At 46.7% G+C, this 72,089-nt stretch overlaps 1 long non-coding RNA gene and 1 pseudogene across 1 annotated transcript; both read left to right on the forward strand.

Annotated features, from left to right (window-relative positions):
- Positions 1–10,920: 10,920 nt before the first annotated feature.
- LOC121134569 lies at positions 10,921–31,238 on the forward strand. Its single transcript, XR_005871668.1, has 3 exons — positions 10,921–11,132; positions 25,385–25,657; positions 31,153–31,238. It is a non-coding gene; the product is annotated as an uncharacterized LOC121134569 (long non-coding RNA).
- Positions 31,239–68,251: 37,013 nt separating this feature from the next.
- LOC106021016 lies at positions 68,252–68,893 on the forward strand (annotated as a pseudogene).
- Positions 68,894–72,089: the final 3,196 nt, after the last annotated feature.

A 72,089-nucleotide genomic window follows, 5' to 3' on the forward strand; every position in this document is an offset into this window, starting at 1 on the left:
TTACTGCCCTTGCAGAGGACCCAAGCTTGGTTCCCAGAAACTATATGATTATAACTCCAGTTCTAGGGGACCCAGTGACCTCTGGCACCCACAGACACCCATTTGCACGTGATGCATATAAACTCACACAGGCACATATGCACATCAATGTAAAAGAAATAAAATGAAAAACTAATCTGTTTAGAAATCACAAGAGTAGAACTGGAAAAATGGCTCTGTGGGTAAGAAGGCTGGCGTGCAAGCAGGAGAACACGAATTCAGATACCGTGGGTCAGAGACAGGAGGATTGCTGGGGCTTGCTGTTTACCAGATGTGCTGGCTAGCTTCATGTCAAATTGACAAAGCTAGAGTTATCGGAGAGGAAGGAACTTCAATTGGGAAAATGCCTCCATAGGACTGGGATGTAAGCAAGCCTGTGGGGCATTTTCCTAATTAATGATTGATACGAGAGAGCCCAGCCCATTGTGGGTGATACCACCCTGGGCTGGTGGTCCTCGGTTTATAAAGCAGGCTGAGCAAGCCATGGGGAACAAGCCAGTAAGTAGCTCCCCTCCATGGCCTCTGCATCAGCTCCTGACTCCAGATTCCCACCCTGTTTGAGTTCTTGCTTTGGCTTCCCTCAGTGGAGTGTGATTCTGGGTATGTAAACTGAATAAACCCTTTCCTCCCCAGGTTGCTTCTCATCACAGTCTTTTGTTTGTTTGTTTGTTTTCTCACAGTAGCGGAAATAAAGCTGAAATATAGAGAAAGTGACTGAGCAAGAAATTCAATGTCTTCCTCTGGTTTCTGCACATGCGCAGAAATGCGCATGCACACACACATGGATGTTCGTCACACCCACACAAACACAAAGAAGCCACACATGGGTGGGTGTGAGAAGTCAACTATGAAGGTCCCTGTAAGTCCATCTGGAAAACAGTCTGTCCTCTCCAAAACAGACTTCTTCAGTCTCCAGCCTAGAATCAATGTTCTGGGAGTCTGACAGGAGAGAATTTGTGACCCAGGCAACCTCCTGCTGAACTCAGATTCCCCTTCTCTGGAGAATAGTGTCCCAGCTACAACAAGGTGAGGTGTCCCCACCCTGAAAAGGAACACCAGCAGAAAGTGATCTCAGGTCTGACTGCTTCTAAAACAATCCTCCCCTTCTTGGAGACTCACCTGCTACCACCCACTCCTGCATGTTTTGAGAACTCGACTGTGGTACATTCAGTTGATTTTCCATTTTCTCAGCCACCGGCTGGGGATTCAGCCCTCTCAAATCTGCTGAAGCAGTCGCCACTCGCCCATCTGTTCCCAGACTTCTACACGGCACTGCTGTTCTCCTCGAATGTTCTTGAAAGTTTATATCTTAAACCCAGCTTGCTGTAGTGGGGTGGAGAGGGGGATGGAGGAACATAATTAGAATCTTCAATCTGCCATCATTACCTGGAAGTTACAGGGACAGGTTTCTTTCTCAATAAGTATATTTTTAAAACAGAACAGTTAACATTGTTTCAAGAAACACAGACGTTTCCATCTCATCCCTAAACTTCTAAGAATTCATCCCAAAGAAATGGACAAGTTTTATTCTCACATCCATTGTCATGCTATTTGTAAAGCAAAAAACTTTAAAACACACTTAAATGCTCTACAGTAGAGGGATAATTTAGAAAACAATGGTATAGTCACCTGGCAAAATGCTGCATCAATGAAAGTTATATATACAGGTGGTATTTTATGGCAGGGAGATGATCTGATTGTGGCTAGACAGCGTGACCCAAGGAAACAGAGCTATAGGCTGAGTTCCATCCCAGCTCAGAAGAAAGCCACCACCCAAGAGGAAGAGGGTGAGGAAAGAAGATGTGGGTTGCAGCGTACCAAGGAAAAGCAGCATCGCCAACACTTTCACTCTAGCCTTTGTCTCCTCTGGAATTCTCAGAATATGACTGGGAGCTGGAGAGACGGACGCCTGAGCAGTTCAGAGCACCTGCTGCTGTTGCAGAGGGCTAGAGTTCAGTTTCCCATCCCCATACAGGGCAGCTCACAACAGCCTGTAACTCCACATCCAGGAGATCCAACACCCGCTCTTGACCACTATGGCAACTGTGCATTCATACACACACACACACACACACACACACAGAGAGAGAGAGAGAGAGAGAGACAGACAGACAGACAGACAGACAGACAGACAGACAGACAGATAAAAATAAAATAAACGGGGAGCTGAGAAAGCAGGTTCGTTGATGTAGCACTTGCCTAGCCAGTGTGAAGCCCTAGGTTTGATTCCCCAACACTGCATAAAACCAGGCACGGTTAATCCCAGAACACTGTCTTGCATCTACAACATCATTTCTGCTCATCAATGTCTGGCAATTTTGACTGTCCAATTACTGGGCCTTTGGGGGCCAAGTTCAGAGCTTTCTGTTTGCAATCTGTGCCTCCCCTAGAAGTATACCCACCTACAAGGCCAAAGCTCATGATGAAGTGGGGAGAGGGGGGACTTGCACCTATGAATGACCCTTTCCTCATCACTGTTACCACTCCCTAAAGCTGCCTCTGTGTAACACACAAGGTCACCTGCCTGAAAATACTGGTGACTATGAAACGCCAAAATGTTTGGGACCCCCCCCAGTGCCAAGCTCAACACACCCGCATTCATCTGGTGACACTGACCCAAATTACAGTTACAAAGGGCAAGAGGAAGTGATGAGCCAACATCTGTAGACCAGCCCTCCCAGCCCATCTCCAGAGAAATGGCAGAGCCCGCAGGCCACAGCTGCAGATGGCAAGACTGGCTCAGAGCATGGGCTCTGTGATAATTATCATTACTTAACATCATCCCACAAGGAGCCATTAGTGGAACAAGGCTGGAAATTAGAGTCAAACAATCCCCTTCTCTACCATCCACTCGTGCAAGACCCCCGCAGCACAGTGAGGGGTGGGGAAGCTGAGCACGGTAGTACTGTAATTAACTAACTCCAGCCCTAACCCCAAAATACCATCTCGTCACATGGCTTGTCATCTTGTATAGCTCGGCCTGTCATAACTTGTCATCTGTCCTCAGCATTGTTCCGGGTCCCACGAAACGTGTGCAGGAGTGGGAAAGGGCCTGTGCTGGAGGATTCTTTCTTAACCTGTTGAAGTCTTGCCCCACCTTGGCCGCCAGCTTACCCAGCAGGGGAGAATATTCTCTCCTATTGGACATGACTCTGCTGCTGCCATGACAGGAACTTTCTGTAGGATGTAAGGGACTCTGGAACAACCCTGCCCAAGTGCCTGCTCCCATCTGCCCGGTGTGAAGAATAGATGCTCTGAGAATCACCCTCGAGGAAGGGCACAGGAAAATCTGTCCCTGAGGATGTATTGACTGTCACCTAACAGGATCCACAACAGTGGTTGTCAACCTGTGGGTCGCAACCCCTTGATATCAAACTATCCTTTTACAGGGGTCACCTAAGATCCCTAGAAACATCAGATATTTCTATGATGATGATTCATAAAAATAGCAAAAGTACAGTTATGAAGTAGCAATGGAAATAATTTTCTGGTTGGGGGTCACCACAACATGAAGAACTGTATTACGGGGTTGAAGCTTTAGGAAGGTTGAGAACCGCCAGTCTAAGTTAATCTCTAAGCCTCTGAGCATGTCTTTGGGGGAGTCCCCAGGTTGGGGAGACCCACCTTAAAGGTGTGTGGCACCATTCCATGGACTAGGATCCTGTTGTGTGACAAAATTCTTCCTAGAGAAACACAACACACATGTCTACCCACCCCATAAAAGGAGCCCATGACAGACCAATTACAGACAACACCGAAGTCAGTCTAACATGGTAAACCCTGAGTTTATTGGGGTTACACACAGGAATATGGGTAAGATGGTTACTTACATTAGCAGAAATAACTCAAAGACCAAAAGCACCACCAAAGCCCACCCCAGCATAGGTAACAGCTCACAAAAGCTGGAAACCTGGAGAGCACTGCACAGCCTGTGGACAACTCAACAGGTTAGAGAGTGTCCTTTCCAAGTGACTCAATTAATTGGTGGAAACCTTTTCCAGGCAGCTCGGCTGGTCTCAGGGTCTTCTATGGAGCTTGGCTCTGCTCTTCTGAGAGGACTCTCACCTTTTTTTGCTTAGCTATTTTGAGTTGTTTACCTTCCTTCTTAACAAGCTTCCCTGAAGAATAGAATGTTTCAATCTCCGAAGAAACTGTTACACAACAGGTCCCAGGATGACTTAAGAAGAGAAAGTCAGCTGAGCTGAGCTGAGCATTAGCATCTGATCTCCCTGCTTGCTAACTATGCATGGACCTCTGCCTCATTCTTCTGTCACTGTGACTCCCTCACCATGTGGACCCTCGGACTGGGAGGTAGAATAAACCTGTCCTTAAGTTGCTCTAGATATTTTGTCATAGCATTATAGTTTCTGTTTTTGTTTTGTTTTTTATAGAATTACTCTCTCTCTGAGGGGTCACAGGCAGGCCCTGCCTTCCCCAAGCCAAAGGCTCTTATGGTGGGACTTTGCTGACACCAGCCGCAAGCAGGGAGCCGAGGAATAATGGCAATCCCAGCATCCTCTACTCTGGTATCTCTGCCCATATCTGACTCCTCTGTCCTACAAGTCCTGTGGATTCTGCCCACTCAGGAGCCAGCTCCTCAGGCCAGGACTAGATACTTTCCCAACAAACTGCCTTGTGCTAAAGGCCAGAGTGCACTTCCATATCTTACAACCTAAGCACCTGGCCCACCCCTGCTCCTTCCTCAGCCCAGGGTCCTCAGAGGCAGCTGGGAAGTCCTACGCCTGAGAGCTACTGTGCTAACCTTGTCTTCATGCCCATGGCCACGTGTGCCCTCACAGCACCCAGATCTGCATCTGTTACCAACCCCTCCTCTTCCCCCGTTAAACTCGTCCCGTCACAGCCCACTTACCATGCGGCCGGCAAGTGCCATTCAAGCTTCCTCATGAACTAGAATGACCATCCCACCTTGTGGCCAGCTCTGGGACTGCCTGCCCCTCGGTGTGCACACCCCCACCCTCAGCCTCCAGCCAGCTGCGGCACAGCAGGACCCACAGCTCCTCCCCAACATCTTGTTCCCAGCCTTTCCACTGCAATCCCTTCCCATCTCCACCCAGTTAAAACCCATGGCCACCTTCTCACCCATCTCTAGCCCAGGTGAATCCTTTTATGTTATAGAACCTACCAGACCCTCAGCCCTGCAGTTTACTCGGACTGGTGCATGGGTCTGTATCTAGTAACGGACATAACTCACAGTTATGTCTCATGAAGACATCCCACTCAGAACTGAGTTTTTAAAATCTCTCAGGCTCTGCACATTGCCCAGTTGCAAGGCTCTGTGTTAGTTTCCATCTACTGCAAAAGGAAGCTTATACGATGAAGGCTGAGTAAGGCACTGATCTATAGGTCTACAGGTATAGCTGAATGTCATTAGGAGTCTTTTTATTGCTATGTTCCTTTAGCAGAACAATAGTATTTGGTTTTTCGCTAGGCCCCAGTCTATCCAGACACTAAGCAGTGTCAGGCATGGTTTCCTTCTCATGGAATGGGCCTTAAATCCAATCAGTGAGTAATTGGTTACTCCACAGCATTTCTGCTGCTATTGCACCCACATATCTTGCAGGCAGGTCACCATTGTAGATGGCCTCGGGGAGCTATGCAGAAAAGGAAGCAGAAAGACTGTAAAAGTCAGAGGGGGTAGATGTCTCCAAAGACACTGTCTTCCGACGCAACAGAACTGACTGACGCACATATGTATTCAAAGAGACTGCAGCAGCGTGCACAGAACTGCACAGGTTCAAGCCAGATAGAGTTCCAACGCTGAGAGGAGGAAACGGACATGGTCTTCCATCCCTAACCAAGATGCTATCCACACTGACACCCACTTGCACAGGAAAAATTAGTTTTCCCCAATGGAGTCTCACTGGAGACTTAGCCACACTTAAGAGTAGGCCTCATGCACAGCAGTAGATGACTAACACAAAACTAGCTCAATGGTATTTTTGTCTCATATTGCTTTGCTTGAATTTTTTTTTTTGTCTTACTGGTCTTTTGCTTGTATATTATGGTTTCTGATTTTGTGTTTCTGTGTGTGTGTGTGTGTGTGTGTGTGTGTGTTTCTTGTAGGATTTTTTTTAAATACTGATTTTCTGTTTACTTGTTTGTGTTCTAAAGAGAAAGGGAAAGGAAAAGGAGTTGGGTGTGTGGGGAGTTGGGAAGGATCTGGGAGGAGTTGGAGGAGGGAAAACTATGATCAGAATACATTGTATGAAAAAATTAAGTATGAAAAACAAATAGTAAAATAAAAAGTAAGAGGAGCATCTCTTTTAGGTGCCTTATCTACAGAAGGGGGGTCATCCAGCCTGAATAAGTTCTCACAGTCGAAGTTCTCCACACAGCTCCTGGCTCAAGTAGTGTTCTTGACATATGTGTCAGTACTTTAACCAGCCACACCCCTCCCTATATGGTCTCCTTCTGCCCCCTCATTGTTACCAAGAAACTGAGGCATGCTGATATTGAGTGCTCATCCTAAAGTCATCAAGCAACTGAGTGGAGTCAGGAGACGCACACCCAAGTCCTGCTGTGAAGTCCCGATTCTTCCCCTCCCACTTCCTACCCAGAGAAAACTGGTCATTACCCACCCAGAGCCCGGCTTAGAATGTCAAGGAGTGAGATCATCACACCTTCCTAAAAGAAACCTGAACGGCCCGGTCCAGTCTGATTCCACCTTGAACCTCCCCACAACTGGCTCTAAGCAGGTTTGGGTGCCAGGCAACAGTGAGTATCAGACAGGGAGAAAAAAATCTGTTTGGTTTATTGAAGATGCTTTCTGGATCCAGGCTTGGAGACACCAAGGGCCCTTTCTCTATAGCTGGGAGGCCTTCCCCAGGGACTGGGTATCTATGAAGCATGGGTCTACTTCCCCACAATGCCCCTCTAGATCCCTTAAGTCCAGGAGGTGGGCACCCTCATCACCCACCGCCAGGAATTCCCAGTCTATACAAGGTCCAAAACCCAGAAGATCTGTTATTAGGCTGGTGTTTTTTTACCTCTCCCTAGAGACAAAGTACCCAGCAGGTTTCTTCAAAGCCTTGAGAAGCTATCTTCCCTGCATAACTCACAGGGACCCAAGCAGAGGGCGCATTAATATACTCTCAATCTTCTCTGGTGAACATCTTGACACATTCTGACATCCCAGAGGGACCCTGCTTCCTTTCAGGACAAATAACAGACAACTTGACACTGAAGACCCCATGTGAGTTCCTATACAGCCGTAGCATTCTTGTGTTCACAAATGTTTCCATTCACAGGCACTGGACAAATAGCAGAGAGGGGACATCAGACATTTGTTCCCATTGCGAGCCCTCTTGCTTCTAAATGTGAGCACAGCTATGTTTTGAGATTACATCAGACTCAACCCTGATATATGACTCCCACTGACCTTGGGAAAAAGAGAGCCTGCCACCTAGGGATGCCACAGTCTCCTTGCTGTAAGTAGACACACTGTCCAATCAGCAGTCCACCCCCTGCCTGTCAAGTCACCATGGGGAAAGTGACTCAGTCCATTCTGACAAGACAGCTTCAAACTTGACTCATTCTAATTGGTTTGCTTATTTGTTTCTATTTTTAAAAACTGATATACAGGTCTTCTGGCTCTGCCATACACATAGGCATGCCACAGGAACTATGGTTTCTCAGAACATGGCTGGCAACTTCTTCATATAGGTTGCTGCTAGAATAGAACGACAATATAAAACAGCATTAAATACAAATTTCAGGCAAACAACAAATAATAGTCCAGGCGTGTCCCATGCTTTGTATGGAACATACTTACACTTTAAAATCCCATTCATTTTGTTGTTGTTTTCCTGAAATCTAAAATTAACTGATAATCCTGCCCTTGTAGTCTGAATCTGGCAACCCTACCAAAAAGGCGGCTTATTTTAGGCACAAAGACAATGGAGTACAGGGATGCTGCCCATCAAGGAATGCTACACACACACACACACACACACACACACACACACACACACACGAGAGAGACAGACAGACAGAGACAGAGACACACCTTCTGAGAAGTACCTGCCTCCCATTCCTTTGTTGCATATCCATCCTGGGAACAACTGAGTCGGCAGTGTCACTGATGAGTAGCCTGTTGCTAAGCGCCCATCCGTAGATGTCTTTCTCTCCCCTTCCCTCATCCCCATCTCTGCCATGACTGTCACATTCTCACTCTCAGTCTCTCTCTCTCTCTCTCTCTCTCTCTCTCTCTCTCTCTCTCTCTCTCTCTCTCTCTCTCTCTCTCCTCTCTCTGTTTCCCCATCCATGTCACTCTGCTTTCCCCACCTTAAATGATGCTACACTGTTACATCCTAACTGGGGTCTTCAAGCACCAATCCACTGCCTCCCTGAACAGTTACCTGCCTCTGCTCCCTGCTACCCAAGGACACATACTTGCTCCTTAGCTCATGTCCAGTCTGCCTCCTAGCCTGCTTCCCCTCTGAGCCTTCTCTCCAGCTCTCACCCCCCAGCATCTTCAAGACCTGTGCCCTCTCTACATTCTGGAATGCCCACCCTCCTCCTCTGCAAGGACCGAGCTTTACACATCCATCCTTCTCTGTACTCACCCACCTCTGCAAAGTGTCCCTCTGTGCTTTCATTGGCTGGTTCACTGTCTGCCTCTCTACCTTACACAAGTGGGGACCTTGTGGCTCAAGGCCTGTGGCAAGTAGAGAGCTGCCAGAAATGCTATCAAATGAACACAAGCCAAGTCTTCTAGGAAGCCATTGCAGATTTCCCCACTGCTGTTAGGATCTGTGTTCATAGCCTACATAGCATAGCTGATTGTTCACTGCACTGGTCACTTCTGGTGAATCAGGGTGTGTCTTGTTCCTCCTACTAGGCTGCAAGTCTCTGTAGGATCTCATTTAGAGCCTTCCATGTAAGTCAAATGAATTCTGCATTTTGTAGTGCTGGGGCTCAAACCTCAGGCCTCAGATACACCTGGATCCACTGCCTGAAGTCTGTGTTTTGAATGAAGGCATCTGTGAACACATGAACAGGTGCAGACCACTTGGCTGTGTCCCTGGGCTGACAGGAAACTGTGTGGACATAAGGTGCAGCACTTTTGGAGTGATCTTCAGAATAAGTCCCTAGTTCCCAGTCCAGGCTGGGCCGCAGCCGCAGCTTCATCCCCTAGTGTTGCTATAGCTTCCCTGGATCACAGCTAGAAACAGCAGCCCTGCTAGGAACAAGCAACACTAACTCTGGCACAGCCCATTGAGAGCAGTAAAAGGGGCATCACCGCCCAGTTCATGAATAGATTCCCTGTCCCACGTGGGGCTTGGTGGAGCTCGAAGGTGATGGGGTAATGGACCAGCTGGGTGGCATTTCTCATGGAGGGTACTAGAAAGATGACCAGGCTTTCTCTACTCCTGTCCTGGAGACACATGCCCAGTCTACAGGCCACCAGTAGCTCCACTGTCCCAGCAACATGACTACTACCTCCAACCAGCCAGTGTACTTGGCCACTAGGGACTGAAGAGGAAAATCTCCAAGAGATGCACTGCTCTCTCCTCCCCCCAATACATGTTCATCCTACAAGTATGTCCTGCATGATGACCCACCAGGTATGGAACACCTCTGTGTGCCAGGTGTCTTCTGTACGTTATCACTTGCCCATCCCTCCATTCATGTTACAGGAAGTCAAGGTCTGTAGATATGCCCAAAACCACAAAATAAGTGTGTCCAGGTGTGCCCAAATCCTGCATGTTTAATCATTGACTCTTGTGCCTCTAATAGCACTTTAAATATTTACTTTTGCAGTGTCGGGAATCAACCCAGATCATTGTGTATATTAGGCAAGTTCTCTACCATGGAGCTATATCTACTGCCCTATATTGTTAACTTCTTATCATGTTTCCCTCAAGAAAAACATGTGTCTGTCAGGAGTGGTGGCTTCTAATCCAAGCACTCAGAAGGCAAAGGCAGGTGGAACTCTGAGTTCAAGGCCAGCCTAGACTATATTTCAAGTTTCAGGCCAGTCAGGAATGCAGAATGGAACTTTATCTCAAAAAAGTAAAAATGTGTGTGTCTGCCGGGGAGTGGTGGTACATACCTTTAACCCCAGCACTTGGAAGGCAAACACAGGAAAATGTCTGAGTTCAAGACCAGCCTGATATACAGAGTGAATTCCAGGACTGCAAGGACTACACAGAGAAACCTGTCTTGGGGGGATAAAAGATACTCTTTGTGATGGTTTGTGTTGCCACCTTGACAGAATCTAGACTCACCCAGGAGATGGGCCTCTGGGCATGTGTGAGGTTGATTATCTTAGTTACATATTTAATGTGGGAAGACTCATCTTAATGGTGGGCATAGCCATTCCCTGGGCAGGGGATCCTGGACTGTATAAAGTGGAGAAAGTGAGTTGAGGACCATCATGTCACCATTGCTCTCTGCTTCTTGACTGTGAATGCAAAGCGTCCACCTGCTTCAAGCTCCTTTGGCCCTGACTTCACCACCATGACAAACTGTACCTTGAACAGTGAGCAAGAATAAGCTATTTTCCTTTTAAGAATAAGCCCCATCACCCTTTAAGAATAAGCCCTTTCGGGCTGGAGAGATGGCTCAGCCGTTAAAGACTAGGCTCACAACCAAAAATATAAGAATAAGCCCTTTCCCCTTTAAAAACAAGCCCTTTCCCCTTTAAGAATAAGACCTTTCCCCTTTAAAAACAAGTCCTTTCCCCTTTAAGAATAAGCCTTTTCCCTTTGAGAATAAGCCCTTTCCCCTTTAAATTGCTTCTGTCAGGTATTTTATCACAGTCACAGAAAAGCAAGTAAGGCATCTCCAAGGGTGTGGCTTTAAGGAGTGGGTGACCGAGCCTTTGTTTTGTCACATGTCCATCAGGCAGCCCCTGAATCTCCATCAGTTACATACCAGCTCCTAAGAGTCACTTCCAGGCTGCCTCCAATGGGTCACCTCCTCATGAAGTTCACAGACCAGATAGAGGGGAACAAACATGAGGAACAAGGAGCAATCTGAAGTGATGGAGCCCAAGGCTATTCCTTAAACCACCAGTGAAGTTCCTGGACTTTTCTACCCACCTGTGTGCAAGGTTTGGATAGAAACAAGTAAGTTGAGTTGTCACGAGAGCCATCACACACACACACACACACACACACACACACACACACACACGGGGAGGGGGAGGAACTGCTGGCTGGTGCGGTAGGTAACCTTGTTTTCAGGCCTCTGTTTGGTTTCTGCATGTCACGGGCCATACTTTCCCTATTGTCTCTCTGTTCACCTCCCGGCCTTCCTACATCTCCCTGATGTGGCAGCTCACATGAGAACTCTTTCAGAGTCGAGCAGGGTAAGACTTATCGTTAGAAGAGCATTGGTACCGCTGAAGACAGGGCTCATTAAAACAAATAATAAAGATCCAGATGATAGCAGGGAAAGGAGGTTGTCTGGGTGCCACCGCACAAAATACTTCGTTAGCGCTACTAATTAATACTAACAACTGTCACGAAATAAAAATATCACACCCCTTAAGATCCGCCTGCCTCTCGGGTGCTGTTCTCATTGAAAAGCCCCCTGTCTGTTTCACCATGATCCCTTTCTGAAATAATTGGTGTGGTTTGATTGATAATGTGGATTCCTCTTTAAAAGAAAACACACTATTTTTCATAATCAGAGCCGGCATGCATAATGAGGAGGCTGGTTGTGCCTTCAGCATCAGGTCTGTCAGAACGCACGGTTATTTCCATATTGATGCAAACTAAGATATTACACTCCCTCATTACGTTGACACGGCGCATCTTTCAACAGTCAGCTCCGTGCCGTACATCCCTTGCCAACAAAATTACCTTCATTTTCTCCTTTGGCTCAGCGGAGCTAGCAGTTAAAATGTGCCCTAACAAGCTAATCAACTAATTTTTAGAATATGTTCGAACCGTTTAATATTCTAAGAGAAAACAAGAAAAAGTTGCTAATGGGTCTGCAGGCGTAAACAGAAATAAATAGACAACTGGTTCAGTGAGCATTTGAATACTTAAGTTTGAGCCAGTCGTGAGGAAATTCATTTTGCAAGTCAAAAAAGCAGTGTCTATTTGTATCCATAAGCCAAACAACCTCATTTACTCGTACATACTTGAGGAGATAACCTTGGTGTAAAAGCTGCAAGGAGAAAGGGATCTTTCCAAGAGCTGGGTGCTCACTGGGAGGAGCTGAGCCTGGCAAGCTGGGTTTGGCCGCTAAGCTCTACCTGAAACAAAACTGGGCTGTAGCCAGGGGTGCTCCAAGAGGAATCCCAAAGCCAATGCTCCCCCCCAGAAGATAGATGATGTCTCCTATGGGAGAGTCCCCAGGAAAGGAGTTTGGGACTAGCTGTTGGGGCCCCACCTGGGCTCCCAAATGGGCTGAGAGGACTACACGGGTCTAGACACACCCGGATTTGAATCAAGAGTCATTAGCGTGCTGGTGGACCCCATTGTGCCATAATCTCAATACTCAGGGGCAAAGGGGAGAGGCTGCCCTTCTAGGGCCGGAGAGCAGGTGAGGTGTGCTGAGTAGGACAGGCTGGATACAATGGCTGTATTAGTCAGTGTTCGCTAGAGGAACACAACTGATAGAATAGAATGAATAGAGGAGGCCAGATTTATTAAAGTAGCCAGAAGGCTGTGGTCCAGCTAGTCCAACAATGGCTGTCTATCGCTGGTAGATCCAAGAATCCAGTAGTTGTGCAGTCCATGAGGCTGGATGTCTCAGCTGGTCTTCAGTAGACACCAGAATCTCAAAGAAGCAGCCTCCAGTGCCAGCGAAGGAATGGACTTGCCAGTGAGAGGGAGGGTAAACAGATGGAGAGCAAGTGCTTCCTTCTCCCATGACCTTTATATAAGGTATTGCCAGAAGGTGGATCTTCCCAACAATAAAGATCCAGAGTTAGGGTCTTCCCATTCCAAATGATTTTTTTGTTTTGTTTTGTTTTTTGAGACACGGTTTCTCTGTATTGCTTTGGGGATTGTCCTGGAACTCGCTCTGTAGACTAGGCTGACCTCGAACTCACAGAGATCCGCCTGCCTCTGCCTTCCGAGTGCTGGGATTAAAGGCATGTGCCACCAATGTTTAGTTCCAAATGATTTTTAAGAAAACTCCCTCACAGGAGTTGGAGTTGACTTAATTCCAGGTATGGTCAAATCGACAACCAATAGCCATCACAGGGGTTGTGTGGTTACTTCCTCCTGGAGAGAGAAGGGCAGTTCATAATACTGAAAAAACACCTAGGAAATTTACAAAGCTCAGGAGGCTCATGAAACTTACAAGATGTTTAAGAGCAGGAGACAATTGCTAGAGAGGAAAGACTTCTGTAGAGCTGCTCTGGATACAGCTTTTGTGACTAGTCATCCATGTGAAAGTGGCTTTTTTGTGATATGGCTGCCTTAGAGGCACCAATGCTTCAGTAAATGACCACACACACACACACACACACTCATATTCCTTTAAGTAACTCCAGCTCATGTGGAGGGTTTTTTTTATTGGGGGAAGGGAATGAAAATGGGGGAGGGCAGGGGGAGACTAGCCTCTGGAGACAGGAGCAGCATACATCATACATCAAAGAGCAACGTCCTGAGCTAATCACAGCCACCATGGCTATGACCATGGATACTGCTAAAACCATGCGACTAGCTCATCTTTACCAACAATCAGTGGGACAGGGATGGGAAAGAAAGAGGTGGGAAGCCAGCAGTGTGGTAGAAGGAAAAGGGGAAGTTGAGTCCTCCTTCCACAATGGTGGAGTCCTGTCTCATCCCAGCCTGGTCACAGGTAGTTACTGTGAAAGTTCCGGGATGTGACTGAAAACACAGAATGCTATCCCATCCCTCACTTACTATGACACAGAAGCATCAACCTATTTTTTCTTTTTCTGATTCCTTAAGAAGATTTTTTTAAGTATTTCCAGGGCCAAGCGTCAGTTTTCTGGGAAGGAAAGCATAAGAAGTTGTTATAAATAGATAAGAGGTCAGCAAGCTGCAGAAGCTGCATCAGCAGGAGCCCAGGAAACAGACTTTCAGATGTTATGGAGCACACCTGCAATGTTACAGATGCAGAAAACATGTATGTCATCATGGCCAGCTTGTTCCTTCCTTTGTGCACACATGACCTCAGATAGCCACATGTGGGTGGTTGTCATGGAAACAATAGCTCACCCTCTGAACCTGGAAGACAAAATGGTCCCAGGCATCTGAGCCACCAGATGGGTGGATGAGAGCCAAGGGAGGCAGAGACTAAGTAGCAACAGCACAGCCCATGATACTCACCAGGTCACACCTTTCCTGGCCCAGCCTAAACCTTCAGGAGGTTCCCAGTACAGAAAGAAGACATAGACTTCCAGCTGAGTGATGAGGGGATGATCCAATAGCTCAAGGCAGTAGGGCTCAACTTCAGAATTTTGTTTGGCTGCAATAGCAAATGAAAGAGGATGGGAGAGGGGGAAGAGGGAGGGGCAACATCAAATAGCCTCAATATAAAAACTGTACTGGTTTTTGTGTAGCTGATAAGATGATTTGCAGAATCAAAACTTCTTTGATATTTCATCTTACACCCATCAGAATGCCTAAGAGCAATAAAAAACAAATGACAGCTCATGCTGGTGAGGGTGTGGAGTAAGAAAAACACTCATCTATTGCTGGTGGGAGTGCAAACTCATATGGCCACTATGGAAATTGGTGTGGCAGTTCCTCGGGAAGATGGGGATCGATCTGCCTCAAGATCTAGCTATACCACTCTTAAACATATACCCAAAGGATGCTTCATCCTACCACAGAGACACTTGCTCAGTCATGTTCATTGCTGCTCTATTCATAATAGTCAGAAATTGGAAACAACCTAGATGTCTTTCAACAGAAGAATTAATAAAGAAAATGTGATACATTTACACAATGGAGTATTATTCAGCTGTTTAAAAAAAATGAAATTCTCAGGTAAATGGATGGAACTAGAAAAAAAGCCATCCTGAATTAATCCAGACCCAGAAAGAGAAATGTGGTATGCATTCACTTATTAGTGGATATTAGCTGTTAAGTCAATGATAACCAAGATACAATCAGTAGAGCCACAGAGGTTAGGTATAGAGTAGGTATAGAACTAGAGGCACAGATACATCTCCCTAGGAAAGCAAAATAGAATGGTTATAGATTGGGGGCTTGACAGGAAGATTAAGTGGGGAGGGTGTGGGGAGAGGGGGGTGAGGGAGGTAATATGGGAAGAGACAGCTAAAATTAAGGGCCACTTGAGAGATAGTATAAAAACCCAGTATAGTAGAAGTTTCCTAAAATCTACACATGTATGAGGGCATTCAAAATTAAATCTCCAAATAGTGGCCAACTGGTCATCTATTGTCATCAAATGAAGCTTTCAGTGCCAGAATTGTGTAGCATCAAACTAAGTTGTTGACCAAACAGGTCCCATAAGAAATCACCAAACAATAGGTTGCTAAAGACAATACCTACACAACTCATTGAACATGAAAAAGTCAAGCTGGTACTTACACAGAGCCTTCACCCTTATGTTCGAGTGTCTTTGGTATTGAAACTACTCTGCATGCTACCAAAGGAGAAACATAAACACCTATCCAACTACAAACCCTTTGATTACCATGATATCTTGCCTACAAGGTATGCTAACACAATGGTGGTGCAAAGCTTGTGAGAGTAACCAACCAATAACCTATTTTACTTAAGGCCCACCCCATGAGATGCAACCTATACCTGACACTGCTTATATGACAAAGAACCTGAGACTAGATAGATAGTCCAGGGACCCAGGGTAAAACCAAATACTACTGTTCAAAAAAAAAATCCTAATGATATCCTTCTATATGTAAATCAGTGCCTTGCTCGGCCATCATCAGAGAAACCTATCAAGGCTTGCTGCTAAGTGACTATGGAACCTATGAAGTAATTATCAGACCAAACCATCAGAAAAGGATCAGCACACTCGACAAAGATTCCCACCCGTGGGAAGCATTGTGGCTGCTCTGCTCAAAACATCCGTGTTGACTCTGGCGTTCTGTCTTGTTTATTAATTAGCTAATTTTTTCAAAATACTTTGAGGATTAAAAGTGCTATTTAGGAAGATTGTCTACAGCTATTTCTACTGTTATTTATACAATGCCACATAGACATCACTACATAGCCTTGCAGACAATGGTAAGCTTTATACAAAGAATAAAGTACTGCCCCAGAGGAATAGGAAGAGCCTAACAAAAAGAATATAGAACACCAGTAATATGATGTACAGATGAAGTAGATCCTAGTGAGTATCCTGACCCGAAATCAGCAGGCAACTAGGCATGGCAGAGTTTCAGGGGGTCAAGGAACAAGGCCAGAAAGCATCAGCTTTCTAGACACGAAGGCAAGAAAAGAGGAGAAGCATGCCCATTTGTACCCCAAGGTGTTCACACAGGGCTGACCTCATTCTATAGCTGGGAAAATTGAAGGGCTGGTGAAATAGAGTACCTGGTCCAGTCTTAGTGCAGGAGAGGGATCTTGATATCAAGCCCAGTGTAACAAGATAAATATAATGCTCTCCTGCAGTGCGCATGAGAATTTCTCTCAGGGAGACACCTTTACAAAGAAAAGTTGATTTGATGGACAGGCTTACTTGTAACAGAAGCAAAGAGCCCAGACGATCTGACTACTACGAAGCTGAGCAAGAGGGGAGAAGCGCGGGGGTGAGGAGATGAGAAGCACAGGAGCTCTGCAAGTCACAACAAGGCAATGGCATTAATCCTGGGATGTTGCTTGCACCTCGTACGGCATCAGCAGACAGGTGAAGCTCTGTGTGCAGGTGGTAAGGGAAGACATGGAGTGTTGTATGCAGGTTTGGACACAGAACAAAGATGAAAACTTAGAGCTGAGGTACTCCACATCTCATGGACCATGGCCTGATGGATCTCTTCAAGGTTTATCTAATTCCTTGCCTGGTGGAGTCCCAGACCTCATCTGTAACACTACACATCATGTATGAGCCCCAAGAGAAAAGAGGCCACACCCACAAAGGAGGAATTATTTGCTAAGAAGCCAACAAAGCTTGCATTTCAGGACTCTGCACTTGCTGGACCCATTCTGAGACCATGGAAAAGCCTGTTAATTTGTAAGTGTGCCTTTGCTGTTTGAAAGAGGGCCCACCAAATTGCATTAGCTTTAAGTCAAAAAATACCCAAATCTGCCTCATTCCCCATTCTAGTCTCAGAATTCACCAAAACTGTACCTGGATGATGAGTCTTAACATTGTGTACTAGATAGGTCTATAGATGGACAGAAGGAAGAAACATGAGTGGATAGATAGTTGCATCGAAGGGAGAAGTTGATTGTACAGAGAGAACTAAGTAAATGGAGAGAGGGATGTGTGGACTGATAGATAAGGAGGGGAAGGGAGCTGGAAGGATGACTCAGCATTTGTTGTGTCTGCAGAGGAGCAGGGCTCAGTTCCTAGCACCAATGTAGCTCACAACCATTCATAACTCCAGTTCTAGGGAGTATCTAATGCCCTCCTGTGAATCCCATGGGCACCAGACATATATGTGGTACATATACAGACATTCAGGCAAAACACTCATACACATAAAACAAAAATAAATATTTTAAAAGAGGGGAATGAATGAAAGAAGCAAGAGTGACTAGATTAAAGATGAACAGAAGATGGATTGGTGGATGAGTAATGGGTGGGGCATGAATAGCTAGATGGATGGAGATGGGTGTATGAATGAGTAGATGAGTAATGTCGTGGTTTAAATGACAAATTCCCCCCAAAGTGCACCCCTCAGCTTTTCCCCCAGCTTCTATGTATGTTGCTTGCTACCATACTTCCCGACCATGATGCACTCTTTTCCCTCTGGAATCATAAGCCTTGGTCATGGTGTTTTATCACAGCAGTAGAAACATAACTAGTACATGGAGGCTGAATTATTTGAAACATACGTTTGTAGTACAATATCTAGTGAAAAATATCATATGCAACATGTTGCTCTTTACACATGCTTGGTGATTCTCTATTATACTAGGTGTGGTTCATGAGACTCACCTCTGAATGGTTCGGGCTCCATTATTTTCATCACCAGAAAAATATAGAATAAAAGTCAGGCTGGGACTGACATGTGAAACATTCACGTTTCTAATTTAAATAAAAACATATATTGAAAAAAAGCCAGGCATAGTGACTCACACTTTTAATCTAGTCCTTGGGAGACAGAGACAGGCAGATCTCTAAGTTTGAGACTGGCCTGGTCTACAGAGCAAGTTCCAGGACAGACAGGGCTACACAGAGAAACCCTGTCTCAAAAAACAAACAAAAATTTACAACCACAGCTGAATGATTGTGAACCCAGCAAAGTTCAAGGACAGCCCAATTCATCAGTGGCTCTCAACCAAGGGCGATTTCTTGTTGTTCCCAGGGCATATCTGACAATGGGTAAAGAACTTTTTGGTTGTCACAACTGGGATGGGATTGCTGGTGGGTGGAGATCTGGGCTTCTCTGTAAACCTTCTAAATGAATAGGGCAGTCTCCACTACAAAAAATTATCCAGACCAGGATGTCAGCATTTCAAGATGGAGCAACCCCAGTGTGGGTGTCACTTAATCTACAGCACTGACTCCCGAGAATGTCCACTGTGGGGCATTCACAGACCCAGCCTATAGATAAAGAGACTGAATCCAGGAATAAAGAAGTCTATGTGTGCCTCTCCATGACTAATTTGCAAAGTCTTCGACACCTCTATGAGAATTAAAAACAAAACAGCAGTCACCAGCCAAAATAAAAACTAGAGAGAAGATTCAAGAAAGCAAGAATTGGAGCTAGGATGATAGTTCAGTGGGTAGTGTGCTAGCCTACTATGCATGAAGCCCTGTGTTCAATTCCCAATACCTCTTAAACCTGTTGTTGTGGAGAAAACCTGTTCTCCCAGCACTCAGGAGGTACAGGCAGGAGCAGAAGTTCAGACATTCAAGGCCATCCTACAATGGATAGAGAGTTTGAGGCCAGCCTGGGTTATATGGGACAATATCTCAAAAAACAAAAGTAAGGAATTTGGGATGTTGTCGGCACTCAACAGTAAGTAGGAGTGTTGCAGTCACCCTTGTGGTCTCGTGTTTTGGGTGTTGACCATGAGCCCATCATGATATCCAGGTGATCTTGTTCCTTGTGCAACCTGATGACCCAACTCTGCCCCTACTCAGAGTTTTCTCTCGGCTTTATCATCCATAATTGGATAGCTTTGCTCTAATTTTCTCCTTGCAACCGCGAAGATAAGGTCTCTGTTTAATCATCCCCCTCTAAGCACTTGCAATCAGCCAGGATATTGCTGCTTTTAAAATAAGACAATGACATTTAACGACTTTCATTTCTTCCTATACAAAAGATTAATTTATATGCTGGAGTCATCAGTTCACTGGAAAACTCGAGGCCTATTCTTTTTGAAACACTGAGATATGATTAACAACTCAATCCCTCCTTTATATTTTTAATCTTGTGGCTTTCTCTGTGTATTTACCTACACAACCTAATTTAGTCTTTGCTTTACCATGATGCTAAATTAGCGAATAGGACAGAGGAGTAACACAGGACCTCTCAGAGGTACCCCAGGAGTCAACCTGCCCCATCTCTAGGCAAAAACAAAGCATGAATGGAGCCCTGGGGACCTTCTGAAATGTGCGCACAGCCCAAGAATCAGGCCCCTTAGGGTCTGACCCACTCCCAGCATTGTTTCATCCCTCATTTACCCTCAGCTCTGGCCATACCAGGTGACTTCTTACTCCCCGATCTTTAGTGGTACTCGCATGGCCCCATCTCTTTTAAGACATTTCCTTCTACCAAATACCCACTCACTGCCTCTTCCACTAACGTTTCATTTGCCTTTCAGTGTTCACCTAGAACATCTTTCCCTGGAAGTCTTGCAGTGACCCCTGTGGAAATGGTTCCCTCCTTCCTGACTCGCGTGGTCCTTGTTCTAGAGACCTTCAAGGCATCCTGTCTTTTATAATGTGAACAGCCATCTCACAACTATTTCTCTTGGTCACTCACTATCATGGTGTCTCCATGAAGCTCCACAACAACCCTGTGCTGCCCCATCACCTTATAGATGAGAAAATCAAGGTACAAAGAATTTGAGCTCACAGCTATTAGAGGGAGTAATGAGCTTAGGCTCAAATATTTTGAAACCTTTGTCTCGCTTCAAATCCAGTGACAAGCCCCTTGTAGTCTGAGACTGCAAATAGTTTTGACAGGTTCTCCAGCAGAAAGAAGTTGTCCAGGTCACAGTTGAATGGGCCTCCATGAGCCACATGGACCATTACTCCCAACTGCTACAAATGGTAGCCACACCCCCAGACCCACCCATACCCATGAACCTGTTTTCCTTGAGATATCACCACACAGAACATGATTCATTAAACCTTATAAAATGTCTAAAATGGTACAAGAATTGATATTAAAAATATGTATTTAACCCATCACACACAACAAGATATTTTTTAAAGACAGAGTGTTATTTTACCCAGGGTGTTATTTTTTTTAAAGACAGAGTGTTATTTAAAGACAGAGTGTTATTCAAACTCAACTACATAGGTGACCTTGAGCTTCTGATCCTCTTGTCTTGATATCTTGAGTGCCAGGATTACAATGAGCGCACACTATCACATCTGTTTTACATGGTGTTGGAAATTGAACCTGGGGCTTTGGTTTTGTTCATGCTGGGCAAGCAATCTCCCAACTGAGCTACATCCCCAGCCATCATTACAGATTTTTACCGTCAGGAAAAATATCTGTCGAGATAGAAAGATGGCTCAGTGGCTAATGTTCTTCCAGAGGACCGAGTTAGGTTCCTAACTGCCTTTTCCAGATGGTTCACAACCTCCTGTAACTCTAGCACCAGGTGATCCAATGTTCTCTTCTGTCCTCTGTGAGCACCTGCACTCATGTGCACACACACACACAGATAGAGACAGACAGACAGACACAGAGACAGAGACAGACACACATACAGAGACACACACACTCACACATAGACATAATTGGTTTAGTTCATGTCTTAAGCAGAAGGAAAGGTCTCCACCGGTCCTCAGGCCAAGCTCTGACCTCAGCCACATGCTGCTAATTCTTGCTGATATGACATGTAATGTGCACTGTTTCCTAAGAGGGAAGACACCCTTTTGGATGTAATCTAGTCGCCCCTGTTGTCTCCAGTGCTCTTAGGTGACTTGATCTGTTATGACATGATCCTGCTGCTCCTAAAGCTGTGCATTACAGAAACTCAGAATTCCTGCCACAGAGGGTGAATGAGAACATCGGGTCAGAGGCAGGGTCACGTCTGAGCTGTTTTTACAGAACAGAGCCTGACTCTTCTCCACAAAAGCTGCTGCATATCTCTCTGTGGTCAAGGATACTCCCATAACCCATACTGTGACAGAAGAGCGGTCCCATCTTTCCTTCCAATGTCCTCCCCACTGTCTGTCACAGTCTATTTTAGCCCCACATTGAACTTCCAGCAGATTAAGGACAGTCAAGAGAACTGTGTCAGCCGGAGCTGGAGGATCCCTAGGGGGGATCATCTTTCTAGGTTCCAGACCCTTTAAGCCAATGGTTCTCAACCTTCCTAACATTGTGACCCATTAATATAGTTCCTCATGTTGTGGTGATCCAACCATAGAATTTTTTTGTTGCCACTTCATAACTATAATTTTGCTACTGAACGGTGTCTCTGTTCCTAAAACCATCGGAAATACGTATTTTCTGATGGTCACATCCCACAGATTGAGAACCAATGCTTTAAAGAGAAAGCCCTGCCCTGACCATACCAAACACTACTGAGAGTGCGCAGTAGCTGGAGGTCTCATCCATGGCTGGAGGAGATGTCCAACAGGACAACCTGGAGAACATTGTGGGCTATCTCACGAAACCACCAAACTGTGACTCCAGTGTGGTAAGGAGTAGAGACCGGAGCATGACTGCAGCTTTTTCCTTTGTTTTCACTGTGTGATCTCCCATAAAGTACAATTAGATGTTTTGTTTCTCAAACAAATGGTGGAGGCTAGCAGTGGTAGCGCACGCCTTTAATCCCAGCACCCCGGAGGCAGAAGCAGGCGGATCTCTGAGCTGGATGCCAGCCTGGTCTACAGAGTGAGATCCAGGGCAGTCAGGGCAGTTACACAGAGAGAGAAAAAAGTAAGTGAAAGCTCTAACCAGGCCACAGGCCACACCCTATTCTTTCACCTTCATCATCCGAGAGGCTGGGTTAAGTGTCCATCCTAGATCCACTACAGTAGTCAGGGAGACACCGTATTAACAGTGTGGCTCAGATGAGTAGAGCCAACCCAACTCAAACCCAACGACCCCAAGGAGTAGGAAAATTAGTGCTCTCCTGAGGAAAGTGAAGGAATTATTATCAGAAGACAGTGATGGCTGCCCGCCGAGAAGGCGGAAGCCTTGCTGCCTGACTGAGGAGACAGCCCAGCAGGAAGGCTGTTATCTAACCCAGCTAGCAAATTGCCCCTGGGGACCCAGCTGTCTCTAAAGAAAACACAATGGCTCTCTGCCAAAGCTACCACAACTACCTAGGGCTCATTCTCTAGTGGCTGGTTATCCCACAGAACTCCACCCAGTGAAAACACGAAACTCTCTCACCTACCTAACTGCTAAAGCTCCTGGAACCTTCCGTGGCTGGAATCCTACCCACAATGCAGCAGCTGCTTCTCCTGGAGTTTCCATTCCCGGTGCTGTGTCTTCATCTGATGAAGATGCTTGGCTTTCTGCTCTCCCTGAGAAGGGTCACCCGTGGTTTGGGGATGAGTTAGAAGTCTCCTCACCAGAGAGCTTGGCTCCATGTCCCCTTTGTCATTTTTGGCCTCTGCTCCTAGGGCATTACAGGTGCCTGCACTCACAGGGGGTGAAGAGGCACCATTACTGCTTTCCCAGCTATTGGTGACAAGTACCTCTGCTGCAGGTGACAAGGCTCTTTCTAGGGTGACATTCACCAGTCAAATTCCATAGGCGATGTGACCTGTCAGCCTTCCTTGCTGCCCAGCTGATGAACACTGTGCAAGTGCAGCAACCCTACCTTAAAGCAATTTGCTTCTTTTACCAAAGAAAGTGCTATTTTTTTAAAGGATGAATGGAACATAACCTTTGATACAGCATTCCCATTTCTAAGTATTTATCATAAGGAAATTATCACAGACTTGCATGGAGATGTGTGCACAGTGTTGTTCACTGAGGCACTCTCCTTAACAGTGGAAAAAGGGCAACAGCCTCAATCCCCCGTCAGAGACGGAAAGTCTATAGACAGGATGGCCTCAGCTGAGTGACGAGACCTTTGGCGACATTTAAAAGTCACAATCAATAACTTGGGTAGGTGTCCACCCAAGTAAGTGGAGGAGAGGGCTCGAAAGTGATGTTTCCAACTTGTTTTTCTGAAGCGTGACTCTGGGTGTTTAAACACATGCAGAAAAAGACTTACAGGAAAATTCTAACTATGGTTGCTGACTTTTAAATCCTATATATGAAAAGCCAGCATCTCCATCCTTAGTGAGACGGGAAACCCCTACACAGATCCCCACAGCAAGAGCTTTGTCCAAATCAGACCCAATACACAACATCTGTTTTGAAGAAATATGCTTCTATTAACTGGGCTCCAGCGGACAATTGAATTTTTTTAAAGCATGAATATTAGCCCTGAACATGGTTTTATTGGTGGCAAAAAAAAGAAAGAATTTTTTTAATGCTATAATGTTGGGAAAAGGACCAAGTCTCAAAACCAGAAGGAGGTTTGTGAAGCCAAGAGTCCCAGCTTGGACATAAAAGCCAGAGGCAGGCCTCCCACAGAGCTGGGTAGACATGGTTCCTCCTCCATTGCCCTGGTTGCAGCCTATTGTCTCTCTGACAGTGAGGTTCCCAAGGACGAAATGTGGGGTACACATGAGGTTCCAGAGCCCTGCCAAGCCTAAGGTTCACTCAAATTGGACCAAAACAAAAGAGGGAAGAGATGTTGGGCCTCTGACAGCCTGTGCACAATCTCAAGGATGAAACTTCCCAGGTAGAAATCTGAACCTCTTCGAAATGAGGGTTTTCACTCTCGCTGGGCAGCGTTTTTTGTTTCTTTTTTCCTGGTTTTCATTATTTCTTAAACTTCAGCATTTTTTAAAACTTGGAGTTGATGCATGGAACTCGGGAGATAGAGGCGGACAGATCAGAAGGTCAGTGTAAAAAAAAAAGCATTTTAATATCTTTTACCCATTCTCTTAAGCACTGTTATTTTGTGTTAACTTACTTTACCAAACATACCGGATTGTCTGTGGGGGAAGTGGGGAGACTGACATGATAGACGGTAGCTCAGCTAGCTGTTGCTGTGTTTTGATGTTCCTTAATTATATGTGTACACAGCAACTCTAATAGCCCCAGTAGAGACACGGGGCTTGGCCAGAGTCCCTCAACACTATCACAAAAACAGGGATGAAAACTTCTAAAGGAAGAGTTATAAATCAGTGACGAGAATAGATCATATTTTTTAAAATCTGCCATACAGAACATAAGACATCCTAATCACTGCATCTATAATTACAGAGCAGAGTAAATCACTAACAAAAATGAAGTGTCTTCAGTATGATAAAGAAGAATAATTAACTTTTAATTCAAAGCTGCCATCTCAGTGTTGGATGATTCAGGCTAACCCTCGGGATTGGCAAGGAGCAGAGAGGAGACCGACTTCCAAAAGAGACCCCAGTGGACCACAGTGGGAACTCTATCTTATTGCTTTCCACAGCAAGACAAATAAATGAGCGGCTGAAATAATCAGGAATGACAGCACCTCTGTGAAATTACTCACACTTTACTGATAGAGTAGCCATCTGCTCTACCTCAGACACCCTCGGCCAGGAGGAAGCTTGTGTTTCCTAATGGGCACAGACTGACTTCACCTCCACAGCTGCTAGTGTGGGCTCGAGACAGCCTGCTGGCCCAGCTGCAGCCAAGAAAGCTGGGAGGTTAGGGATGGGAGAGGGTTAGGGAGGGCTAGGGAGGTCAGAAGTGAGAGAAGTCAGCCCCTGAACTACTGCTCCACAGGGAACAAGGCAAGCACAGGAGAGATTGAGCAAGTCACCTGCCCCCACCCCCCTACACAGGTGCTCCCCTCACGGAGGGTGCTGCTCCACAGGGCTGGAACCCAGAAACACTGGCCACCCCTGCCTGGAGCCCAACTCTCTGCCCTTGCTGGTGGCCCAACTCTCCCCTAAGGAGATAACAACCTGGGGACAGAACCTAGTCTTGCCACCATCCCCTAGGATTATCTTGGGCAATGCGCTTAACTTTTTCCCATGTTTCCTTTCTTTGCAGGCAAGCCAAGACTCAAGATTGGGAAACAGGAGATCATGATGAGCCTGTATGTAAGCAGGAGGAGCCACTGGCATCATGGGAAAAAATGAGGAAGGCCATGGAGATAGAACTAAGAGCCTCACGAATGGTCAGCAAGCACTCCACCATGAAGCACCAACCTCCCTAGGCTCCTAAACTATGCTGTTGTTGAAAACAGGAGAACAATTCTCTGAGTCTCCACTGTAAGCTGTCCTCAGGCAGCAGCAGGCAAACAGCAAACTCGCCGATGTAAAGGTTAGCTGTCTATCGTATTTCCTTTTCTCGTTTCTGTGACTAAATCGCTGAGAAGCAACAACTTAAGGGAGGGTTTATTTTGGCTCCCAGCTCAAGGGGTCATCGGCACTCCTAGTGGATTTTGTACTGGACTGTCCTCTGAGCCGAATGGCCGTCTTCAGCTTGGGGGAGGGGGGTTGCAAATGATGTCCACAGCTGGGCTTGACTGTTAATGGTCCCTCACAGACAAAGCAACGGAGAGGGCAAAGAACACCTCACTGGAGTATCCAGCTGCGCCTCCAAACCAGGTGTACTCAAGCCTAACCTAATTGCACATGACCTCATGGAGGGACTAAAAGTATACAGACAGGGAAGACTGGGCTGAGGACTCCATCTGTGCAACCACAGGGGAGTCATCATCCATACGGATGCAGGCCTTCCAGTGTAGCTGGTTTAAGGCCACCCATGCTCCTGCTTATAAGCCCCATTACTCTTTAAAAACACATTGGTTCCCCAGAGTGAGCTTTGATGGAACAGTACCTCAGTTTGTCCTTGGGACCTTTGGAGAAGAGATACACATTGTTTATGTCTCCCTGAGGAGAGGAATTTGAATAGCAGGCTTAGTAGCAGGAGTGAACACATCTGGTCGCTCAGCTATCGGAAAGCAAAGTGAACAGGAAGTGGGGTACGGCTATAAAACCTCAGGGCCTGGGTCAGTGAGATGGCTCAGTGGCAGAGGCACTTGCGTGCAAGTTTAGTGGCCTGACTTCAATTCCGGATCTCACAATCCCACCTAAAGGTGGAAGGAGAGATGGACTTCAAAAATGCATTGTGGGGGCTGGAGAGATGGTTCAGTGGTTAGGAGCACTGGCTGCTTTTCCGCAGGACCCAGGTGCAACACCCAGTACCTACATGGCAGCTCACAACTATATGTAACTCAGGTTCCAGGGGATCTGACACCTTCACACCGATGCACATAAAATGAATAAATAATTTTTTAAAATGCATTGTGAAAAAAAAAGCTGGGCAGTGGTGGCACATGCCTTTAATCCTAGCACTCTGGAGGCAGAGGTAGGCAGATCTCTGTGAGTTCGAGGGCAGCCTGGTCTACACAGTGAGTTCCAGGACAACCAAGGCTACACAGAGAAACCCTGTCTTGAAAAACCAAAAGAAAAACTAAAAATAAAAAAATGCATTATGGCACAGCATGCCCGTTCCCCACACATGCATGCCATACATACACAATAACAATAAATGAAGTTTAAAAAAACAAAAACAAAAAAGCAACTACTTACTTTTTCCAGTAAGGCTCCAACCTCCTGAAGGTCCCACCATCTTCCCAGACAATGCCACCAGCTGGGGACCAAGTGCTCAAACCCATGAGCCCATGGGAGACATTTCAGATTCAAACCCCGACCGAATCCTAGAAGTTGGGAGAATTCAAATCCAGACCCAGCTCTCCCTGATGCCTTCATGAACGTGAACAAGAACACCTGCCACGCTGGGCAGGGGTGGCACACACCTTTAATCCCAGCACTCAAGAGGCAGAGGCAGGTGGGTCTCTGTGAGTTCGAGACCAGCCTGGTCTACAAGAGCTAGTTCCAGGACAGCCTCAAAAAAAAAAAAAAAAAAAAAAAAAAAAAAAACCTGCCTTTTGAAGCTTCAATCTCAACTGCACTGAAAGCTTTTGACTCTTCAACATCTCTTCCACCTTTTTCTAGATCATACCAGGTGCAGGGCCATCCTGTTAGTTAGTTTGCTTATTAGCATAGATTCCTGGGCCACATTCACAGAGATGCTAACTTTTCTTTTCCCTGAGACAGGGTTTCTCTCTGTAGACCTGGCTGTCCTGGAACTCTCTCTGTAGACCAGGCTGGCCTTGAACTCAGAAATCCACCTGCCTCTGCTTGTGCCTCCCTAGTGCTGGGATTAAGGGCATGTGCTACCACAACCCAGCAGTCAGAGGTGCTCAGATGTCTGCTTGTACCACAAGATGACACATATCACACAAGGGTCAAGAAGTGTCAATCCCTCCAGGAGACAGAGACAGCCCCTCTGGAGAGCCATGAAACACCCAGCATCGTACCCCATCAGTGAGACTCCCATATGGCCCTCTGACAGCTTTGAAAAGCCCTAGACACCATTGTATACTCCAAGACCACCTCCCTGGGCTCAGACACAGCTCTTAACTTCCTGGCTTCTTCCTGCCCTTACCCAAAGCTGACAGCTCCAAGAGCACTGGCTGCACTGTCCCCTCCCCCATCACAGTGATGAGGGCTCCTGGGCCACGCCCATCCCACCCTCTCTTGATTCCAGTTGTAGTGGTCCCAGGACTCAATGAGCCAGAAGTGGCCAGACACAGAGTATTCAAGAGCAAGGTCTAGGTTCACTCCAATTCTAGGTACTTGTCACAGCTCCTGTTTCTCTGATGGGGGCATGCAGACCCAGCTGGCTTTCTGCTGGATCCAGGTTCCCAGGACCTTAGGGTGACATCAACCTCAGCAGCCAGGTAGGTTAGCCCTTCCCCATTGCCTATCAGCCATGCCCACTCCCCTCCCAAGACAGGGTTTATTTGTGTAGCTTTGGAGCTTGTCCTGCAACTCTCTCTGTAGACCAGGCTGGCCTCGAACTCACAGAGATCCACCCTCCTCTGCCTACCAAGTGCTGGAATTAAAGGTGTGTGCTACCACCATCTGGCACCTACCAGCTTTTTGACCTTGGCCATGGACTCAGTTTGAAGATATAGTCCATCATGGTGGGAAAGACATGGGTTGCAGAGATGTAAGACAGGAAGCAGAGAAGAATTCTGGCACGGGGCTCAAATTCTTATTTTCATTTAGGCCATGGGTTGGTGCTGCCAACATTTAAGATGGGTGTTTGTTCACACTTAACTCAGTCTAGAAAATCCCTCACAGACACACCCAGGGTCTCCTAAGAGATGTCAAGTTGACAGTTAACCATTACATAGCACAAGAAAGGACCTTGCCCACAAATCGACAGCTTGCAGGCTTTGGCAGAGTTGGGTATGAGCTCGGGTCTGCTGATTGAAGCCTCCGAGTCACCTTGGCAATGGGAAGCCGGGGGCTGACTCTCTGATGGGGGTGTTGGTGGTGAGAGCTAGGTCTACAACTCAATTCTTGTCTACCCCCTCTCCTGCTCAGATGGCAGCACAGGCTGACGTGCCTCGGAGCCACAGCCAGGTCAGCCCTCTTCTGCCTTTCTCCAGAGGGAAGACTGAACTTGGTATCACAGGGTCTCCCACCCAGTTTCATAAATAACCACCACTCTCCCCAGAAACCCTGTGAATCTGACCTCCCAGTGTGGAGTCCACAGTTCAAGCCAAAGCCTTCCGTTCACCAAGAACAAGCTCTGCCCTTTCCCCCTACTAGGCTGCTTCTGCAACCTCATCTGTTTGACTTCCTTTCTCTCAAGGAACTTACAATTTAATCAGGAGTGCCTAATAGTACACACATTCTAAATTGCAATCATTCATTGTATCTAGCCTCGGGCTTTTCTGTCTGTTAGAAATATCAGGGTTATTTCCTTCTTTTAAGAGTTTATGTTACAAAAAAAGGAAAAAAACCAACAAACTTTACAAATAATGTTTGCTGTTTAATGTTCTCTCCTGAAATATCAATCTGTGGAAAAAATAGAAACTCCTTTTTTACAATTCATCTTTAGGATGGAGTTCCAGTTTCTTATAATGTAATGAATGTACTGCAGATAATGGTCCAACCGTGCAAATGAAAGGCACATATAATCAAAATGATAATGGAGCGTATTGTACTGCTTGTATAATAAAATCCATACCAATATGGAAATCATATCTCAAGGCAACATTCCTCTCTTTGATTTTTGTAGTAATTGTGCATGTAAGAGCAGGGCAGTGAGAAGTGGGGAAACTAGGTTCTTTATTGCTTCATTAGGCAGCTGGCGTTCCGACGGTCCAGCTTGTCAACAGCTATCCCTTAATTTTCAAAGGAACTTACCCTCTACTCGCCATAATGATTTACGGCTCACGGCTGCTTTCTCTTCAGCCCTCTCTCTGTGAAGAGGCACAGTGAGAGGAAATGGGATGGCAGGGGCCCTTTGGACTGGCAACTTCTGCTTGCTCTGGGGTTTGGGTCAAATGGAAGCTAGGTCCTCTCTGGGGCCTGAGAGAGCTTCAGGATGGATGTGGCCCCCCGATCAGTGTGCTGATCTGAGCCTCAAGGTGTGGATGGTCAGCACACACCAGCTGGTGAGAATTGCTGCCTCCCATTGGTCCAGGCACTTGCTTCAAGTATGTCCTTGGTTTTGACCTCTCTTTGCTTCAGGTCTTTGCAAGCCTTTCCCCCATTTCTTTTTCAACTAACTAGGGCATGCTTTATCGTGTGGGTAGTCTGGGTGGGTAGAGGAAGACCTGATGGGGATTCGGGGCGGGGTGGTCTGAAGGATAACCTTAAGAGGCTGGGTGAAGCTTTGGGAGAGAGTGAGCCTTGTTTGGTGTTTTCCCTAGCAGTGCCTCCATTAGACTCATACTCCAGATATTCTTCTAGGGTTCCTGACCCCAGCCAGTCCCAGTGTGTTCAGCCACATTTCCACTTGACCCCTTTTTGTTCATGTTCACGATTCCTCCAAATCTTTGGGCATTAATGTGGCAAACCTGCTTTGCAGGACCCCTGTGGGCCATTGAGACCACTTCTTCCTGGGTTAGTGTGGGGTTCGGTTGAAGGCAATAGCCATCTATGCCTGCTGGCTGGTGGGACTGTAATTGTACCTGTGGATCCTCAACCAGCCCCTCCAGGTGGGTGCTTTTTATTCCCTCTCTATACATAAGCACACCGAGACCTTGAACAAGGTTATAGAGATGGTAGGTAATGGGAAGGGTTGACCTAACTGGTTACTGAGGTTGATGTTACCCCAGGGTCCTGGGAACCTGGATCCAGCAGAAAGCCAGCTGGGTCTGCATGCCCCCATCAGAGAAACAGGAGCTGTGACAAGTACCTAGAATTGGAGTGAACCTAGACCTTGCTCTTGAATACTCTGTGTCTGGCCACTTCTGGCTCATTGAGTCCTGGGACCACTACAACTGGAATCAAGAGAGGGTGGGATGGGCGTGGCCCAGGAGCCCTCATCACTGTGATGGGGGAGGGGACAGTGCAGCCAGTGCTCTTGGAGCTGTCAGCTTTGGGTAAGGGCAGGAAGAAGCCAGGAAGTTAAGAGCTGTGTCTGAGCCCAGGGAAGTGGTCTTGGAGTACACAATGGTGTCTAGGGCTTTTCAAAGCTGTCAGAGGGCCATATGGGAGTCTCACTGATGGGGTACGATGCTGGGTGTTTCATGGTTCTCCAGAAGGGCTGTCTCTGTCTCCTGGAGGGAGTGTTACTTCCTGGTCACAGCAAAATAAACCCTTCCATCTTTAAGTTGTTTTGGCTAGGTATTTTGTAGCAATACAACACAAATAAAAACCTAATACACAAAATCTCTGTGTTCCCTTTTGATAAAATGTGGTCAGTAAAATACTTTATCTGGTTAGTTCACAGGTACCTAAGGAAGGCCAACACAGCTATTGGTGGGAACATCCTTGAAAAGTATCAATTCATATATTAATAAAATGATATGAACCAGGCTGGGGATAGTAGACAACACCTGTAATTCCAGCACTGGGGAAGCTGCAGCAGAAGAGTCACAAGTTCAAGACCAGCCTTGGCTCTACAGCGTAAATGGAATTTTTTTCTCCTGTCTGCCAGTTCCTAAGTAACCTCTTAGAGGCTTAAATTAATTACAAACGCTTGTCCGATAGCTAAGTCTTATTATTAGGTAGCTCTCACGTTTACATTAACCCATTTCTGTTAATCTATGTATTACCTCTAGCATCGTGTTTCCCCAGCCACTGGCCGGCATCTCCCTCGGCTCCCCCCCTTCTTCCCCCCCAGCATTTTCAGTTTGGCTTTCCCTGCCTACCTTTATTCTGCCTTGCTATGGGCCAGTCAGCTTTTTTTTTTTCAACTAACCAATGAGAGTAATGCGTATTCACAGGTACAGAAGGATTATCCCACAGCGATACAGTGAGACCCTTCATTTCTGTCACTGTGATAAAGCACCCTGACCAGAAGCAATGGAGGAAATGGAGGACAGGGTTTGTTTTAACTTACAATTCCAGGTTACATGCACTCCTGGGAATTAAAGGCAGAAACTTAATGCATAGCATCCATAGTCACAAACAGAGAGAACCAACTCATGGATCCTTGCCGGCCGCCATGCCTGCTCAGCCCGCCTCCTTCTCCCTTTTACAGTTCAGGGCTCAGCCCATGAAATGGTGCCACCCACATTCAGGATGGACCTTCTCACCTTAGTCAGCAATCAAGACAGGCCCCCACCCTCACACCCACAGGCCAACCTGATCTAGACAAATCCCCATAAGACTCTCTTCCCAAGTGACTCCAGATTGTGTCTAGTTGATAGTTAAAACTAGGGGCCAGCAGTTAAGAATACTGACTACTCTTGCAGAGGACCCAGGTTCAGTTCCTAGCATCCACATGATGGCTCACAACCATCCCTAACTCCAGCTCATCATCTGACCTCCACAGGCATCTGCATGTAAGAGGCATACATACATACATATAGGTGCATATGCATACACATAAAATAAAAATTAAAAAATACAAAGAACACTACCCAGCACAATCCTAACTCAAAAAGCAAGAAAGCCAAAACATAAGAACATGTGTTATCTCAAACCTTATGACTGTTTCCTTACTCAAACCAGCTACTGAACAGCATCCTTGTCATCAGGCTCATCTCAAACATCACTTCCTTTGTGACACTCTCCTTGACACCCACGTCAGAAGGCCCCAGCCTCTCTCACTCTGTCAATCACACTTTCCACTCATGCTGTCCAATTAGAGAGGAATTTTTCAAACTTCAGGTCACTGTATATTAGTTATACATTATATAGCTAATTTGCTATATATTACATATAATTATGTATATACTACATACATATTATACTATATACTATATACATATAATATACATAATTATATTTAATATTATATCATATATACACACTCATATTAGTAGAGGGCCATGAGATCAACTTTTCAGATGGCAAACAGCATTTTGTTTTTCTTTCAACACAGTAGACTACAATAGAAATACCAACACACTGTGCTGTTGTGTGGTATTTTGATCATATTCTGACAATAAGATTTGTGTTGAGTCAGAGGGTGGAGCTAGCCACTAGCTGACCAAAATTAACCATAGAGGCTTTGAAAGACTGAGGACAGATAGACACAGGAAGTAGTAAGGTGGAGCTGAGAGAGGAGTTCAGCTTTTTGGATGGAGGAACGGAAGAGATAGAAGGTCACTGGTGGCTACTCTGCTGCTTCTCTGATCATTCAGCTTCTTACACCAATATCTGACTCCTGATTTCTATTGATAAAGAATGATTAGATGAATGTTTCACTGTGTAAGGCAGAAATGAACACTGTAAAATGTGACATGTGAGTACTCCGATTATTTGAGCATAGTTCTTATTGAGAAGCATAGGAATGTAGACAAGATGAACCTTTTGCCAATGGATCAAGGCTAAAAAGTTGGTAAACCAGGGATGGGACCATAGCTCAGGGGTCAAGCACTTTCCTAATATGTATGAGATCCTAGGTTCAATCCTCAGTACTGGGGGGGGAACCATTAACTGGAGGTTGCCCTGCAATACTTTACAGGCTAAGGAGATGACTTAGTGGGTAAAAGTCTTGCTGAGCAAGCATCAAGATCCCTAGAGCCCACATGAAAGCCAGGCACAATAGTGTATCTGTCATTCCAGTGTTCCTACAACAGTGTGGAAGACAGACAAAAGGTTTCCCAGAAGCCTATGGATTAGCTAGGTCATTGTTATATATAGCTTCAAGAAGCAAAGACCACTCTTGTCTTAGTTAGAGTTTCTATTGCTGTGAAGAGACACCATGACCATGACAACTCTTATAAAGGAAAACATTTAACTGTGGTGGCTATTTTACATTTCAGAGGTTCAGTCCATTATGATCATGGAGGAAAGCAAGGCAGCACGCAGCAGACACCGTGCTAGAGAAGGAGCTGCGAGTTCTATATCTTGATCCACAGGCAGCAGGAAGTGGTCTGACTTACTGGGTGTGGCTTGAGCATATCTGAGACCTCAAAGCCCACCTCCACAGTAACATACTTCAATAAGGCAACACCCACTCAAACAGGCCAAACCTCCTAATAGTGCCATTCCCTTTGGGGGCCATTTTCTTTCAAGCCACCATTCCTTTCAACCAAGGTAGAAAGTGACAACTGACACCTGAGATGGCCAGCCGACCTTCTACATGCTTGCTGTGGCACCCATGCTAACACACATGATTATATGTACACACATACATGACACCAAAAAAATGTTTTTTTTTGCTTTGTTTGGAGTTGGAAGGCCTGCCTTGATCTAAACTTCCTAGGAACAAAGCTTTGATGACAAGTTTTATGTTCATCCCTTCAGAGCACAAAACCCAGTCCCTGAGTTACAGAAGGAACTGAGTGTATGTTGAATGAATCTTAGTTATTACCATAGTTATTAAATGATTATATAGCTTTCAACTTCAACCTAAGGACAGCAAGGAAAAGTATAACTATTGTCTCTGGCTAAAAACTGAACCAATGGGAAGAGTCATATCTGTGCTACCTTCTCCTACAAGAAACCAATAGCATGCTATTTTGTTTGGATTTTAGTTATCTTTCTTCAAAACAAGGTCTCATATGGACCAGCTGGCCTTGAACTCACTGTGTAGCCCAAGATGACTTTGGCCTCCTGATCCTCCTGCCTCCACCATTCAAGTGCTGGGGCTGCAGTTAGGCTTCTACCACATCCACATTACAATTAGTGCTCTTTAGGAAGCTTCTCCACCTACACGAAGAATCATGCAGCTACTCCTGTCCTGTTAACTGCGAGCCTCAGAGAACTAATGTCTGCTTCTTCCATCAGTCACCGTGGTCCACTTGGCCGTGGATGGGGCTGACACGGTCTTTAGAAGATCCTTTTATATACTGTGATATTGATTTTTAAAACATTTTTAGTCGACACAATGAAAAGCACACCCAGGGGGTCTTCCTTCAAATCTAGAGTTAAAAATCCATATCTTAACTCCTTACTGTCCGGAGCCTCCCTGGACCACAGTGGCTCTGAGGACTGCACTGCGGGGGGTGGGGGGCGTCTACTCATGTGGTTTTTTTTAACCCTTCTTAAGATACAGTCATTGATTTTTGAATAAACATTTTCATCGTCCCATTTCCTAATTGCTTGACATAAAACCTGCTGGGGTGAGTTGCATGTTGATCTTTGCTTCATTTAAGGAAGAAAAAAAAAGAAGACAGAAAGAAAAGGCCTGGAGTGTTATTGTTCGGGCTCGTAGCTTTCTATTTACGTGTACCCGCATCTCCTAGACAAGTTCATCCATTACTTTAATGCCCACTCAATGTGGCACTGAATGGTGATTTCTGTGAGATGGTTCATGCACCCTTTTAGTTCTTGGTGCAAATCTTTGAAAATATTGTGTGTGTGTGTGAGGGGGGGGGGGAGGGAGAGAGAGACAGAGAGACAGAGAGGTGTGTGTGTGAGAGAGACAGAGACAGAGAGAGAGAGAGAGCGAGCCTGCATGTACACAGCAACATGTGTATGGAAGTCAGAGAATGACTTTGGAGGTCAGGAATTGGTCCTCTCTTTCTACTGTGTGGGTCCAGAGGATCAAACTCCGGTTGTCAGCCATAGCAGCAAGTGCCTTTCTTTTACCTGAAGAGCCATCTCAGCAGCCCCTCATGGTGTCAGTCTTGATGAGAGCCTTAAGTGAAGGCTCCCAACCTCCTAGGCTAAGGTCAATGTGAGGGAGTGGTCTCCATGGTTCCTGGAAAAGGTAGGGCCTGGATGGGGTGGGCGTGGTCAGAGAGAAGCAGTCTGGCTCTAGCCTTTTTCTATGAAGAGACGGATAGCAGGGCTGGGATGTAGTTCATGTGTGCAGCGCTTGCCCAATGTGCATAAAACCTTCAGTTTCCCCTCTGGCACTGTGTGAAGTGAGTGTGGCAGGCACACTCACAACCCCAGCACTCAGGAGATGAACCTGCTGCATAGTGAGTGCAAAGGAACCTGCTAGTAAATATTTTAGGCTTCTCGAAAATTTTTATTGATGAATTTCAGTCCATCAGTGGGATTCCTAATGTGTTTCTATAACCCTGGTGGAAGGCTCAGAAGAACAGGTTGTATTAATGTTCCCTATCATAACAAGAATTGCCAGTGTTCATCTACAAAACTTTTTTTATCTTTTGAGACAGGGTTTCTCATGTAAAAGTCATGGAACTTGCTTTGCAGACCAGGCTGGTCTCGAACTCATAGAGATCCACCTGCCTCTGCCTCCCAAGGGCTGGGATTGAAGGCCTGTTCCACTACTGCCCAGCTACAAAGCCATTCTTATCTTTAATAACTGGTCCAAAACTGTGGCCCTGGCCTGAGCGTGCATAGTTCAAAGGAAACTCAAAGTTGGGCTAAATACATTTTGCATTATGATTTGACCATGAGCCTATGGGGGCAGGAACTGGATATGGCAGTTTGAATGAGAAAAATCCCCCATAGTCTCCGGTGTTTGAACACTTGGTGCCCTGTTGGTGGTGCTGTTTGGGGAGATTTAGAAAGAGCAGTCTTGCTGAAGGAAGTCTTTATTAAAACCCCAAAGCCATTTTCAAGTTCACTCTCTCTTTGATGGGGGAAGTCCTGTGAATATGTCAATAAAGCACTGTTGGCCAATAGGGAAGCAAGATAGGTGGGACTAGGAGTCCAGGAGAACTCTGGGAAGGAGAAACACAGGGAGTCAAGATGTAACTGCCATAGGGATAAGAAGCCCGGAAAGTTCTCTGGTAAGAGAAATACTTAGATTAACAATTATAGGATAAATACTTAAGTCAGAGCTAGCCAGTAAGAAACAAGCAAGGCCAACAGCTTCATAATTAATATAGCCTCCTGTGTGTTTATTTGGGACTGATGTGGCTCTGGAACCAGGCTGGCGGAAAGGCTTCTCTTTACATCTCTTCTTTGTGCTTGTCTTTCAAGGTGTGAGATCTCAGCCTGCCATCATGCCTGCCACCAGCAGCCTGCTGCCAGGCCCACTGCTAACCTTTGGAGACCATCAGCCCAAAGAAACTCTTTCTTCTATAAGCTGCCTCAGCCATGGTATTTTCTCACAGAAACAGAATAGTAAATCATACTGAAACTGGAGAAAGAGTTGTAGCCTTGGGAGGAAGAAAATCTAGAGGAGGCTCCCAGGAAGGCTTCTTGGAGTAGGCACAACTTGAGGACAGTACAGAACAAGGAGAGGAGGCAGAGGCAGGCGGATCTCTGTGAGTTCGAGGCCGGGCTGGACCGACAGCTTCCAAAACAATACAGAGAAACCCTGTCTCATAAAACCAAAAAAAAAAAAAAGAACAAGGAGAGGGACACAATTTCCTGCAGCCACAGCTGACCACCTCAGTCACAGGGCCAGGGATCCTAGGGATAGGCTGGTGCTGCCGAACTCACAGAGAATGAGGCGACCAGAGCTCCCCAGAAGAGGATCTTGTCACGTGTCACAGGCCCAGAAGAGGATGAGAGAATGGGCATCTGAAAGATTTCTTCTGGCTCCAGGGCAGAGAAGGACCCAAGAGGTTTGGGCTGGAATGGGAAAGACTGCTTCTGAGCTTCAGGTAGCAGAGGCCTCCTAAAGGCAGGAGTGGTGGGGTTGCAGAGGGAGCCAGTGGGAAACAGATGAGGGTACCTGGGACTGGAGGAGATAAGGGTCTGCCTTGCCCTTACTGGAGCTCTAGAGTTGGGGGGTAATAATCAAGGATACAGACGGGACTGTAATTTAGCATTAGTAACTAAGCACAAGAGGTCCAATAGGGGACCCTAACAAAGAGTTGATTCCTGAGTGACTGCTAAAAAGAAAACAGTATGGAATGGAAGGTTGATGGCAAGAAAGAGGGAGGGGTCAAAAGAGAGAATCTGGCAGCCAAGAACACCCTGAGAGCGTGAGAAAGTCAAGGAAGAATTACACCCAGAAGGAAGGCCTCTACCGCTGAGACCAGGAGGTGATGGGAAAGGGTATGACAGCTGTCCTCTGGCACGGTGGAGACAAGAGCAGGGGGCACAACAGGATGGTCAGAGCGGGGAGAAGACACAATGCAGAACGGGGGGACAGAACCCTGCCCGGAAGCTTGTTTGTGAGGAAAAAGAAAGATTGGGGCAGAGGTGAGGAACAGTGTGAACTCTGATTAGAAACCTGGTGAGATCAGAGAATGAAAGTAGAGCTACAGTCTATATTTTTAATGCTAAAGATCCCACAAATGGGCCCGTGGGGTGTTTTGGCACCTGCTGCCAAGCCTGAAGACCTGAGGTCCGATCCCTGGGATCCACATGGTAAAAGGACAGAAGCAACTCCTCTGATTTCACCAAGGTGCTTTGCAAACACCTCGGCACCCAGGCTCTTCACACACATAAAAAGACAGCACAACTCTATGTAAGACCTGATTTAAACAGATTAGGAAGCTACTAGACAGTCACTAGGATCAAATCTCATGTTTGTCTCTCAACAATATGGAGGACAGAATTAGTTTTCCTCTTAGTCCTCTGTGGCAGATTGAATGGAAATAGCCCTCATAGACTCATAGGGAGTGGCACTGTTAGGAGGTGTGGCCTCATTGTAGTAGATGTGGCCTTTTTGGGGAGAGTATGCCACTCTGAGGTGAACTTTGAGGTTTCAAAAGCTCAAGCCAGGCCCAGTGTCACTCTCTCTTCCTGCTGTCTGACGATCCAGATGTAGAATTCTCAGCATACCACCATGATTCCCATCATTTGATAGTGCACTAAATCTCTGAACTGTAAGTCAGCCCCAATTAAATGCTTTCCATCGTAAGAGTTGCCATAGTTGTGTTAGCAATAGAAACCTTACTAAAATACCCTCTTTTCCCATCTTTTCTTTTCTTTTTTACAGTTCCCTGAGTCCCTACCTATGCTGTGTGTGTATGTGTGTGTATGTCTGTGTATGTGTGTATGGGTATGAGTCGTGTGTGTATTGTTATGGTATGTGTGTATATATGTGTGTATATATGTGTGTGTAATGTATGCTGTTTGTGTATGTGTGGTGTATGTATATGTGTATATATGTGTGTGTGTAATGGATGTGTATTGTGGTATGTGTCTGTATATGTGTGTGTAATGTATGGTGTTTGTGTGTGTGGTGTATGTATATGTGTATATATGTGTGTGTAATGTGTGTGTATTGTTGTGGTATGTGTCTGTATATGTGTGTGTAATGTATGGTGTGTGTGTGTGATGTATGGTGTGTGTGTGATTTATGTATATGTATATATATATATGTGTGTGTGTGTGCATTGTTGTGGTATGTGTTTGTATATGTATGTGTAATGTATGGTGTGTGTATGATGTATGTATATGTGTATATATGTATATATGTGTGTGTGTGTATTGTTGTGGTGTGTGTGTGATGTATGTATATGTGTATATATGTATATATATATGTGTGTGTGTATTGTTGTGGTATGTGTCTGTATATGTGTATGTAATGTATGGTGTGTGTGTGTGTGTGTGTGTGTGTGTGTGTGTGTGTGTGTGTGTGTAGGTAGATGTTGACATCGGGTGTCAGCCTCCACCACTCACCACTTTATTTCTAGAGGCAGAGTCTGGAACTGGAACTGGAGTTCATCGGCCCAGCTAGGGTACCTGGTCAATGAATTCTAAGGAATTCTTTTGTTCCTGCCTCCCCAGCACCAGGGTTCCCAGATTCGTGCCAGCAGCCAGGTTTTTGTGTGGGTGCTGGGAAGCTGAACTCAGGTCATCAGACTTGGTGGCAGGTACCTTTTCCCAGTGAACCACACTGCAGGCCCATTTATGGAATCTTTAACATCATTTGTGGAATCTTTAGCATCAAAACATCAACACAGTCACTTTAGCAACTGAGCCATCCCCCCAGTCCCTCTGGATCCCAATCCTATTTCTCACTTTTTTTGCATTTACATTTCACTGTTTTCTCCCAGTGGCTTATCTGAAATACCCTGTGGAATAAAGCAATGCCTCTACCAATTATTTTGTTTTCAACAGGACTTACCCCAGACCTGGTCACCATGCATACCAGGGTACCAAAGTTCTGCAATACATGTGAGAGGCATCAAGACACAAAGTCCCTGTTTATGGCCCTGCGACCCTCCCAGCTCTAGAAGTAGAGCCACTGTCATTAAATTACTGCTTACACATTTGGTGAGGGAAAGCCAGTGCAATTTCTAACTAATCTTGAAAAAGTCAGATATAGGGTCTTTTCCCACCTCTGGGAAGATTGTCAAGTGAAACAATGTGGCTTTGAGCTTCTGACAGATGCTAATGAATTGTTGTTTACATTTTTGATTTACTGCCTAAACAAAGATAAGACATGCTCTTGAAAACACATTGAATGCACAATCCAAACACATCCATTAAATCTGTCACAATAAACATGACAGCTTTCTTCTAACCTAACAACTGGCATGCCTCATTTGCATATTAATGAGAAAACCAGGATCAGCCTGCACAAATTACTTATATCTCATGAAGGGGCTGCTCCTGATGACAGCCAGGCACTCTGGGTGTAAAAACACCACATTAATACCTTTACTGGTTTACTGGCTTCTCCTTCACTTTGTTTCTGCAGCCCTGGAGCTCTGAGATGTTTCCTTCTGATGATGAGTCCAGTACAAATGTCCCTGGTAAGTGGGGTCAGCATGACTCAGAAAGAGCAGGTTCTGCTGTCAATACTTCAGGGATACTTGTAAGACACCTGCAATGACTAACTCAGTGCTTTCTAAGGTGTCTACTTGGTCATTAATTGAATTGGAGTGAATTGAAAGAAAAACACAAGGATTTATTGGTAGCAGCCAGATATGAAGAAGCTTCACATGTATTGCCTCAAAGTCACCAGAAGTCTTCAGACAAGGAAGATGAACACCTCTGCTACCCTTCCTCACCCACAGCAGACATGACTAATCAATGCCAGAACTCCATTCAGCTTGCATTAAAACTCACAGTTGCCAACAAGAGACTTCACACAAACCATGAAACCCAGGAGACAGCCAGCACAACTGTTCCTATCAGAGAAACACACAAAAAGACCTGCTCAGAAAGATTGGGTCATCTTGCGGGGGAGAGAAGTTGAGATTCAAGTCTAGATCCTTCAGCTACCAGCCAGTTCTCTCCATTTTTGCAGCTTCTAGGGCACTTCCCATCAACCCCTCTTTGCAAATCTACACCTGCACCCATACACCTAGGTAGATGCTGAATGATTAGAAAGAGTGTTTATGGAGGATAACTCAGGTTTAAGAGCCCAGAGAAGATGCCTCTCCAGGCATTCCAACTCCAACACATGATGGTGTTTCTTCAGCATCCCCAGTACTCTTCCCTCTCGTGCATCCCAAATAGACACACCTTTAAAGATTCACTCCTGGGTGCCTGGACCCTGCCCTGAGTGAAATGACAGACTCTAGATATCCCCTATGTGGAAGGAAGTGGCGATAGGGTGGGAGGCTGGGGGGGGGGGTTGTGCGGGAGGAGGGGAGGGAGAGGGAACTGGGATTGACATGTGAAACAAGCTACTTAAAATTAAAATAATAATAAAAAATTTAGAAAAAAAAAGATTCACTCCAGGGGACCATGGTCAATGTCCTTGGCCCTCTGAGTTTTCTCTTTGCTGGGAAAAAAGCAGCTCTCATGACCTCCAACTGGGGTTGAAGCTCAGAAGAGATCTTGCTCTAGTAAAGTCAGCATGCCTGAGCAACCAATAGCTTAGAAATGCAACCCACCAGCTCCAGCCCCATGGCCCGCGCCCTAGACACGTTTGCTTGCTGTGGACCAATCAAGGGAGCAGGAGATGAATCTTCCCCCCAGGACCTATCTCTGGCCCCTAAGCTCTGACTGGCCCCTTTCAAATTCTCCATGATTGTTTGCAGTTGGCACTGTCCCACCTCCAGGGTTTTGACCCCTGGGTTTAAAAAGCCCCAGGCTTTAAAGGGTTCCCTAATGATAACAGTTGTGATCTCAGGGGTCAGGTGCTCAGAATAAGCTTGCAAGAAAATTCTAGGAGCACAAGGTGCAGTAGATCAAAGGTACTATGTAATGAAGGTACATTGGAACTGCTGTTTCTGGGAGGTTTTATTCCAGATTGTTCCATCCTTATCATTTTATGGGAGAAAAAATCTATTCCAATTAAGATGCAAGTGGAATGGGCCAAGTGGTGGAGTTGAACACACAAACTCCTGCCCAGGGCAGTTTGCCCTGGGTAGGGGGAAGAAGCCATGGGCCCATTGTGAACAAATGAACAGAGGGGTTTGGGTGGGAAAGAGAGGCAGAGAACTTCATGTCCTGTGGAGAGAAGGTGGTGAGGAATGGGCTGTGGAAGGCCTGCTTGCCACCAGGGGCCATAGTGACATGTGCTCCTGGGCTGCTGCCAAGGGCCATGTGTGGAGCTGTGGCCTTGCCACAGCCTTGGTCTTTGTTTATATGCATGGCTCTTGTTACCACAGAGGGCCATGAAGATGCCTGAGGTCTGGGTCACCACATGTGGCCACGTTGGTGTCCAAGGGTCATGCCACCACAGGGGCCATCCAGATCTGAGGGGCTGGGTTGCCACTCATACCGTGGAGACATCCGGGCTTAAACTGCAGCCAAAGGCCATGTTTGCATCTGTGGCCCCACTGCAGGAAGGGTCTGTGTTGATATCCATAGCACCTGTTGCCATCGAAGGTCTGGGCCCCCATCTGGGGTCATGTTGGTGACCAAGGGCCACCCTGCAACCAGGGTGATGCTGATCTGAGTGACCTGTGCTGCCACCCTGGGCCATGGTGGCATTCAGACCCAGGCTGCTGCTGAGAACCACATCTGGGTCTGTGGTCCTTCTGCACCTAGGGTCTGTGTTGATGTCCATGGCCCATGTCTCCACCAAAGGCCACATGCATGCCCAGGCTCTGGGCTACCACCTGTGGTCATGTTGGGGACTGAAGGACATGCTGCAGCTGGAGTCATGCTGATCTGAGTGGCCTGCGCTGTCATCCGTAGCCAGCATGTCTACCGGCCCGAGCTGCTGCCAGGGGCCTATCTGGATACATGGCCCCACCCCAGCCAGAGTCTGCATCAATGTCAGTGGCTCCTGTTACCACTGAATGCTGTGTAGATGCCTGAGGTATGGCTGACACTTGAGGCCAGGGAGGTGCCTACTGCTGCTGGGGCCATACGGGTCAGGGTGGACTGTGCTGCCCCTTGGGGCTATGGTAAGCTGCAGCCAAGGGCTATGTCTGGACCCTTGGCCCTACTACAGGTTCTGTGTTGATTTGATATCGATGGTTCCGGGTACCATTGAAGGCCGTGTGGATGCATGAAGTCTGGACCTCCATCTGAGGCCATGTTTGTTGTCTGAGGGCTATCTTGTAAACAGGATAATGCCAATCTGAGTGACCTATGCAGCCACCTGTGGTCATGGTGACATCCAAGCCAGTGATGCTGCCAAGGACCATGTCTCAGTAGGTCTATAATCCTACTGCAGCCAGAATCTGTGTTGACGTCCATGGCCTGAGTTACCACCAAAGTCCACAAGGAAGCCTGGCTTCTGGGCTGACACCTGTGGCCATGTTGGGGCCCAAGGGACATGCAACTGCCTGGGCCATGTTGACCTGAGTAGCCTGCACTGTCACTCATGGCCTTGGAGTCATCTGGGCCCCAGCTGCTACCAAGGGCCATGTCTGAGTCCATGGCCCCAGCCCAGGCAGAGTCTGCATAGATGTCCATGGCTCTGGTTACCACCAAAGGCAGTACAGGTGACCATGGTCTGGGCCGCCAACTGAGGCCATGCTGGTCATGCTGCTGCTGGGGCCATGCAGATCAGGACAGACTTGCACTGCCACCTGAGGCCATGTTGACTTCTAGGCCCAAGCTGTGGCTACAGGCCAAGTCTGGTCATGTGTTGAGGTCTGTGACAAAGGCTCCTGTTGCCCTCAGAGGCTGTGCAACTGTTGAGGGTCTGGACCACCACCTGGGACCACACTGTTGCTGGGCCCATGCTAATCTGAGAGGCTTGTCCTGCCACCCAGGACCATGGGGACATCTGGACCCAAGCTGCAATTGATGGCCGTGTCTGGGTCCATGGTCCTGATGCATCTGGGGTCTATATCGACGTCCGTTACCCATGTTACCAGGAACCCATGGAACCATATGTTGAACCATATGGTGAAGTACAAGGGCCTTGCTGAGTTGGCTCTGCCCTTCACTGGCCCAGGGAGAGCTTCCCCTCTCCTCACCAGAGAGCAGACTCCTACCCTCGCTAACCAGGAGATATGGGACCCAGATGACCCCAGCACAGGAAAGCTGGCCCTGCCCCTAAATAGAAGAGTTGTCTCCCCCACACTTGGGAAAGCTGGCCCCACCCCCCACCACAAGCATGGGGGAGCTGGCTCCGCCCATCACCTGAGAGAGGTAGTCCCAGTGGCCCAGACTGACCAGGTTGCACCTCCCAGGTTCATATCCAGGGCTCTGAGCTGGCACACCCCATTACCTACCCCATCCCTGACCTGCTGCAGTGTGTGAAGGGCCTGGTCCTACGGAACCATGGCTTTGGCATCTCCATGATGCAGGGCAGCAGCAATATGCCTAAGGGGAGTTTCTGTGAGAGTCTGGTGTTGATGGTGTGCCAGAAGCCGGAAGCCTTGAGCCTGACACATTACATAAGGAACCTTTGCAAGAAAAGCTGTTCCGGACAAAGGACACTGCTTGATACACAGCAGCTCCCAGTGCCACTAGGATGAATCAAGAGGGCAGAGATCCAGCGGCAAAGACGGAGGATCGAAATGGTTTTTGGTTTGGTTTGGTTTGGTTTAGTTTGTTTGTTTTTTTCTTTCTTTTTTTGTGGGGGGGGGAGTGTTCTCTGTGGCTTTGGATGTTGTCCTGGAACTCACTCTGTAGACCAGGCTGGCCTCGAACTCACAGAGATCCGCCTGCCTCTGCCTCTGGAGTGCTGGGATTAAAGGCGTGGGCTACCACCGCCTGGCTGGTTTGTTTGTTTTTTTTAATTGGTATTGATATTCTTATTTGCATTTTTATTTTATTTATCTTGTTTTTATTGTTTCTTTTTGGTTTTCCTTTGAGGGGGATATTACAAGGTTGAGGGGCAGATGCAGAGGATGGGGGGATGGGTGGGATTAGAATGTATGATGTGAAATTCCCAAAGAATCAATTTTTTAATGTGTTAATAAAAAATGCAAATGGAACCATCTCCAGAGCTGCAATTCTCTCACTTTGTTGATGGCTTTTGCCATCTCTCGCAGTCTGCTCTGTGCTAAGTGTCGTGTGTCATAGCAGGAGGCTGCTGAGATGACTCCAGTGATCTTTTTCTGTTTGTCTTTTTGTTTGTTTGTACTTGTTTTTTGTTTGTTTGTTTTTCAAGACAGGGTTTCTCTGTAGCTTTGGAGACTATCTTGGAACTCACTCTGTAGACCAGGCTGGCCTCAAACTCACAGAGATCCACCTGTCTCTGCCTCCCAAGTGCTGGGGTTAAAGGCGTGTGCCACCACTGCCCAGTGACTCTAGTGATCTTGCCTCATGGTATGACACCTTTTCCTGGAGTGGGGGCAGGGTGATAAGATGTCACTCCCTAGATTAGACTCCAAAAAGGCTTTGATCTTAGGCTGGTGACATTGCTCTGTGAATAAAGGGGCTTGCAGAAAAAGCATAAAAGCTTTTACCATGGGATCCACATGGTAAAAGGAGAGAACCTACTCCTATTCTGATCTCCGCATGCAAGCCATGGTGTGTGTGTGTGTGTGTGTGTGTGTGTGTGTGTGTGTGTGTGTGTGTGTGTGTGTTCACAAACTTTCACATCAAGGGCAGCCTGTGGAAAGGTGTATATGGCAGGAAACCAGAGACAACCTCTACCAATAGCCAACAAGGAATTTGGGTGCCCACCCCTCCACTCACAGGCATACAGCAAGCATGCACAGCATTAAGCAGGGAGTCTCCCCAACTGGGCTTTCCGATGCAGCCAACTGCAGCCCCACAGAAGACAGAGAGGCGAAGCAGGCGGCGTCTCCAGCTCAGCCCCACCAGAGTTCCCCATGAGCAGGAAGTGAGAAGTTCTTGTTTCATCTGCTCTATTTAAAGGGATTTCTTCATGCAGCAATAGACAATGCATATTAGGTGAAGCCCTGTGATAGTGCTTGGAGTCTCTCTAAACTCTAGCCTAGTCACTCTCTACATATCCTTCAAGCTGTGTATGATTGCTTTAAAGGTGCTGGGGACTGAACTCAGCCTGGGACATCCTAAGCTAGCATGCTACCATGGGGCTCCATCTGCATCCCTAAGCAATGTGCTGTTTAGCTTCACTCCAGACATGTGAAAATGGACTCTCAGAAGTTACGTGACTTCCCCTGGTCACCATGTGCAATGTCAGAGACCTGAACTCATGGCACCAGCTCTTAGCTTCTTATCCATAGCACTGTTAGGCAAACACAGCACAGTGCCCAATGCCAGGAGCCACACCAGGCCCAGGGAATATGGGCTACACCACAACCATTCAGAAAATACAGTCTCTGCAGGCTTCAAAGAGAAAGCTCAAGTACCTTGGAGGTGAAGTCAAATTTGGGATCATTTGGGGGTCCCTCTAATATTCCAAACAACCCCAAGGGTAGACTATGAAACACACAGCCATCAAGGCAGTAATTATCTCTCAAAGATAAGAGGGGTGACATTTGTACAAAGAGACCGGTTCTGCCACAATTCCTTCTACCTGTTAGTTACTATCTTACAAGTATTTTGCCTTCTCTAATCAGTACACCGGCTCTTAAAGCCCTCGATTGAACACAATCATCATCTCCACTTCTTCATGGAGAGGACCAATGTTATTTACCCTCGCTAAGCCCACAAGAACTCATTTGTAGTTAGAAAGCACATGTGAAGGGAAGGGCTTGTTGGTGGCTAAAACCAAGCAAAGTTCCCATGCTTGGAGGGTCTGCTGTGTCTACAACATGGCCTGGACAGCTGATGAGAAGCAGCTCAAGACACTCAACGACTTCCTTCCCTTAAATCAATGGTCAAATCTTGCCCTGTCTAAGTGGCTTCCCCTGCTGTCTCAGCCTGTCAAGCGAACCATACTAGAGAGACATCGTTCCCAGACCTCTGCAACTAAACTGGTCTTGCCCAACTCTAGCAAGATCTTCAGATGAGGACAAAGCCGGGACACAGACGATCAAGGGAGACACCTCTTCCAAAGACAGGAAACATCCAGAAGGATGTAGGATCTACTTTTCCACCTGAGTCTCTGCCTCGAGAACTAAGAGGGCATTGCTGACCAGCTGTGGAGTCTCTTGGGCAGCAAGGACAAACTTCCACTGCTGTTCACGGCCCTACTGGGCAAGATGTTCCAACTGCAGAGCTCCACCCTCTTCTTGGCAGATGTGGCAATATTTCCAGGTGAGAACTGGCCCCGCAGTCCAGCTGCCCTCTGTCACGCCCACACAAAGACAGTCATGTCTTATAGAGTCTTTACCTGGGGACAAAACAGAGGGGAGGGGGCCCTGTGAGATGAGCAATATCCCAAGGCCAGGGATCCAGCAGCCTCTTCATTTCCGCCTTTTTCATATTAAAGTTCTACCTGCCAGCCTAGCCCACGGAGAAGCCTCATAGGAATTAAGATATTCCAGATATTCTTAGAAAAATGAAATGTTGAAGAATGGCTTCCTGAGCTGATAATGGTGGTACATTTGAAAAATAGACTCGAATGGCACATTTAAAAGCCTGAAGTCATAAAAGGCATTATGAATGGTTAGAGTGGGAACCTCTACAAGCAGACTTCATTGATGTCACCGTAAACGATGAATGCTGTCACTCCTTTTTATATATAACAGGAAGATATGCTGCTGCATCCAGATCTCAATGTAGGAACTGTCAGGCTCGCTGGAATGGCATTGCAGAGCTATTTATGACAATATGAGAGGAAATACAAGGTTAAAAGATCTTTATCTGCTGTCTATGGAAACGTGCTTCCACACTGATGCACTCACGAAATAGCCCATGACAGTAAGGGAGCTGGAAAGTGAGATTAGCCAATGCAGAAGGGGCTGTGTCTACACAGTATTGGTGCCCACACTGGTCTCTGTGCCTCCTGAACATTCAAGCATTTCTCCCAGCATCCTCCATGAAAACGTCCTTTCAGACATTGACAGTATTGACTGGTACAAAATTCACAAGTGAACTAACCAGGAATGCCTGTTCCACCTTCCAGGAGGCAATGAGGCTACTAGGAACAACTTCCGGGTGGGAACTTATCTCTCAGACACCCTTCCCTGCAACATGGTCCTGGGCAGGTTTACACCAATGACATGAGCCTGGGTGAGATGGGCTCTTTCAGACCAGGGACTTTGGAGTGGCAAACAGGCCTCTTCCATGCTTTCTCACCCTTCCTGGAGCCGAGAGATAGAGGAGTCCCAGGTACCAGGGGACAGCGGAGCTGAGCATGAAAGAACCTGAGTCTTCTGAATTACCCCACAGAGAAATAGCTCCCCCACTTGGAGCCAATCTGTAGCTGCATTCTATGCTAATATGTTTCACTACTGAACCAATCAAATGGCAAGCTATATTACAGCAGCTATTCTTGGCTTTGCTAGTACAACTTAGCACCTGCCTTCATTCAGTTATCCATCTGCTTGATCACATGAGGAAGTGTGAGGTAGGAACCTCCAACAGGCCTGGATTTAAGACTCACTCCTGTCCTTATATGGTTCTGTCACTTGGGATGTCTTTGGGAAAGTACTTCCTTTCTTTCAGTAAAATGGAGATTTTAAAACTCCTGAACCATATTCACAACAGTCAGAAGGTGGGAGCAACTGGCTAACAGTGTGTGGGGTGAACATATATCACAGTGGTTAATACCACTTTCTGCTCTTGCAAAGGGCCCAAGTTCGGTTTACAATACTCAAGTCAGCCCATGACTGTCATTAACTCCAGCTCCAGGAAATCTGATACCTCTTACCTCCAAGGACATCAAACTCACATACAAACACACACAGACACACACACACATATACCACACACACACACGTTGGTTTTTTGAGACAGGGTTTCTCTGTATTGCTTTGGAGGTTGTCCTAAAACTCTTTCTGTAGTCTGTAGACCAGGCTGCCTCCCGAGTGCTGGGATTAAAGGAGTGAGCCACCAACTTCCAGCAATTATATATATATATATATATATATATATATATATATATATATATATATTCTTTTTTTAATTTGGGGGCTAAGGCCAGGAATGGTGACATGTACCTTAAGCCCAGCACTCAGGAAGCAGACACAGGCAGAACTATGTGAATTTGAAACCAGACTGATCTGTATAGAGTCAACTAGAGCTATGTAGTGAGATCCTTTCTAAAACTTAAAACAGTTAAAATTTTTTAAAACTAACTGTGGGCTGGGTGTTGGTGGCACATGCCTTTAATCCCAACACTCAGGAGGCAGAGGCAGTTGTATCTCTGTGAGTTTGAGACCAACCTGGTCTACAGAGTAAGTTCCAGGACAGCCTCCAAAACAATACAGAGAAACCCTGTCTCAAAAAACAAAAAACTAACTGTGGGATATACATATAATTGTAGGGCTAAAAGGGGGGAAGCCACAGCCGGGCAGTGGTGGTACACGCCTTTAATCCCAGCACTCAGGAGGCAGAAGCAGGCGGATCTCTGTGAGTTCGAGGCTGGGCTGGACCAACAGCCTCCAAAACAATACAGAGAAACCCTGTCTCATAAAAAAAAGGGGGGAGTAGGGGGGGGGAGCCACATGAATAGGAATAGACTAAGCCCTTCGTGAAGGACAGATAATGTAGGGTTCCACATTTAGAGGATTCCCACAGTTCTCAAATCATTGAGACAGAGAGTGAAATGGTAAGTGTCTGGGGCAGGGGGTAGAGGAAGCTGCTTATGATGAGAGTTTCAGAGACGAAGAGAGCTCTCGAAATGGATGGTGGAGACAGTCACAAAATGTGGGAACGTACTTAATGCCACTGAATTGCTCTTTAAATTCCTGGCAGGCACGATGCACACAGTAGTACGATCGCAGCATGACTGCTATGGGGGTAACCAACTACCCTCTGCTTCAATTTGGGGCCCATCCCACAAGAGGGAATTCATTTATGCCTGGTACTGTAGACTAGCCAAAAGCCCATGGCTAGGGAGGTCATAGGCCCTGGGGAGGGAGAGGGAACCTGCTACTGTTGTTTTGCTAAATGGTCATGTTGTCAAACTGCCTTTTAAATATTTATGTTCATTCCTGTTAGGGAAGTCCTTTGTCAATAAAGCACTGTCTGGCCAATAGGAATCTAGATAGGAGGGACTAGGAGTCCAGAAGGACTCTGGGAAGGAGAAACACAGAGAGAGTTCGAGATGTAATGCCATGGGGTAGGAGTCCAGAACTATTCTCCGGTAAGAGACATACTTAGATTAACAATTATGGGGTAATTACTTAAGTCAGAGCTAGCCAGTAAGAAACAAGCAAGGCCAACAGCTTCATAATTAATATAGCCTCCTGTGTGTTTATTTGGGGACTACAATGCGGCAGAGCCCAGGCAGCTGGCGGGGGATAAACCAAAGTGGCTAGCAAAGAAAAAGCTTCTTTTAACACATTCCCATGGATCAGTGCTGCTCTTGGTCTTTGCAAAGAAGTTTCTTCTTGCAGAAGCAGAAGTCAATGCATAGACTCCCCACTGGTCCAATTGTGAAGAACAAGTAACTGTTGAGTCCTGAGCCCTAAATGGGACACTTCTATCAAATTGACCACTACCCCCAGAAAATCCCCACACTGGGTAAGTGCCAGCTGTGTGTTAAGTGCACACTATGTGTCATGCTGGTTCTGGGACTCCATAGGGAATAGGGAAAAGGAGAACCAGGTAGGTCAGTGGCAGAGACCCATTGTGACAAAAGTAATCAAGCCCACAAGAAAGTATCCATGCAACCTCAGGAGGCAGCAAAGGCTTCCAATGTCCCCATCTGTGTCCCCAGGCCTAGGCATCCTCTCTCTCTAAGTGTTGGCCCAAGGCTGCTCCTATAAACTTAAGCCTCCTTTTTTTCTATTGGTCTCTTGGTTTCTTAGGTTTGTGACATTTCTTAAAGGTGAGACTTTTATTTTCAAGACCCAGGTTTGGAAAGAAAGGTAGACAAATATCTAGATATCCAAAGACACTGGGCATCAACAGCAAACCATCTCCTGAGGCCCCTCTGTTAGAAGTGTAGAGGCATAGATGGCTATTGCAGACCTGATGAAGAAACCAAGACACGCTCTGAAGGCCCCACAGGCAGATGGAAGAACAGTTCTATTTCTGTGGGATGCTCCGATGGGAAAGCAAAATGCTGCTGTGAAGGCCCTGGAGAAGAGTCCCACCCATTCTAAATGGCTGAGGAAGGGCCAGGGAAGGTGGGGTCCTGACAGATGAGTCAGGCCCTCTGCTGTCTGTTCTTACTTCGGCACCTCAGAGGATACTCTTCAGCCCTGCTTCAGTCTACTGGAGCTAACAGGCCTCCAGTAACCTGGGTGTCATTCCACAGGGGGCGCTGTTCCCACAGGAATGTAACAACTGCCTCAGTCAGGCTGCAAAAATGAAGAGATCGCTCTGCTTTGAGCTACCTGACTCAGTAGCTGGGATAATTCCTTAAACTGGCATCAATCTCTCTTGTCCCGAAGGTGTCCTACTCAGCTCTCAGGCACACAGCTCCAAGCTTGGTCATGACTGCTCAACAAATGATGTTCATTCTAAGGGTAACCAACCATGACAGTCTCCTGGGGACGGAGGTGTTTCAGTGCTAAAGGGGGTAGTCAGGCACACCAGGAATGTTGACCCGCCATGTTTGCTCCCTCTCTCCCTCTTTCTTTCCCTCTCCCAGTTGTGAACTTACCTGGGAGAAAGCAAAGGAAACAGGAAAGCCCCCAGTCAGGGTTAGGCCCATTTCATCCTAGAACCCGAAACTGGTCAGGACTCTGCCCAGCCAAAGCTCCAGAGTCATCAAGGAGAACGCCATGCCAGAAACATCCATCCACAGGTGCTGGGCTCAAAAATGACCTCTATTCAGTAACTCCGAGCCACTGCCTGCCACCTACACATAAGCATTCAGTGGTCTCTCCCTCTGGCAACGAACTATCTGCAACTCAATAGCAAAATAAGTAAGTAAATAAATAAATAAATGTAGCTGGAAACCCAGAGGCAGAGGCAGACAGAGCTCTGTGAATTTGAGGCCAGCCTGGTTTACAGAGTGAGTTCCAGGACAGCCAAGACTGTTACATAGTGAAACCCTGTCTCGAAACCCACCCTGTGGTGATATTTTGTTTGTGATCTAATTAAGCTTGCCTGAAGATCAAAGTGCAAAACTAGCCACAGTCATTGAGACCTTTAATCCCACCAATTGAGACACAAGCAGATGGATCTCTATGAGTTCAAGGTCACCCTGGGCTACATGAGAGTTAATCAGTCTGAAAGAAAAACAGAGCTCACACAAAGGTGACCTCAGCACTCGGGATCCCATGCCTTTAATCCCAACACTAGAGAGGAATATAAGGCAGAAGGATACCAGGAACTCATTGCAGTCTTTGGCAGTCTGAGGCTTGGTGGAGAGCAGTGCAGTCTGGAGATGCAGTCTGAGGACAGGATCGCCCCTTTGGTCTGAGCATTGTAGAGGCGAGAACTCTCTAGGGGCTGGATGCTTTGCTTTTTTGGTTTTCGGCATTAACACCAATATCTGTCTCTGGGTTTTTACTATTTGTGCAATACTACCACCAAAAAGAAAATGGGTAGGGGTAAAAGTAAGGTGTGTGTGTGAGAGAGAGACAGAGAGAGAAAGAGAGAGAGACTAGAGGACATCAAAAAGTCCTGCTTTGTCACTCTAAAAGCCTCTAACTTGGAGCTTGGAAATAGGTTGACAGCTGGGAACCCCCAGAGATCCTCCTGTCTGGCATCCTGACAGGACTGTGTTTTCAGGCATGTGTGTATTTTTTGTATGTGTACTAGAGACTCGAACTCAGGTCTTCATGCTTGCAGAGCAAATGTTCTTACCCACTGAGCCATCTCTCCAGCCCCAGAAAGCTAGATGATTATTGGCTTCTTCCACCATCCTCAATGAAGCTCTGATGACTGATGAGAAAGGTTCGTTCCACAGACTCTGTAGGACTTTTCCAAACTGCAGCTCCCAGACATGGCGGGCCTGACATCCATACAGGACCCAGGTATCAGTCCTGAGGGTTGTGGGGACAATCTGTTTGAGGGGAGAGGGTCAGATGAACTCTTAAACAAGCCACCAGGAAATGAGATGTGGATTTTCTGCAGAAATCCTGCAGGGGAAATAGAACTAAGTCTTCCACTTCCAATGAAACTCTTCCACTTTCTCTTTCTGTCAATACGCTATTATCTCTGGTGACTACTGGCCTCCCAAGAAAAGTGAAGCAGGAAATAGAAAGTGTAATAGGAAATGTGGAGAATACACATTTCCTGTCAACAACATGCCTTACTAGTAGGTCATCAGATGAGTATTTTATTAGAACGATTATGACAGTGACAATAATTCCAGAGACAAACTAGGGTGGGTCTGAGTCAGAGCAGGACAAGAAGAGGATTGCCAAGAAGCAGTATGGGTTGGGAGCTCGAGTGGAGGTCTGAGAGCCACAAACCTCCCTGTTCTAATCTTAGACCTGGCTCCAGTTCATGTTGCCCATGTGCCTGGATGGGGACTTTCTATCTCCCCTCCTTTGGGCGTCACTCCCTAGACTCCCTTCTGGTAGCCTACTGATGGGAGAGCTCTAAGCAGATGACCCCCCCCAGGATGTTGAAGGCCCCCAAGCCTGCAGTCTCCTGCATCTGCAGAAGCTCCTCCCAACTCCTAGGCCTCATCAAAGGGAAGCTGATCTAACTGGAACCACTTTCCCTACAGAGCTGGGGCTCAGAGCCCAGGTTCAATGCTGCTTGCCTGGCAGCCCATGCAATGGACACTGTCCAGGGATGCAGATGCCCTTGGAGTACAGGAGAGCAGGCAGCGAAAAGCCAGCGACTACAGAGTGCTGCTGTTCATGGAGGTGTCATGATTGAAAGTGTCCTCTCCAGGGCAACCGCATTGGGGTGGCGCCAGTGAGAGGTGATAGATACATCATAAGGTTCTGTCCTAGAATGTGAATTGATGGCATGGCCTTGGTAAAGACTCTGTATCTCAGAAGTGGACTCCTTATTTAAAAAAATAAAAATAAATGAGGAGAGGGAACTGGAGAGATGGCTTGTGGTTAAGATCACAGGCTGCGAGCGCGCGTGCGCGCGCCCACACACACACACACACACACACAAGTACACCTCTTGAGTGACTGCTCTCACACTCAGATACCTACCTGCCTTCCTACCATGAATAACACAATATGAAAATCCCATAAGATGCCAGGACCATGTTTTTGGAATTGGGCACCAAGTTATTTCTCTTTATAAGTTACTATTCTCTAGTATTTTGTTACAATACTCCAAAATAGGCTATGGAAGATTGCTTCCTTTTCTTTCTCTAGAACATCCCACAGGCATCAGAAAGCAGAACCACTGTGGTAAGAAGCCTTAAGGAGCTAAATTCAGACCCCAGGCCCTTGATCCTGAATCCACAAAGTCTTGTGGACCTGTGTCCTTACTAAATGTCTACCTCCCCTGAAGGACTGTGCACCCCACAGGGCAAGGGTCAATTTAGCTTTGCCCACATCTTTAATTGTACAGCTGCCATGCACTTGGTGATTGCTCAATAAATATGTGTTAGTGTACATGGGTCTGTGTGGCACACATGCATGTGTATAACATATGTGTGGAAGCCAGAAGACAACATCAATAGGCACAGGCACTATCCACTTGGGTGTTTTGTTTGGGGTGTGTGTGTGTGTGTGTGTGTGTGCAGGTGTGCATGCTACTGTACATATGTGGCAGTTAGAAGACAACTCTATGGAATTGGCTCTTTTTTCTACCGTTTTGTGGGTTCTGGGAATCAAATTCAAGCCATCAGGCTGCTTAGTAAGAACTTTCACCCATTATACCATCTCTGTTGACCCCCACCTTATCTTTTTGCACAGGGTTTTCATGGGTCTAGTATTTACTGATTAAGCTAGACTGCCTGGCCAAGAATCCTCCTGTGTCTGCCTCTGCAAAGTATGTGTTGCCATTTCTGGTTTTTATTTCTTAAGATTTGTTTATTATTTTTATTTATGTGTATATGTCTGTGTGAGTTTATGTGTACCACATGCATGCAATTCCCACAGAGGCCAGATGGGGTTCCTGGAACAGGTGTTACACGCGATTGTGAGACATCTGATATGGGTGCAGGAAACTGAACCAAGATCCTCTGCAAGTACAGTGTGCATACTTTTCTCCCACTTTGGTTTATCAAGACAGAGTTTCTTTGTGTAGCCTTGGCTATCCTGGAACTCCCTCTGTAGACCAAGCTGGCCTCAAACTCACAGAGATCTGCCTGCCTCTGCCTCCCGAGTGCTGGGATTAAAGGTGTGCACCACCAGCGTCTGGTTCATAGTGTGCATTCTTAACTGCTGAGTCATATTTCCAGCCCCAACCCCAGCTTTGTGTGTGTGTGTATGTGCATGTGCATGTGCGCACGCACGCTGAAGATCAAACCTGGGCCCATCTGCTTACAAGAAAGCGCTTTACTGACTAAGCCATCTCCCTAGCCATCAATAAATATTTATTGAATGAGTGAACTTGTAAAGTTTTGGGTTTGAGCAACTATCTTAACATGATTTCTACTGTCTTAACATCTCATTCACATTCAGAACCAAGGCCCACTGAGTGTCAAACCTCCAGCATTCTTCAACCTCCCCAAGAAACATGGTAAGTCTTCCTTCTCCTGCATAAGGGGACATAATACCCAGAAACCGGAGCTTTCAGGGCTGCTGTGAATCTAGCTAGTGATCAGTTCTTTGGCTGATGGGATCTGGGAGGCAGTGGCAAGGAAGGCAGCTTCCTTGCTTCACAATTTGGAAGAATGAGCATAAGGAACCATGCTACACCGCCCCTGGTACCTAAAAGATTGCATGAAGATGAAGAGTTCCATTATCTTGTGAATGATGAACCAAGAAGATAGCACAAGAGGACTAGGCAAGTCCTATGGGATCTTGGTTTTCTTCACAGTAAATTTACTCCCAAGTGTGTCTTCATCAAGTCAGGATTCCTAGTACAATGCCAGTTTCAGACTCCGGCTGATTCTGATTAACTGAAGCCAACTCCATCGGATTTAGTAAAAAAAGAAAGAGGAGCTAGGCATGGTGGCACACACTCTTAGCTCATCACTCAGGAGACCGAGGCTGCAGGATTGGGAGTTCAAGGCCAGCCTAAACAAAGCAAGAGTCCCAGTCTCAAAAAGAGACAAGGGGAAAAGAGTGTGCATCAGCCACCACCAAAGCTTAGAAGTTCAATCTCCAGAATAGAGTCCTTAAACAGACCTCAAAACTGGATGAAAATTAAGAACCAGTGGTCAAGCAGAAGCAAGCATAGGCCTTTGAGGAGCAAAAGGATTCTGTACGGCAATCAGCTCAATTTATAGAGCCAGTTCCAGATGAGTTTGTGAGATGGCCAGGATGTAACTCCAACCAAGTCTGCCAATCCTTCCAGCCTCCTTGAACAGTCCCTGCAAGCCCTGAAACCTGTCTATACTGTTCCTCTAGAGGACCCAAGTTTAGTTCCCAATACACATTAGGTGGCTCACAATCACTTATAACTCCAGCTCCAGAGTCTGATGCCTCTGACCTCCACAAACACCTACATTCATGTCCACTTGTCTCAAACACACACGGAAGCACACCATTTAAAAAAAAAACACTTAAGATAAATCTAAAACTATCCAATTTTAAACACTTCATAAAGTACCAGTTAGACATTATCATTGTCCAGTAAACACATGTATGCATTGACTAACCCAAACAGAAGCTTCAGGGCAAGTGAATCATGATGTGTATACACAGGTCTACCTCCCAGGACACAAAGTGAAGTTCAGAAGGAAAGAATAAACCTAGAGTGGGGACAGAAGGCCCAGAACCAGCCTGTGGCTAATTGGTGACAGAGGGTTGGCAGCCAGCACCTTCATCTCTGCCCTGCGTCTTCCCCCTTGCCTCCAGGGCACTGTGGTACCCAGAGCTTCATGGCTCAGACACCTAGATGCTGCTTTATTGAACAAATAGGCTCTGTGTCACCCAGTGTGGTGGATTCAGATATTATACCTGAGCCTGAGTTCAAATTCTAGCCTTGACTGCTTAGGAAAGTGTGGCCTTGGACAGCTAGCTTCTCCCACTCTGCACTTCGGTTTCCTCTCCTATGATGAGAATGGGAGACAATGCACAAAGGGTCAGCACCGTTAAATACTGCCCACTGTTCCTAATAGTGATGTCACCCCCTAACCGAATGCTGCCAAGTATATCTAGTGGTGCAGATGTGGACATGGCACTTACTGAATTGCACGTGGCTGGAGTGAGCTCCTAACATGTTAGAGGTTGAACTCTAATCCCTACTGAGTGATATTAAGAGTGGAAACCTCTTCCATTGCCACACTGTCACAGGGCCGCACAAGAACGAATGCACGAATGCTCTTGCAAACCTTGTCTAGAGTTCAACAGTCCTAGACTTAGTGTGTGGCCCAAAGCAGTTCTTCTCCATCCAATGTGGTCCAGAGAAACCAAAAGATTAGAACTCTCTGCTACAGGGTTTAAAGAAAGGGCCTTTAGGGGGTAACTAGGGCTGGCTCAGGTCCTCAGGGTATCTATACTGGATACTGATGGCTGTCTATAAAGAAGCAGAAGAGACACGCTCCAATGTGTATTCCTTGTCTCTCATCATGTGACACCTGTGCCACCTTGGAACACTGCCAGCAAGAAGGCCACCAGCTGTAGCAACCTTAACCTCCAGAAACACAGACAGAAACAACCCTGTTCTTACAACCCACCAAGCATGTGGTACTGTGTTGTCAGCAACAACAAAAAAAGTGACCTGGACATCACTGGTTGCTCTCATTTGTCACATAGCAGGAGGCAGGTGGGAGACAGCTGAAGAAAGGCTGGTGAAAGATCCTTCCTCAGTGCCGCAGCTCCCAGCCCTGCTGACTGACCCTCACATTCTCGCTCTGGGGATGAAGAGTTCCTGACTTTGGTAGGCCCCAGTGTAGCATCGAGCAACACGTTAGTGTCTGCCCACGTGTAGCATTAAGCAATACGTTAGTGTCTAACGGTGGCACTTGATAAATTTTCCATTTACCTCATTAGTTTTTACAGCCTGCAATATTGGTGAGAACACTTCCAATTAACCATATGGGAAGCTTCAGTATGGAATCACAACAATTTTTTAAAATGTGTTATTTAACCAAGTAAGACTCACAGCCCCCAGAAATGCAGAGCCTGGAAAGCAGGCATGCATCCAGGAAGGGGCTTCCCGGAGGCCCGGAAGCCTGGGCTGTAAGTGTTCTCACCTAGACACTTCCTTCCCATTCCCAAAGGGAGCTCCAAAATGAACCTGAGGGAAGTCAGGACCTGGTGCCAAGGCTGGAGTAGGTGACTAAGAGTCCGTAGGCCCATTCTGAAATCTAACCAATAGCTGTGGGTGCTTCACCTTAATTTAGCTGTTCACTTTTTGTCATGCTTGATCAAGAAGCCTGAGACAGCTGGGTGTGGTGACACACCCTATTAATCTCAGCACTCAGGAAGCAGAGACAGGCAGATGGCTATAAGTTCAAGGTCATCCTGGTCTACCTAGTGAGTTCCAGGACAACCAAGTCTATGTAGAGACCCTGTTTCAAAAAAAAATATATAAACAAGGGATGGAGAGATGGCTCAGCAGTTAAGAGCACTGGCTGCTCTTCCAGAGGACCATGGTTCAATTCCCAGAGTTCACAACTCTCTGTAACTGCAGTTCCAAGGGATTCAACACCCTCACACCAATGTACATAAAATAAAGTTAAATAATTTAAAAACTAATAAATAAATAATACTTGTGACACAGGAAGCGATTCCTGCCTGATATCTAATCTAAGCTTGGAAGCAGCGGAACGGCAGAGGTTGCAGGACTGCCCAAAGTGAAGTCCAAGCCACAGCCTTGCTGGAGATCAGGGACTCTGTCTACAGCTGGCTTCACTCACTGCCTTATGGGACTTGGAACAGAGACAAGGCTGGGACTGTCTCACTCCGTCCTTTCCCAGGGCCCCTAATTATACTGCCTGCCTGGTCTCCACTATCAATCCCCAGTCCCCAGGCTGAGCCTATTACAGAAGACGGACCTCAGCTGTCACACGCTCCTGACACTGGGTATGGACCAAACCATGGCTTGGACCCACGTGTGTTCCCAGAAGTCTCCGTCCTGGAATGAAGAGTCAGGCATCCAGAAGAGGTTTATCTAGAGATAGGCGCCCATAACCTTGACACCAGAGGTGACAAAGTCAGCATCTAGAGGCCAACTGGAGAGGGAAGGAGGTATGGTGAAATAGTCACATGTGTGTGTCCTAACACTGGGAGCAGGGTGTTGGGAGGATCCCGAGTTCCATGCCAGCCTAAGGAAAAGGGCAGGAAGAAGAAAGGATGGAGAAAAGAGAAGGAATGGCAGGGGGAGAATAGGTGAAGTGGAAGGGAAAGGAGGGTAGAGAAGGGAAGGGCAGGGCAGGGCTGGACAGGGCAAGGAAGGGTAGCTGACCCACTAATGGTACCCAGATGCCAGCATCCCGAAAGCCAGCTCCGCTCTTGTCCTGATCACCAGGCCTTCCATCACTATTCCAGCTAATGGCAGTCTATGCCTCACTGGCCTCATTTGTAAACTGATTTAGGAACCTTCTGTTTTCATCTTTTTCCTAGAGGACCAGGAAGCCCCCAGGGCCCCAGTACAGGGGGAGAGACAGTCAGGCCTCCTGGCCCCACTTTAGTTTCCAGGCAAACCTTTCATTGTTAGTCTCAACAAAAGGCATAGATTCCCCACTCAGAGGAGCGAGCCGCTGACATCCTGGTTTTCACACAAAGGCCTCAGGGACCACCTGGGGCTTAACCTATGGGCAATTTCTATCCTATCCATGATTTAACTTGTGGACTGCCAACTCATTGCCTTCCGTCTGTCCTATGCTTGGTAGAGGTTCTCCAGGCAGAGAGTGTGTGGTCTTCCTATGATTCATTCTCTCACCCTGCTCAAAGCACACAAGGTTTGTGTTTCTGATCCCTACCAGTGCAGTGCCCAGGCCAAATGGGAGCTGGAAGACCTGGGTCTAACCAGATTAACTGCAACGCTAAGGTTGTCTCAGCTGCAAGCCAAGAGGCCTATGACTCTGGAACTTACTACAGAAGGAAGTGCCCTGACAGCAGGCCAAGGGCAGCAAATGCACACTCATCATCAAAGGCTAAGGGGCTTTCCCTCCTCCTGCCCTGGGCATCTAAGTTAGCTGTGAGAGTCAGCTCCCAGTGATTCAGGGCCATGCCCATCTCTGCCCACACTTCAGCAAGTTCCTCTTCCCATGCATGATTGGGGGTGGGGAGACATTGGCCAATAGGAGACAATGGGGAGAGTTGGAGGGCAGACGCTGAGTGAAGCTAGACTGTTGCCCTCACTCTGGGCTTCCTGTGTGGTTCCAAACAGTGTCGGAACCTGCACTTGCTGTGGCTCCTGTTCTCCCAAGACTACTTCTCCACTCCCACCCTTGTCCTTCCGGCTCCTTCTGAAAGGCTCTTGGGAATCACTGTACCTGGAATCGATCTCCTTCCTTCTCTGTCCCTCCAGCCCTAGGACAGTTAACAGGGTTCCACAGTGAATAAACTCTTAGGGGAATGGGTACTTCAGCTTGTCAATTCTCCCATCATCTATGCAAGCAATCCTTCATTTTCTCTAGAATAGGTTGTTCCTTGACTGAACCCCACCTAATAAAATGTACATTCTCAACCTTTGTTTATATATAAATACATATACATACATATATACATATATATGTGTGTGTGTGTATATATATATCTTTGTAGAGAGATTGGGGGCACCAGCTCACAAAACAAACAAAAAAAAATACAGAGACATTATTAATCATGAAAGTTTGGCCTATAGATAAGGTTTGTCCCATTAGTTCTTGTAACTTAAATTAACCCATTTATATTAATCTACATTTTGCCTTGTGACTTCTAATCTCTCTTCCATCTTGCATCTCCTGTTTCCTCTACATGTTCTCTGGCATTCCCCCCAAGGGGACCTCTTCTTTTCTCTCTGCCCAGAAGTCCCGCCTAACCTCTTCCTAACTAGCTATTGACCATTCAGCTCTAAAGATTATTCCACAAACCGGGCGTTGGTGGCGCACGCCTTTAATCCCAGCACTCGGGAGGCAGAGGCAGGCGGATCTCTGTGAGTTCGAGACCAGCCTGGACTACCAAGTGAGTTCCAGGACAGCCTCCAAAGCCACAGTGAAACCCTGTCTCGAAAAACCAAAAAAAAAAAAAAAAAGAGAGAGATTATTCCACAACATATTTTTATTGTGTGAAAGTTTTGCCTGTATGTATGTCTGTTCACCGTGTGTTTGCTTGGTCCCTGTGGAGGTCAGAGAGGGCATCAGATCCCCTGGAACAGGAGTTACATGTTGCAGTCAGCCACTGACTGTATGGGTGCTGGGAATCAAACCCTAGTCCTTTGCAAGAGCAGCCAATGCTCTTAACCACTGAGCCATCTCTCCAGCCCCTGAAGCTTTGTTCTCGAGGCTACAGGATAGAATAGCTGCCACAGCTCCAGTCATCACATGTTTATCAGAACGACGTTTGAAAGTCAAGAACAAAGATAATCTCATCTTGCTTACTGCTTTTCGCCAGGAAAAATAAATCCTTCCCATGTTTGTATTCTAGCCAGAACGGGGGTGACCAGGATTTTTAGCAACTCTTATGTGAGAAGGGCTACCCAGAAATACCCATACTGTAGCTCCCTGAAATACAGGCAGAGCAGGGAACAGTCCCCAAGTCACTAGTCAGCTGGCTCTCATAGTCACTGAAGGTTTCATGACAGGAGGGAGCAGAGTGGCGGGAGGTGGGGGGAGGGGGGAGGGGGTTAACGACTGATTGAGCAACCAATCATGACTGCTGTTGTAATTTAAAAAGGGGGTGAGAGAGAAAGATAAATCATGGAGGTTTTTGGGGGGGAGTGGGGAAGGGGATGGAAAGGGAGGAGGGGAGGGGAATAGCCTCTGGGGACAGGAATAGCAGGAGAGAGAGAGAGAGAGAGAGAGAGAGAGAGAGAGAGAGAGAGAGACAGAGAGAGAGACAGAGAGAGAGACAGAGAGAGAAGGCAGACAGGGCCTTTTTAGAAGGGAACATAGTGAATGTGCACAGGAGGTGCTCTTAGTGGCTGCAGCTGAGGACATGTCCTGTCAGGAACACAAGGACAGGCCAGTACAGATGCCTGAATACTAACAACTGCCTCATTCACCTTGAGTATGACCTTGGTTAAGTCACCCCCCTTCTGCTCCTCAACTTCCTCATCTGCAAAATTTAGAGCTTCAAACTATTTGTCAGGTCCCCTTGGTTTCAAAGATATACCTTAGGGACTGCTGTCAGGGCCACTGCTAGAAACAGGAGACAGGATCGTCCCCCAATATCAACAGGGTAATTGCATTTGATTGCTTTAGAAATAAAAGATTCTGCTTCCCAGGGGGTGGTGGTGATGGTGGTGTACACCTCTAATCCCAGCACTTGGCAGGCAGAGGCAGGTGGATTTCTGTGAGTTCAAGGCCAGCTTGGTCTATAGAGTGAGTTCCATGACAGGCATTACACAAAGAAACTGTCTCAGAAAAAAAGAGAGAGAGAGAGAAAAAAGATTCTTCCCTTTAATCCCAGCACTTGGGAGGCAGAGGCAGGCGGATCTCTGTGAGTTCAAGGCCAGCCTGGTCTACAGAGTGAGTTCCAGGGTTCCAGGACAGCCTCCAAAGCTACAGAGAAACCCTGTCTCGAAAAACCAAAAAAAAAAAAAAAAAAAAAGATTCTTCCATGTGTGCTGGCTGGGTTGCTTTGTTTTGAGATATGGTCTCACGTAGCCCAGGATGGTCTCAAACTTAATATATTGAAGAATAAGCTTGGACTTCAAATTCTCCTTCCTTCACCTCCTAAGGGTTAGGATTACATGTGTAAAGCACTACTCTCAGTTTAGGGTGCTATGGATAGAATCCAGGGCATCATGCACACTTGGCAAACTCCCTACCAGTTAAGCCACATCCCTAGTCCCAGGATACAATGATTCTTAATGCCTCTTGCAGCTTTCTCAAGGACTCAAATTGAAATTCAGAGATCAATTTATAAAAATGGTGAGACATTATGGCACCAACCATTAATCCCAATGCTCAGGAAATAGAGGCAGGCAAGTCTCTGTGAATGTGAAGTCAGCCTGGTCTATATAGTGAGTTCAAGGCTAGCCAGGGCTACATAATGATACCCTGTCAGGAGAGAGAGAGAGAGAGAGAGAGAGAGAGAGAGAGAGAGAGAGAGAGAGAGAGAGAGAGAGAGAGAGAATATGAACCAGAATGATAGTCATACGAAGAACTATCCAATCTCTTTGGGGTAGTTCATAATTAACTCATAGATTGATTAAGGTTTTGGCTCTGTGCCAGCTCCTTGTCCATCTGTAGGATCTTACAGTCTCTCTGGCTTGGGGTACAAAACATTTGCCTGGAAATAATCAAGACTCCGCATTTTCTTCAAATGGGACAAAGCAAACCCTTTACACATATATGATTATTTTAAATCACTTACCTTGCAGGGGCACATTGATCTCTGCGGGTCTTTCTCGATGGCCTCGACACTGATGGATCTCCACTGAGATGCTCTCAGAGAGGGCAGATGCAGCTCCTAATGGATGTCTCTTCTCAGCTTCCATTTCCCCTCCAGGGTCTTCTCCATCTGGAACTCCCTTGTTTCCTTTGTGGATTTAACTCTGTAAGTGCCGTTTGAAAGACCAAACTCCCTTTGCCTCTGTCATCAAAAGACCTACTCAAAGATCCCAAGACATGGACCACAAAAATAGTGAAGTGCCAAGAACTTCCAGTACTTTGCCAAACCTCGACCCTCCACTGAGGATTTCAACACCTTTCATAACAATCAGTCTGAATGCAAAATTGCCACCAATTAGGATTATTTCAGTAGGGAGCCTCAACTGAGGAATAATCCTAAAATGACTTGGGAAGACCCACCCCAAATGTGGGTGGAGCCTTCTGGTAGCATCCCAGATTTTAAAGGGGAGGGGAGGCCCAGCAGAAAGATTATTCCCTTCTTGCTCCCATGGAACTTGCCTCGTAGTTGATGTATCCTGCTACTGCTACTGCTGCTGCTGCTGCTCCTGGTTCCCTCACTGATCACGGAAGCAGTGTGTTCAGATGATCTCTGTTGACTGAGGACCAGTAGCTCTCCAGGAAGCCTCCAGGGTTTTGGAGTCAGATTGGGGCTACTGAGGAGCCCAGCCTGAAGGACTGAGCAATGATTGGGTTTTCCATCTCTCAGGTGTGAGACAGCTGTTGTTATTATTTCAGTGTAAGCTGATTTAATGAATTACTTACACACACATACATATATTCTATTGGTTTTGTTCCCCTAGAGAACCCTGATTAATACAACTTCCATCAGCTGTCTCCCAGAAAAATAACTTCATCTTCTGTCCTGTGACCCAGGTACTCATTGAACACTATCAGCCCTGCCTCCGACTTGTGTGTGGTGGCAGGTGGGGTTGCTGAAAAGAAAACTCAAGGCCTCACAACACTGCATGTATACTCTACCCTTGAGTTACCGCTCCAGCGTCCTTTAACTTCAGACTGGCTTTGAACTCACTTTGGAGTACAGGAAGACTAAGAAATTATAATCTTTCTAGGCCAGCCTTCTGAGTCATTGGAACTAGAAACCTGTACTGCCAGGTCAAGCCAGCCCACCAGACCCAGGATCTGTGTAGCCCTTTGCAGTTTGTAACAGAGGCCTATGGGACCCTGAAGGCTGTGCTGTTCAGTTAGCACCTCTCATTTTTCCTGGGCACAAATAAGTCACTGCATCCCCATTTTACAGGTGGCAAAGAAAAAAGTCACAAAAAAGGCCTCACAAAGTCATACAGGTAATTTGACAAGGTCAATGCTTGAACTCCGGGCCGCTGATCCACAGGGGCTGACTGTAGTGAGAGATTTCCTGTTCTAACTCCTCCCTAAGTGCCTACTTCCTCTTACTCCTCCCTCTCCTCACTCTCTCCCTTATTGCCCTCCTTCCTGTTTGCCTCAAGAGCACAGAAGAAATGAGAGGGCCAAGGACCAAGCCTCCTGGCTAATGTCACAGGATTTGTCAGGGCCCTTGTTAAGTGTCAGTTTTCTGTGTCAATCACCCATGCTACTCATGTGAACTAGGAAGACAGTTTCACATTGAACACGCTGCTGATTCTTTTTTTCTCTGTGTAGCGTGGTTGTCCTAGAACTCACTTTGTAGACCAAGCAGACCTCAAACTCAGAGATCCGCCTGCCTCTGCCTCCCGAGTGCTTGGATTAAAGGATTGTGCCACCATCGCCAGGCTTCAGTGCAATTTCTATCTGGCATTTCCCTTGCAGACGAGTGTTCTATGCGTACACTGTTCACTTACAGTGAGGCCTGCATCCAGGGTGTCATCAGGCCCAGGAGGGTGGGCTGGAGTTAGTGGGAACCATGCACTGCTCACACAGGCTTAGGGTGACCTGGACTCCCTCCAGCAGCCAAGCAGCAATGTCCACCCTGGGTTCCTGGCCTTAGATCTTCCATCAACTGGCCTTGTTCCCCGGAGACATTGATTCCCTCTGGAAGGGTGAGACCTTTAGTGGGAAGATCAGATGGGTCTGAAGAGACCACACATGAAGCTCATTTGGGGAGTTCCCCATGCAACTTGAGAATCTCCATCCTGTGTCACAACTGTCAGGTGACTCAGGAATTTGTCCTGCCTGATCCTCTCAGACTGGGGAACCCTCCGCCCTCCTCTACCCAAAGAATGTCATGTGGTCCCTGGGCCCAACTTGGTGACAACATCCCAGCTGGCCAAACCCTTCCCAGTGGCTCTGACCTAACACCATGTTGGCTCCAAGATTCTGCCCTTGTGGAGGGCTGGATCATCAGCACTCAGTCCTACATCTGGTACCTTCAGCATCACCACTGGCCGAATCACAGCACGACCACACAACGGAGTCACCAGGCACAGACTTCACCCAGGAGCAACAACAGCTGTTTAAAACCTGGTTTACGAACGCAGTCATTCTGAGACCACAACTGGGGAGCCCTGATGACAGCCGCCCTCGATTCTCGTAACTGCAATGGGCCTTTCCGAAAGGGTGGGCATAGATAAAAATCCATGGAAGTCATAAAGTCAGTTTATGTAGAAGGAATGACAGCCTATAAAGTCAAACATAAATAAACAACTCAAAACTATTGGGAAGCCAGCAGACTGGAGCTCTCTGGCTCAGGGAACACTGGAGCCATGTTTAGGGGGCAGAAGGGACTCTAGGAAATTCTTTCCTGCTCTTTCAGGAGCCAGGGCTAACTTGGAGACCCTCAGCCCATCTAGGCAGATCCTATGATTCCGAAACAAGCTAGACAAAACCTGGGGCCCATAGCAGGTTCTCTGTGAAAAAACACCCAGATCTGCAATAACCCTGCAAACATTTCCTATTTTTAATAACATAGTATCAATTTGCAAACAGAGTAATGATCTCTGTTACTTTTCAGGAAATTATGTTTAATATCATTTACTAGAGCTAAGGAAGAACAATTTAATTGAAAGAGCCGCTCTGAACCATATTTAACCTCACATGTACTAAATGGAGTGTCTCAGAGATAAGTTATGGTTTTTAATTTAACGTAAACTAGTCAGCGCATAAGCACTGTGTTGTTGCCACACTAATAGTGACTGGTTTGGGCTTATGAAGTTCATTTTTTGTTGCTTTTCTGATTTTTTTTCTGATTGACTCTTTTCTCTGATGAGTAAAAACAATGTTCCTTGTGAAGGTTAAACGTGATCTGCCAGGGTTTCCACACAGACTCTCAGCGAGTCACAGCCTCAAGACTTCGGTGCCCCTAACGTGAGCTACTTAATGCTTAGGTAAAAGCCCCAGTTTCTGAGAAGTGCCCATATTTCACTGGCAGGGCTGATCCCTCGTCAGGCTGGCTCCTTCACCCCTGATTAATGGATGCCAACTACTGTACCGGCACTTTCAATGAACTTTAGTGCTCACCAAGATTAATAGCTGGATAAGAAACATTGAAACTTTATTATTCGTATAATTCATTTGCAGGGATAATCCCAGGAAAATGTAGTGTGTGGCTGAAGTTAGTCATTTGACAGTAATCGATGGGAATCCAGCCGGAGGGAACAGGTGCAGCGTCTCTCTGCCTGGCTACCTACGGTGAGGGCTCAGGTAACCCAGGATGAACACATTGGAGCAGCTGCTTGCTCAGCCACTGGTGGTCCAGAAAAGTTTCCTTCCTTTCCTCGTCCCCCACTTTGCAGGTCCTCAGGTGGCTAGCCTGTTGCTGCTGGCTGTTTCACTTTACTCACCTTTCCTTTTGCTTAATTTTTGGCCAACAGAACACCTGCTTCCCCTATCTCCCTTTGAGATTGTCTTTTCCCCAGATGTTGCCTTTGTATTCCAGGCAGTGCTCTCCAGGGAGGAGCATCAACAAGATGACCGCATGCCTCTGGCCACGGTGCTAAGCTCCAAAATGAACACACTGGAGAGATGGTTCAGCTTTCAAAAGCACTTGCCGCTCCCCCCAGAGGACCTAAGCGAAGCTCCCAGCACCCACACCAGACAGCTCACAATCACCTCTAACTTGACTCCCAATGGTCCAATGCCCTCTTCTGGCCTCAGCAGGCAAATGCACACATGTGTGCATATGCACATAGACCCACAGATAGACTCATAAATAATAATTAAAAAGTAAGAAATGGATGCGTGATCTAATCCAGGCCAATGAGAGATGGCAAGACCTGCACTGAGAGAGCCGATCGACATGGGGTTTGGAAGCTCAGATGGCGCTATGCCAAACACAGGGGAATTACAGTGATGCCATTCAGGTCTTTGGCCTAGTCGTACCTGAAGCTAGCTGGCCCTAATTCTGAACACTGAACGCTTTTCAATATGTAAGTCCTGTTTGACCTTTGAAGCCACTTTGAATGAGGTGTTTTCCTTAGGGATCTTGAGTGAATTGATGAAAAGACAAGAAGCCTTAGCTAGTGGCATCATGACAAGACTGTGGTCTCTCCCCCGCCCTTGAGATTCCTGAAATGGTCTGTTAATGTGTGTCTTTAAACTAGAAGCTATCTAGGGCCAGTAAAACGGCTTAATGGATAAAGGCACTTGGTGCCTGCCAAACCTGACAGCTTTAGTTCCATCCCCAGGTCCCAAATGGTGAAAGGAGAGAGCCAACTCCAGCAAGTTGTCCTCTTACCTTCACATGTGTGCCATGGCCCTGCCCCAGATAAGTAGATGTAATTTGAAAAGTTTTAAAGGTAATGTGAGTACTACAGAGTTATATCAGTAGTTAAGAACACTTGTGCTTGAGACTTCGAGGTCTTTGTTGGTCGCATCCTCACGCCGTGTGCGGGGATGCCATCTGGAGCCATGGCACTTGCCGTTCGAGTCGTGTATTGTGGAGCTTGAGGCTACAAGCCCAAGTATCTCCAGCTCAAGGAGAAACTAGAACATGAGTTCCCCGGATGCCTGGACATCTGTGGCAAGGGGACTCCCCAGGTCACCGGGTTCTTTGAAGTGACAGTAGCCGGGAAGTTGGTTCACTCCAAGAAGAGAGGTGATGGCTACGTAGATACAGAAAGCAAGTTTCAGAAACTGGTGACCGCCATCAAAGCTGCCCTGGCTCAGTGCCAGTGAGCGCCCTGGAGGCAGGGTCCTGGGACCTCCTGGCAGCCTCCTTATGACAGGAAGGACTGAAATGTCTCAAGGACCTGTGGTCTTTCCTCGATGTTCCTGCGGCCACCAAGTCAGGCCAGAGAGTGCCTCTGTGGGGGGGTGTGCCTCCCAGAATCCACCTGTGCATGCCCCCTGCCCCGCCCTCCTGCCGTCTTCCACACCTCCCCCCGAGCTCCCCCACATCTCCCATCTATTTACCCGCCTTGGTTTCCCTTCTCCAGCTCAGACTGCAAGAAGATAAGCAGCCATGTTGCTAACTGTTCCCGGTTGAATAAAAGTTAGGTGAGGCAAAAAAAAAAAAAAAAAGAACACTTGTGCTTGCAAAGGACCACAGTTTAATTCCCAGCGCCCACATGGTGGCTCACAATCATCTGCAACTCCAGTTCCAGGAAATCCAACACCCTCTTCTGCAGAAGTCAGAAGAAAAGGAGTTGCTGTTAATCCCACCAGTGGAGAATAAGACCACTACCACAATTTAAAGCCAAATTTGAAGTGAGCTTTAATGAAATACTGGCCTGGTGGATGGGCTCTAGCCAGATCCATCTCCAGAAGATGACTCCAAATCAAGTTTTGCAGTTGTTTAAGTATTTCTCATCAGATCCAATCAGAGGCAAGCATATGTCCTGACGTACCTCCAGCCTATATCCAATCTGGGACAAACGTGCATCCTGGCATATTTCCTGCCTCTGAACCGCCCGACCACATGGGATCAAGCACATCCTGTGCAGACAGGTCACACAAACTTGTTTAGGGGAGTGAAGAACACGGGGCTTGTTATCTCCCATAAGCAACAGCCTCTAGCATTTTAGGAACTATCTGTCCTAGGACAAGGGACTTGAAGATCAGAGGTATTTTGTTGTTGTTGTTTCATGGATCTCTCAGGCATAGTAATTAAAACTTAAAGTGTAACTTTGGCTCCCATACTGCCATGTAGGTACAGGGAATTGAACCTAGGTCCTCTGGAAAAGCAGCCAGTTCTCTTAACTTCTGAACCATCTTTCTAGCCCTGAATTTTAAAAAAAGGGTCTCATGTAGCTCAGAATAGCCTCAAATTCAACAGATAGCCAAGACTGGTCTTGAATTCCCGATCCTCCTGCCTCTACCTCCCATGTGTTGAGATTAAAGGCATGCACTACTATCCGACTGTGAGTATTTGTTCTAAAATCAAACATAGCCCCCACAACTGGTTCTTCTTTTTTTTCCCTCGGTTTTTCGAGGCAGGGTTTCTCTGTGGCTTTGGAAGCTGTCCTGGAGCTAGCTCTTGTAGGCCAGACTGGTCTCGAACTCACAGAGATCCGCCTGCCTCTCTCTGCCTCCCAAGAGCCAGGACTAAAGGCGTGTGCCACCACCATCCGGCACAACAACCAGTTCTTAAGAGTGATAAGTTACCAGCCGAGAGGAAAGTTGGACCCTAGGAGTGAAAGATGCTGCTGAGGGAGAGCCTGAGCATGACTTTGACCTTGGTCTTTAGAAGTCAACTTAGAATAGGGCGGTGATAGCAACATGCCCTTAATTCCGCCACTCTGGAGGCAGAGGTGGCCAGATCTCTGTGACTTCAAGGCCAGCTAGCCTAGTTTACAGAGTGAGTTCAAGGTGTGGTAGGGCACACCCTTAATTTCAGCACTTGGGAAGCCCAGTTCAAAAACAAACAAATTAAAAATTAGGGGCTGAGGCCGGGCGTTGGTGGCGCACACCTTTAATCCCAGCACTCGGGAGGCAGAGGCAGGTGGATCTCTGTGAGTTCGAGGCCAGCCTGGTCTACAAAGTGAGTTCCAGGGCAGCCTCCAAGACAATACAGAGAAACCCTGTCTGGAAAAACCAAAAAAAAAAAAAAATTAGGGGCTGAGGGGGGCTGGAGAGATGGCTCAGAGGTTAAGAGCACTGACTGCTCTTCCAGAGGTCCTGAGTTCAATTCCCAGCAACCACATGGTGGCTCACAACCATCTACAATTCAATCTGGTGCATGCCCTCTTCTGGCATGTAGACAAACTGTATCTGTCATAAATAAATAAATTTAAAAAATAAAAAATAAAAATTAGGGGCTGAGCCTGGCGGTGGTGGCCCATGACTTTAATCCCAGCACTCGGGAGGCAGAGGCAGGCAGATCTCTGTGAGTTCGAGGCCAGGCTGGACCGACAGCCTCCAAAACAATACAGAGAAACCCTGTCTCGTAAAACAAAACAAAACAAAACAAAAATTAGGGGCTGGAATGATGGCTCAGTGGTTAAGAGTGCTGGCTGCTTTTCCAGAGGTCCTAGGTTCAATTCCCAGTACCCACGTGGCAGCTCAAAATTGTCTGTGACTCCAGTTCAGAGGCTCTAACACCCTCACACAAGAATACATGGAGGCAAGAACACCAGTGCATATAAAACAAAAATGAATATTTTTTTAAATTAAAAGCTAAAAATAAGAAGTCAACTTGTAAGGAATGACAGTCCCACCAGGGTAAACCCTGAAGCAGAGAATGTATATATGTAGCATCCAAGGAACAAAGCAGCATGAGGGGCAGGGAGTAGCTGTTCATGAGGAGCTGAGATGAGGAAAGGAGAGTACAACATATGAGGTTGTCCTGTGGCCTCTGCATACACACACACCCGAACATATGAACACACACACCCGAACATATGAACACACACACCCGAACATATGAACACACACACCCGAACATATGAACACACACACCCGAACATATGAACACACACACCCGAACATATGAACACACACACCTGAACATATGAACACACACACCTGAACATATGAACACACACACCCGAACATATGAACACACACACCTGAACATATGAACACACACACCTGAACATATGAACACACACAGAAAACCAACAAACGAACAAAAGACCCTCAGCCATCAACAGAAGACTTCAGAAACATGTCACCTCCACTAGGGCCCACACAGGCATGCACATGACTATGCACACACACACACACACACACACACAAATAAATAAAAATTAAAACCTAAAGGATAGACTGACAAAATGTCTTGGTGGGTAAAGGCACTTGGCTGCCAAGTCTGTCAGACAACCTGACTTTGGTTCCCAGGATCCCCATGGTAGAAAGAAAGAAAGAAAGGAAGGAAGGAAGGAAGGAAGGAAGGAAGGAAGGAAGAAAGAAAGAAAGAAAGAAAGAAAGAAAGAAAGAAAGAAAGAAAGAAACCCACAAGTTGTCCTCTGACTGCTACATGCATGCTATGGTGTGCCACTCACACACACACACACAAAATAAATTTTTTTCTTTTTTCTTTTTTTTTTGTTTTTTTGAGACAGGGTTTCTCTGTATTGTTTTGGAGCCTGTCCTGGAACTCTCTCGGTAGACCAGGCTGGTCTCGAACTCACAGAGATCTGCCTGCCTTTGCCTCCCGAGTGCTGGGATTAAAGGCGTGCGCCACCAACACCCAGCTAAAAAGTAAAAAAATTTTTTAAGTCAAGTGTAATATGGTGGCAAAACACATTTA

This window comes from Mesocricetus auratus, unplaced genomic scaffold (assembly GCF_017639785.1).
Source record: "Mesocricetus auratus isolate SY011 unplaced genomic scaffold, BCM_Maur_2.0 Super-Scaffold_4256, whole genome shotgun sequence".
Classification (NCBI taxonomy): domain Eukaryota; kingdom Metazoa; phylum Chordata; class Mammalia; order Rodentia; family Cricetidae; genus Mesocricetus; species Mesocricetus auratus.